Source organism: Eschscholzia californica, unplaced genomic scaffold (genome assembly GCF_041429995.1).
Source record: "Eschscholzia californica isolate CP2 unplaced genomic scaffold, dmEscCali1.0.p SCAF_1, whole genome shotgun sequence".
NCBI lineage: Eukaryota > Viridiplantae > Streptophyta > Magnoliopsida > Ranunculales > Papaveraceae > Eschscholzia > Eschscholzia californica.
The window spans coordinates 43,827,558-43,899,646 of NW_028238198.1; the positions used below are offsets into that span (position 1 = coordinate 43,827,558).

A 72,089-nucleotide genomic window follows, 5' to 3' on the forward strand; every position below is an offset into this window, starting at 1 on the left:
CTGGTTCATCACTCGCATGAAGGTGCTGGGAGCATTGCTAAGACCGAAGGGCATGACCAACCATTCATACAGTCCATCTTTACTTTTGAAAGCCGTTTTCCATTCATCTCCTGGTCGGATTCTGATCTGATGATATCCACTCCTCAAATCAATTTTGGAAAAGATTTGGGAGCCCTCTAATTTATCCAACATATCCTCTAGTCGTGGAATTGGAAAACGGTATTTCATAGTTATTTTGTTGATAGCTCGACTGTCCACACACATTCTCCAACTTCCATCTTTCTTTGGAATCAATAAAGCAGGTTGATGGGTCATGAAAATGTCCCATCTGAGTCGTTTAATTTAGTCGAGTTAGTTCGTTTCGAGTCTTTATTGTAATAAAATGGTTGGTTTTCTTGATTAGGTGTCTTTTGCAGAGTTAGGTGTGAAAAACGGTTAAAAACGAGGAAAAGATGCATGAAGGGTATTTTGGTCATTTGGAATCAAAGACATTCTAGAAATTTGGCCAAGATCAGTGCGTGGTAGAAAAGTAGAGGTCGAGACGAGTCCGTAGGAGAAAACGGAAGTCAATTCGGAGTCCGGATGAGTAAAAAATGCAAAGTTAAAGTCAGGTCAACATTTGGTCAGCTTTCGGTACAATGTCGGGCACTATTCTGGCCAGCGGTATACCTTTGGACACGTGTTGAGACCCGGAGGCCGTTACATCCAGTTCCCGTATTTCCGTTGAGCAGCGAAATAGGACCCTTAGAGCATGATCCCGTACATTCCGTTGCAACTTAGTCCAGTGGTCCCGATCCAACGTTTTAATCTCAGCCTCTCGCTTCCGCGTTCTCAAGATCTGACGGCTTCGGATGGTCTGCTCGTTTGTTCTGATCCCGTGTCACTCGTAGCAACAGAGCTACCGTGCTCCCAAGCACGTGTCTCCCTATAAACACTCCAGATCCGCGTGCTCTAGCATCCGACGGCTGCTGTCCCTCCCGCAACTTAACTCCATGAAACCGGGTACACGTTAACATCCGGATTTCAACCCTTAACCCAGCCGCCATCCAATTTAGGGTTTCTTATATTTTAAGCCCCTAGAATTGCCAAAGTAACCCTCTCTTTTTCACTTTTTACCACTTTAACCCAACAAAAACCCTAACCCTATATAATAACTCTTGATCCTTCATTAAAGCTAGACTTGCAAACCCTCTCAATCCTTCTCCTCTTTCAATCCCCTCTTACCTATTTCTTTCTCTCTTCTCTACTACTAAATCCATTTTCTCTATTATTTTACCATCTTTCTCTACTACTACTTCTTCTCTACCACTATTCTTTCTTCCATTAATAGTCTTCTCCTTCATCCTTCCATATTCTTCTACATCTTTATCCCCTTTCATCTCTTATTTCCAACTTCTTTCTACATCTAATTTCTTCCTTCTCTTTCTTTTTCTTATTTGGGTGAAATAAAATAGCTATTACTTGGAATTCTTGGAGTAAGATTTTTGAGCACAAATGGAGCAAATCTTAGACAAATTGGAGATACATGGGGATATGGAATTTGATTGGTGATTTCTTTCCATTAATTTCTTAGTATTTTTATTTATTTTACAATGTCAATGAATGTTATTCTAGATTCCATGTATAGTTAATTTAGTCATCTAAGGTTGTAAATGAAACCCATTATGGATCTTTATAATACTTGTTCTTGATTAATTAAATCCTTTGATGTGCTTTAATGTCTATTGATTGTTTATCTATATGGATTGGATTTTCTTTCCATTACTCATGCCTCATAATTAGATATTTCATACTTTCGTTAAGTTGTTAGATGGAGTATGCTTTTTAGATGATGAATAATAGTTAAGCAATCCGAATCTCTATAAGGTAGACAATTAGAATTAGTAATTATAAAATTGTTTTATCTAGAACATCATCCGGAATCCAAATAGTTCATTATATTGGATCCCGAGTAAATCAAAAGAGATTTAAGTAATTAAGTGCTTGTTTTATAAAGTGAAATTATGCGGTGGATTTTATAACCTTAGATATCCTCTTACCTCTCACTTAGATAGTTTAGATAGTTTTATTTGTTTTCTTATTTCTTGCAAATCAATTATCAAATTTATGAAGTTGTGTGTGTGTGTTAGTCTAAGTTAGCTGTTGACATTTTGATTATTGGGTTAAACTCGCCGTCCATATCCAAAGTTACCTACCTATTCCTTGGGACGATTTCCCGGTTTACAAATTATACTATAACTTGACCCCGTATACTTGCGGGAAAGACCTATTTTAGGCCTATCACAGGTACAGCACAAAGACTAATGCTCGGGCGGATGAATCCTTTACTGAGTAATTCTTCGATCTTCTCTCTTAAAATCTCATCTTCCTTCGGACTCATACGGTAATGTCTCATATTAGGCAAGCTGGCTCCTGGAATGAAGTCGATATGATGTTGTACGTCCCTAAGAGGTGGTAGCTTTTCAGGTAAATCATCAGCAATGATTTCCTGAAACTCTCCTAGTATTCCCTCAACCTGTTCTGGAATTTGGATTGGCAGCTTATGTACTCCTTCTTCCACTGCTGCTTTAACGACAATGGCATAGACTCCTTGCGCTTCCTTCACATCAGCAAAGACTTCGTCGTCTGACCTGCTCAATGTAAGAAAAAATTCTTTAGATGAGGATTTAGGTGAAATACTTTTAACCTTACTTCCTTGGGGCACCATGAGAATCTTATGTCCCTCCCAATCGAATGTATAAGTGTTGGATCGGCCTCTGAAGGTACAATCGGTGTCCCTTTTCCATGGTCGTCCTAGAAGAACATGACTAGCATCCATATCGGTCACATCACACACGACTTCCTGTTTGTAGTACTTTCCGATAGAGATAGGAACTCGACACGTCTTGACAATTTTCTTAACATGTCCCGGTTCTATCCAACCAATGGTGTATGGTGACGGATTATCTACCACGGGTAACTGTAGATGCTCAACAAGTTTTCTAGAAATGAAATTCTCAAAACTTGCGGAGTCTATGATTAGAGAACACACTTTTCCTTTGATAGTACATTCAGATCGGAAGATCTTTTTCCGTTGGCTACGATCTTCCTTCATTGGTGTGAGTAAGACTGGATGAATCATGCAAGCTACTCGTTCACCTTCCTCTTCGGCACATTCATAACCCTCATAATCTTCACCACCATCTTCGTCTTCTTCCGGAAAACCATCTTCTCTATTCTCTGCCACGACGTTCGCTGACCTTCTGTTCCTTCCTTGGGGACAATTGCTTGACGTGTGGCCGATTTCTTGACAGGAGTAGCACTTAGTCCCACGAAATTTTGTATACGGATTTGGATTGGCTCCTGTGTTAGCTGGGGGTCTCTGATTAGCAGTACTGGAACTGCTTCTTGTCTCGTTTCGTGGGGATTCAGTATTTTCCCCGAGTCCCTTGCTCTTTTCAGCAGTTAATCGAGGTTGTTCGTCTCTTCTGAATCCTGAATTTCGACGATCTTTCTCCCAGGCTTCCGCCTTTAGTGCTAGATTGTACGCGTCCTGGATAGTCCAAACCGTAACCAATCCAATCTTTTCCCTTAGATTAAATTTTAAACCATTCATAAAACGATCCACTAACACGTTATTTCATTCTGTCAATTGTTCCATCCTATTTCTCTGGGCCAATCTTGAAAACTCCTCGTAGTACTCTCCCACCGAACGCAACCCTTGTTTACAATTTTGGTAGATCCTGAACAAGTGTTGTTGATAATCAGGGGGTAAGAACCTCTCCCTCAAGTGTTCTTTCATAGACGGCAAATTCTGGATTGGAGCCTTTCCTTGCCCCTTTCTTTGACGTTGTAATTCATCCCACCAAACCGCAGCACTCCCTTTGAGTCTACAAGCGATAATGTTTACCATCTGTTCGCTAGGAACAGTATAAGACATATCCACTTGTCGCTCCACCTCATGTAGCCAATCAAGGAACTCTTCGATCGGCAAATAGCCACTGAAGATTGGAATTTCCGCCTCGATTTTGTATTCATCGTAATCTCTGCGCGGGTAATGTTGGTTAGGATAATAGTTACCATCACGTTCTTGGTTGCCAGCATATTGTTGAAGTATTTGTGCTCTGCCTTCGTTTCCATTAACAGCTTGGTTGTGGCCGAATCCCTCAACACGTTCTCTGTTAATAGGTTGCCTAGGGTTTATGTTGACATTCAGGTTGTTAATCATCTCCATCATCTGATTTAGTTGATGACCGAAACCGTCAACTTTTACCCACAAAGCATCGTTACCTCGTTCACCGTCGAGGTTTGTGTTTCTAGCTTTGTTCTGCCATTAAGCCAGGAGAATCCTCGCTCTTGATGCCAACTGACGCAACGGAAAACTGATAAAAAGCCTTAGAACTCCGTCTAAAGACTATTGAACCGAAATTGATAACAAGAATACTAAAAAGACTGAATTTTATTGATTGAATGAATGACTGAAACAACTTCTAAGCCCTCATAATATAGACTTAGGGTTTCCTAATCTTGGTCAAACTCCAATAGAAACTCCAAAAAAATAAAATACTAGAATAGTAGAAATCCTAAACTGAAAACAATTACCAAAAATAGAAAAAAAGTAGTAAAAGTCCGTTTTGAGGCCCTAAACGATGGAATTTGCCCCTCAAAGTGGGCCCGTTGTGGCAAAGCCGCAATGAATGACCGGAATGCTATTTCGCACCATCCCTCAAAATTTCGTCCAATTCCGACACTCGTAGCTTCGATTTTGGCCGTTTTAGTCTGTCACCCTTGTATTTGGCCGCTTCGATCTCATCCATGTATTTCTCGGCCAATTCCTCTACATCACTGCCTTTCATTTTTTGGCTAATTAGGATGGGAAACCTATTTCCTCCCTCAGTTTGGATGGTTAACCCAACCCCTCAAAAACAAATTAAGGGTCAGTGCCTTAAATTAAGAAATTGCTTCTCCATATTATTTATAAAACACATAAATATATAATAGTCTGCCAGCTTCATAAAGCTAGAGGATGTGAAAGAGGAGAGAGATGGACCGAAGATGAAGATAAAAGGCAACATAATATGGAGCATTTATAATTGTGGGCGTGCATTGACATTTCAACATTTCGACATGAATTTTGTTCCAAATAGTAGCTCATAATTTAAATACTCTTTATCTAGTTTCTATACTAAATAAAACTAAATCAAATTCGTTGATTGATTATCGATCAATTAAATTATGAAATGTTTCTTACAAGGTAATCACTAAGGTTTTGGGAAATTGGTTGAGATCACACTTTCTATAAAATTATCTACATCATAAATATTTTACTTCTCCCACAAAATGGATGTGACTAAGGTTTATGATTGAATGAACTTAGATTGTACTCTTATTGTTTTGTCTAACGCGAAAATACAAATAATTAACTAAATGAAAGCTAAAAATCTCTTCCACGTGAAAATAATACCTTATAATAATCAACTTTTGACATTTCTTACCAATTTAAAAAAGAAGTAAATACATTTAATAATCCATTCAATAAAATGCTTTCTTCTTGTAAACAAATTTTCACACAACAGAATTTGGTAATGGATGTAGTTGTCTGAGTCTACCATCCAAAAATGAAAACAACTATCTACTAAAGCATACGAACGAATTTATCTATTGGTTTCTCTAACGACCTTTGACGTTTTAACAGCTAACTCTGCTTCTCCATCCAAAAATGTCTTAGGTTAAGTAACTTAGAGATAAGTTCCATAACCTGAAATTCAAGGAAAGATAAAGGGCGAGAATAATCAAATACAAGTTTAAACTAATTGATCGGTATTAGAGTACACCAAGATTAAATGTAAAACTTTCAACTCGTTTTGGGGGTGGTTTTTGTAGACACGAAAACTCCTTTTTATTGTCTTAACAATCCCTTAAGATTATCTCTACTTACAAATAAACTAATGGTATCACTAATAGTATCTCCAACCACTTCTTTAGGGAAGCTGGAAAAACTAATCCTCATAGATCAACCTGGTTGCAGTTTCATTTTAGTTGAAATTCATCATAAATCTTACACCAAATAGATCTAACTTGTCGTAAATTTTTGGAATAGATCAATAGACCGAAGCAAATGATAAATTTGTAAGAAATTACGGTCATTGAAACATTCATATTACTACAATGAATTTATAAGAGTGCATGGGTATATAGACCAAAATAATATTCAAAAAAGGTTTATGATCCAATCTTCCCTAAACATGGATATTTAGTCCTTTTACATTATGGACATAATAACCCATTCTTTATGAGATAACTACCGTCCATGTCTCTCCTACAAAAATCACGGGATTTTTAATTTTCCAGGGTGAACTTGGAATGTTTCTAATGTGGGCGTGATTTAAGAGAATTTAAAGCAGCTAACGTATAAATCCGAAATTGATTTTTCTCTATCTTCTAACCGTTTTGGAAAGCAAATCTATTTCCAAATCAATGCAAAACAAAAATCGTAACCAAATAAATTTTCTCTCTCTTTACAGATTTGGAAACCAAATCAATTTTCTCTCTCTTACTATGTAAATTTTTTCCAATTCAAATCAATTTTCTCTCACTTAACTTTCAGATTTGGAAATAGTATATTTTCTAGGATCAATTTAGCGTGATTTGGGGGTTAATATACAAAACATATATATCACTTTCTCTCACTTAACTTTTAGATTTGGAAATAGTATATTTTTCTAGGAACATTAAAGCAACATATGTTTTCGTTTTTACTCGTACATAAATACACATAGAATACAAATTATGAAACAAATACGTAAATTATGTATTATTTATGACGAGGAAACCATCATTTGTCAAGTATACAACATAATTTATCAAATGTATGTGGGTCTTATTCAATAAATTACACATAATTTCTTTTACATTACAAATAATTTCTTTTATATTACACATCCTTTACATTCTGTTACAAATAAAGTACAAAATCTTCTTTGGTTAAAAAATGGTGCCCATCCATGTACACTACATTAGTTTCGTTGACTCACTTTGATTTGATGATTCTCTTTGAAATTTCATCTGGTATATCAAATCTACACACATAAATACATATACATTAAAGAAAAAAAAATCATATATTGTATTATAAACTACATGTACAGTTTTGTAAATTATGTATAATGTTTGTTAAATTTTGACAACATTTGAAGGTTTTGAGTAGTTTGGTAAACTTATCAAGGCTACTGTTTTGGGTGAAAAGTACACGTAATGGTAAATAAATAATACATAATTTATGTGCACTTATAGCTAAATTATATACATAATGGTAAGAACATGAAGATATACGTAAATTATATATACTTTATTGCAAAGTACACGAGATTTGATAGTAAAGCGAAGTATTTATATTAATGAAATGAGTAATGTTTTGGTGTTAGAGCACCGGTAATGTTCTATAAATTACTCATAATTTACTATAAATTGTGGTAATTTACGATAAAGTACATGTACTGTAAATTTTGTTATGAGTAACCGTACGAAAGAACAAATGTTTCATAAATCCGTACAGATTGAAAACCAGATCTGAAGAAAAAATGGAGAATATCATTAAGCTTAAACTACAAATCTAAAGATATCTGCTATGATGATTGATTGCAATAATGTCAAACTCGAGTTGAAGGATTAAACATCAAGATCAAAAACATAAATGAAATTTTAAAAGAGAGGAAGAAAATAAACATCAAACATTCGATTGATGATTGATAATCTGATCTCACGAAATATCAGAAACAACAGAAGATTAAACATAGATCTAAAGAAATATGATATTATCACTGGATGCAAACATAACATACTAACTTTGAAGGAATTATTGAATAAGGAATAAACATAAAGATCTTAAACAGTTATGAAAATTTTAGGGTTTTAGTTATGAATCATTGAATAATGAATAAACATAAAGATCTTAAGCAGTTATGAAAATTTTAGACAGAGAAAATAAACATCATACATTCGAAGTTATTGAATTAGTAAACAGATCTTATCGATATGTATCATAAATCTGATACGTTTTATAATAGAGCGAAATAATTAGGGTTTTAGTTATAAGAAGAAATATTATTAACAATGGTGTTTATAAAGATTTCGAAAGTATTAAACCTGATAAATGATGAATTTCGACAGCAATATAATGTAGAAGAAGAAGATTTTATGAGTTTAATGGAAGTTTGTCAACTGAATCGGTTTTAGAGAGATCAAATAAAAAGTTTCCGTTACTGAAAATAATGAAGATATCCTTACTTTGAATAGAAACATGATTGGAGATAAATATGAGAGATAAATATGGAAAAAGATATGCGTAGATTTCTAAGGTAAATCAGTTATAAAATATGGAAAGGTTAGATTAGGGATTATGAAATAATATTATTCTAGAGATTTGTGTTTTCTCTGTAGATGAGACCAAATGGACTAGATATCCATTTATATTATTTTTTTTATTTTAAAACCCTTTATAGGATTAGAGATGATTATATCTACTATTAGGACCCGTTTTTTGGGCTATAAGCCCAAAAATTCAATTTATAAACCACAACTCAAAATTTTGACTTCAGACTTATATTGTCTTCACTACCCATGTTTACATATATTTACATAAGAGTGATTAAGACATTCATATTTTTGGAATAGATCAGTAGACCGAAGCAAATGATAAATCTTTAAGAAAATTACCAGGACGAAAGATCTCACCTCATACTGATTTGGTATGTTAAACTGAAACCCTAATATGTTATAAAGAAAACCCCCAAGCTATGTTTTCTCTTCCAATACTTTGACTCACGTCTCTAACTGCCTACATTGAACAAATAGGAATACCTTATATCAAATACATAGTTATATCAAGTGAAGGTAGAAGAATATACGAGATTAGTATAAATGAAATAATTATGTAATTGATTTGATATAAAAAAACGAAAAGATACACCCGACTATGAGATAACTTTTGAAACTAATCTTTCACCTTCTTCTTCCTTCTTCATTTGTACTTATTTGTCTCTCTAAAACTATGTCAATTCTTCTCCTTTTGAGGCCTTTTGCATCTTTGGTTTCTTTTACCGATACGAACGTTGTTGAAATCACTATGTTTGGCTTTGACAGAGCCCGATAAGTTTCGTATGTGTAAGATTTTTGTTTGTCCATATATTGACCACGTAATACAGCGTTGTCTAATTCTTATTTTCTTTTGCACCGAGGTTGTACCGAAATCACTTTCAAGGCAGTGGCCTCCATACCATGACACATCAAACTTCGTTCTTGATTTCTTCCGAGTGATAATACTTTTCATTGATCCAACTCTATATTTCCAACAACAATTGAACTTTTTGTCAAAAGATGAAATTGTTTCCAAAACCAGTCAATAGATTTCTTTTTTCTTTTTAGCTCTATCTTCATTGGATAGCAGTGTAAATATTGCATGATCTCATTTTGCTCTATCTAATTGAACTTTCTTGAGCCTGGTTTACTCATATATGGATTGAAAAGTTTGAAGATTTTTAATGCCCCTAGTTGACTCTGCAATGGATATTCATTAGAACCACTATCAGAAACAAGATCAAAATTATAGCCATCAATTATACTTGTTTCTCTTCAAGTCTTCCCCATGATCTCCAAACACTAACAGAGGCCATCGAGAAACAGAGATCTAGAGAGAGAAAAACACGCATAGAGAACGAAACTCTACCAAGAGAGAACCTACGGTGAAAGAGGGAGAGTAGTTTCTTTTTGTTAGTTTTGATTATATTAAATTTTCGTTTTTGGCAATAAGTTTTTTAAATTAAAAATATAATAAATGATGAGTTGACACTTAGAGATATCTCAAGAGGCATCGTTTCTAGAGTGTCCTCTTGAGATATCTCTATTCAGCAACCACCAAGTCACTTTTAAGATTTAAGTTAAATTTTGCATTGGAGATGATATTGTGAAAAAAAAAACTCTAGAAGGCTTATGTCGCACTCCGAGCTTCTAAGATTGAGTGTTGCATTGGAAATGAGCATCTCCAATGCAAGACTCAAGAAAAACTCTAAAAATCCTATGTGTCAAGTGTGAAAAATGGATCTCTAAATAGTCTCTTTGCTATTTGGCCATTTAGAGATACTCTATTGCAAAACCTTCTCCAATGCAACACTCAAGAGAAACTCTAAAAACCTATATTTTGGTTTAAAACTAATTGATTTTCTTATGTGGCACTTAGAGGTCATCAAACCTATATTTTGGCGCGTCTAGGACGCGTCTGGGATATCCCAGTCCAACACGGACTAGGAGTCCTTGACTTATACGTCTCAGATATCCCAATGCGTCTAGGACGCGTCTGGGATATCCCAGTCCGAGACAGACAAGGAAGTCTGAGACAAACGCGTCTAGGACGCGTCTGGAAAATCGTAGACCCTAGACGCATCTAAGATGCGTCTAGAGCGACTGGACGCGCCTAAAATGCATCTGGAAGCTACCAGATGCACCTAGGATGCGACTGGAGCATCCAGATGCGTCTAAGACGCGTCTGGAACGCGTCAGGAGGCATCTCATTCGAGATACCTATGCCGTCTAAGCACAGAAGCGTCCAGGACGCGACTGTGTTGCACCAAGGCATCTTGCACCGTGCATCCGAGATGGCCTACGTGTTGTCCCAACCCGAGACACATCTAGGACGCGTCCGACTGTTTCAACACCTCTCGGACCTGGAGTCTGAGAGGGTGCACTGAAGACCTGATGGTTTGGACGTGTCTAGGATGCATCCTAGGCATTCCATCTGAGATGCCTATGATCTGTCCTAGGTCAGAAGTGTCTAAGACGCGACTGACCTGTCTGGAACGTGTCTAGCTAGGGTATGACACGTCTGATTGAGGGACAGAGCGCGATAGGAACGTGCTGCCCCTAGGTCCGGACTATGCCTAGGGTGAGCCGAGACAAGTCAAGGGTTGACCCGAAACCAGTCAATGGACTTTGACCAGGGTTGACTTGGGTCTTTTCGAGTTTGACTCGAGGTCTTTTGGGTATTGACCCGAATGAGACTTTTTCAAATCTTTTTTCCCGGTTCCAAGCATATTGTCCCGACATGATCCGGGCCATCGGAGGGCCCAAACTGAGTTTTTCCTTGAATCGATTTTGGAAATCGTTAAGGAAGAAACATAATGCGCCATTAGTCCGAATTTTACGAAAATAGACTTTAGAGCCCATTAGACATAGAGATTTCACAATTCTCCACGATTAGCTATACGAAATATAGCGAACCTAGAAACGAGTCTAGGTTACATATTTTATTTTAAATTATGAATGTCATTATATTGTATTTATAAATGTATCTTATTGCATAGATTAGTATGCCTTTAGATAAGTAATTGAGTCTAGTTTCTAAGCACAAGTGTGTGTGCCCGAATAATACGTAGAGTATAGGGTCTTAGAATCCATTGATGAACCGGACGATGAGATCATGGTTCAAGTGGGAGTAATCAATGGAGGTTCAAGGATATGAATCTAAACGAACCATAGGTGAACAAGAAATAACCTAAAAGATGAGATCTTTTAGGGGCTATAATTAGATTTAATAAATCATTACGCAAACCCACATAAACTTTTACGTAATAAATCATGAATGTTTATGCTAGACTTCACAGTAACGCAACTTGATAAATTACGTAATAGTCTCAAAAAGAATTTTAAGTAGAGCCTACCCAGATTAAGACACCTGTTGAGTCCTTGTTCGTTAATGGTGGGTCTGCCAAAGCAGGGTGCTATCTTTTAGCTCGGGACAATACGGGTGGATCTATGAAGAGGTCTACATGTCTAAATGGTTATTCTCAACGAGTCAGTAAAAGGGTTTTGGGTTTCGGGGCTAAAGTACAATTTGAAACTTAAGTGTGAAATTTGTCAACTAAGAATCATAAGAGTATGATTAGTAAAATGTTACTCACCCAGGACGACGAGTTAAGTACAGTGCCCAAGTACGCTTAACCTCGAAGGAATGGGATCTTGAAATTATATTATCCTTAGGGGACAATAAATCTAGAATAATATAGGCAAATTAAGAATTATGTCAGGATACAAAGTTTAAGTGACTTTTGCGTTTCTTACATGTAGTTTAATTACGACAACCAAAGAATCCTTCAACATCTGTTTGCTTCTAGAGAAAAAAAAAGTTAAATGGAGATAACTTCATTTTTGAGAACGGAATCTAGGACTCGTTCTCAGATCCGAAAACAAGGCAGACATCTTAGACACACCTATTCCATAATCTCTGAAGATTCAACTAATCAAGAGAATGAGCTGGAAAAAAAAATCTTCGGAAAAAGTCCGAACCCGGAACATGCCTGATGAGACATGAAAATGTCCCATCTGAATCTCTTAACTCGGACTAGTTAGTCCGTTTCAAGCGGTTACTCTCATGATATGCTTGTTTTTCCTACTCAGGTATCTTTTATGAAATTAAGCTCGAAAAATGGATAAAATCGAGAGAAAGACACTCCTGAGGGCATTTGGTCATTTGAGAATTATGGTATTCTGGCTATGTGGTCAAATTTGGTGGTCGAGTGAAATGTAGAGTCCAAGACGAACCCAACGGTGAAAACGGAAGTCAAATCGGTGCCTGGATGAGGAAGTTAGACCAAGTCAAAATGCGGGTCAAAGTTAGTTGACTAGTGAAGCAAATAATTCCATAGACGCGTAGCGCAATTCCAGAACAGTAACATGAGATTTCGGTACACTATGGGGCTCTGCTGGTACACTCTCGGGATGGATAAGAAGTTGAGATCCAATACATCTGGAACAGGTTGCTACGATGACCCAGGGCATTCTATCCCTTCATCTCTGCACCCTCCTTCATCAAACGGCAGAGAATATTTCCATGCACATGGGTTCATTTTAGAGCGTATTGCAGCTTATTAACTTGCACCATGATACACCATTACAACTCCATGTTGACAACCAAGCATCCCACGTTGACAACTAATTAATTCCCATATTGGTATCAGCATACTATTAGTTCCCATATTTATGGGAAATTTGTTTTATCTTTTTCTCTCTCAACTCTATTGATTTGCAGAGAGAGAGAGAGAGCTGGAAATTTGGACGTGAACAGAGAGGGAAAGAAAATGCGTGAACAGTAGGCAAGGGCCGATCTTGAGTTTTTGGTGGCCCTAAGCGAACTCAGATTTTGAGGCCCTTGAGCCTCTTTAAAAAAACTTTTTAAATGTGGTATGCCATCCAAGTAAAATGGATGACAATATTATTTTTTAGAGACCAATTTTAAACTAGGGGTTATATAAGAATCGAGCGACAACTCAATGAGTAAAAAATAGTGAAAATATTACTTCTTAGAGACCAATTTTCATATGGTACGTTAACATGATATATTTGAGTTGGCTCGCTACATAGTTGAAAGCTTAAAAAGCTACCAATTAAGGGCAAGTTTTGTTTTCTCCTTTGTTTTAATCATTTCTTTAACCCTCCTGATACATTGTAGCGGGAGTTCAATTTTTTCCAATACATATGTTGTGGTAATGTTCTTATAATACTTTATGTTTTCTTTTCATTACAGTACTTGTTTGGGTATAGTGTGAAATTTAAAGGACAAAGGTGGGCACCCAACAAGAAAAATCAAATAACAAAGAGAATAGCTTTGCCCTTTTAGCGGTATAGATGACTAATTTGCTTGAATTAATGAATCGTGTGGGTCTCACGTTACTATTGTTCAGCAACTAAAGAATGTTGGCTTCCCAATCCCGTAAATTGTTGCCCATTTGATAAACAAAAGTTGAGTTGGGGGCCCTTAACTAGTATTGTAATAGGTTTGGCCCGTGATTAATGCTCAAGAGAAGATTAGAGGTTGGGGCCCCTAAATTTGGTGGCCCAAAGCGAGGCTCGCTTTGGGCCCAGGGCCGGCGTGACAGTAGGGTGAATTATTTTGAAAGAAATTTTTAAGAGTTAATTCCTATATAGTTTATGGCCCCCAAATTTCTGTAAATTCAAATATGGCCCCTATTTTCATGGAAATGAACTGGTCTGTTCTTCAACAGACCAGAATTCCGGCGAAGGGAAACCCCTTCGCCGGATTTTCTAGAAGAAGATCAAAAATCGACTTCATATGGTTCAGAAGATCAAGGATCGTTGATGATTTATAATCGGTTTCATACGGTTAGGTTCATATTAAGAGATGAAATATTAATTTGATTTCTTTGGATTCCTGGGTCTTAAAATCCTAAAATCAAGATTTAGGGTATTTTAAATTAAATCGAATAACAAATCAGTTACTTTAACCCAGATTGGATATCTTTGTTGATTGAATATCTCTGTTGATTTGGTCAACTATTTGTGATCAAACTTCGGTTTATTTGTAAGAGGTTTGTAAGATGTCAATGAAATCAAATCTATTTCACTATATTTTATGAATTTTTTTAATTTGTTTTATCATATTTAGTTTCCCTGAATTTAGTGTATAAATTTCTAAGAATACTCTCTATCTTTTTGTGTTCTTCCTCATCTTCCTGGTTTGTTTTCCAGAAGATTCTTTGTTACTCTCTCACCCTTATTTCTCAGTCATGATATGTTAACCTTGTTAAGATGGTAGTAGATGAATTTTTCTTTTTGGGTTTGTTTGAAGTTTTTGTTCATGATTTCCTTGCCGTCGTCGAGTTCAGCGATCCCGATTGCCTTCGTAGTTTCCCGCCAACTGTAAAAGACATAGCACATGTCTCCTGTGTAGAACTTGTTCCTTTTGAATGCTACACGCGTCCCTACACGTGTCCTTACACTTGCTCTCCCACTTTGGTCGATTATTACAACTTAATGGGCTTGGCGATATATTCTGGGCCCAACTCACTTACCTGCCTTTTGGCCTATATGAGTCACTTTTTGGGGCATTCTTTTGATCCAGGAATTTCTTCTCGAGCGTGGGCCTTATTCGTGTTGGGCAGACCATTCGACCCTGGTTGATTGTTTAGTTCTACCTACCAAGATACTATTAAAGCTGATTGCTTCTCTTCTGTAAAGGGATACATCTCTTTAGTTGCTCTTCGAAATGGAAATGTTCTTTACTTGTCATGGAATACAAATCTAGTAACACTCTCTCCACCTTTAGTAGCCATGCTACTTCTTTTAACTGGTTCAATCCAGTCTTTCGACTTGAATTGGATCAGCAACCCTAAATACCAGGTATCCAAATTTTCTTCCTTTGGTAGACATTTGGGTATTATTTCTCTATCGAGAGAAGTCTGGAGGGTAAACTTGGAGTCTCGATTCCGAACTCTGGAATTTTTATATCTTCTCTGAAGATGATAATTTCCTATATCACCCTACATGGGAGTTGTTCGTTTTTGTGTTTTTGGGACATGTATGGATAGATCAGTTTCGAAGTCTTAAGGAAATGGGCTGGTTTCGTGGGATCTCATGCTCGACTATGGATGAGTTACAATGGACCCAAACTTTGCTGATTATTTATCCGTTGAGTTCTGTTGCTTCATATCCTCCTGTGAATGATGGTTGGACTACTAGATACTACATAGTTAGTCCGACGGCTTATCGTATAACCAAGAGGGTTACATTGAGGAGAATTAATTTCAAGTTGTATCTTTCAGCTTTTATCTCCTTTGTTGTAACTTTGTTTTCCCTTCTGTAAACGCTTGTTATATAAATAATACCATGTTTACCGTTGTCTTAAAAAAAGCAAGACTATAATGAGCCATCAAGTGTGGCATGTGGAGATGGGTAATTCCATCAAGTGTGGCATGTGCCAATGGCGTATACACCACTTAATTTATGAGAAAACTAGAAACTGGGGTCTATATCAGTAATATTTTGGCAAAAAGGGTCAACATGGAATACCACATATTATTGGGTGTCTATATCAAATTAACCCACAAACAAACACTACGTGTGGCGGTGTGGGTGGGTTTCCTAATCCTACTGAAAATCTGTTATCAAATTAACCCACATACAAACTTGTTATTGTAATCCATCTTGCCTTTGCCTTATATATCAGTGAAGTTATTAGATTTCAAAAAAAAAGTACGGTTTGTGTCTGTGAGTTCTTCTTCATCTCTCTCATACTACTTCCCATCGAGCTAAAATAGACCGGATCCTACAACGGGTTACACATAAGAGAGGTACCTGGATCGGAGAGATTTGAATAGTGGGAGCTGAGTTATAGATGGATATGATCCAGTCTAAAGATGCTCAAAAGATAGAAAGAATCGGGCTTGAAAGAGAAGTCCGAAAAAGTAAAAATCCACTTTAAAGGAGCAACCAGGGATTCCCTTAAAGGTAATTCCCCGGCCGGCCTAATTAAAGAGGTGGGCCGGACAGAGCAAGCTCATTAAGGGCTGCTCTGGCCGGCCATACCATGGGGAAACCCTAATTAGGGTTTTCCCCATATTAAGAGTTCAAGTTAGTTTAAACATTAATCCTTGCTTATCTTTTCTGAAGGGAGTTTTAGGATTCTCTATTTGAGTGGGACTCTACTAAATTAATGCCTATATAAAGCCTCATTATGAATTCAGAAAAGGTGTGGAATTTTCTCTGAGATAATCAATTCTCTCACACATAAAAGAGAGAAAAGATAAAAGAGAAAAAGCTCCCATTCTATCTTTCTAGTCAAGAAGAAAGTTTATTCTCAACCTTCCATCAAAGTTCTAGTAGACATTAAGGACGGGAGATCAAGTTATACTACTCCGTGTCTCAAGTAGAAGAGCGACAATTGGAGCTCTGAATCTTCTCACGCGATTGGAAAGGTTCGAGAGAAAAATTGCGATAAAGGTTAGTTTTTCTGATTCTAGTTCTTATCAGTTCATGTATAGATCCTGGACAACTTGGTGTTAAGCATTAGATGTTTGAGATTTCGCTACCAACACTAGTTAGTGTATTAGATACACAAAAAACCCAACAGACTTCCCATCAAGAAGCGTTGTAGGAAGTCGATAAGCATATAAGCAGCATATTGGAAAGCATCATACCAATATTTTTTAGGGACAAAAGCTTGAAAACAAAACGTGTTACCCATCTCTGTGAGTTGCCTATTTTTCCTGTCAGCTCTACCATTCTGCTGAGGGGTATAGGGACATGATATTCTAATAAGAATACCATTGTCATCCAAATAACCTTTGAAATCATTTTTAGTCAATTCTGGTGCACCATCACACTGAAAAACTTTACCTTAGTAGATAATAGGTTCTCATAGGCAGCCTTACATCTCTTAAAGCAGGTAAGACTATCACTCCTAAGCTTCATAGGATAGATACACAAAAATCGACTATAATCATGCAAGAAGAGAATATAGTATCTAAAACCAGTAGAAGAAGCAATTGGAGCTGGACCCTAGATATCACAGTGAATGAGATGAAGTGGTGCTGGGGTCAGACTAGATGATAATTCACAGTGAATTAGAAGGGCATTCCATTCCATTTGCTGAGGGAAAAATCAATCAATCTTAGAACTTAAGTTTTAAATGACATTTTACTAAGACTAGAACGGTATTGAATCTACTAACAACTTCTAGATATTTTATATGTCTGCTTGATTAAGGAAACGAATGCCAAAACGAGAGAAAACACATAATATTTTTTCTGTCTCTATTGTCTGTTCGAAATTTCGAGTTTAGTGAATTTTCACTCATCTTAGTAGTTGGTTCACAAGGCATTCTTCTGTTGTGTCTTCGAAATTTCGAGTTCAACGAATTTTCACCCGTCTTAGTAGTTGGTTCACAAGGCATTCTCCAATGATGGATCTCCTGATTTTTGCTGATTAGGTTTTGTTACTCTTTCACCCTGAGGGTGGAGAGGAACTTGCATTTGAGGAACTTGCATCTGGGGAACTTACATCACCTCTCCAGCTGAGGGCATGGTCCAGGATGGCCTAACCTGATTAAAACATGCCTGGGCCCGAGTCTGGGATGGGCCAGCTCATGCTCATGTGTTTCAGTCAAATCGGAGCCATAGGCTAGTCGGTCCTGGGACGGAGCTGCAAACACTAGGGGTGATCCCCGTCATATCATCACTCTGATCAAGAATCGAATATCAAGAAAAAGCTCTCTCTAGTCCCCCTTCCGTTCCTTCTCATGTTTTAGGAAAGTTATCACTAGGTTTTAAATTTTCGACTAGCATTGCCAATTAGCTCATCAAATTTGGGTAAGTTGTTGTGTTATGGGATGTTTGCAGGGTGTCTAGAGTCTGCGTTCTTCTAAAGTTGAACAACTCCTTAAGAATCGATTATCAAACGTATCGTCAGTCGCCATTGAAACATTCTAGAACCCAAATAAACCTTTGTCAGGTGGTAGAGTACGAGGAGAATGGGTAGTTAAAGGTTGTGTTTGATAGTAATTGGGAGAAAAGAAAAAAAAAAGAGAAACATTTACTTTGAGAAATATTTATTCTGGGAATCATTTTCTCCATTCATCTGTTTGGTAAGCCAAGGGAAAAAAGAAAGATTGTTTCTCATTTTTCCACTTTCCACCATTTGGTTCATTAGGACAAAACATTATATTTTAATGTCTCCATTTATCTTATAAGCATGTAGATAGATGTTAAATCGTTTTAGTTTCATTTGAAGTTGCTTAAGAGACAGGTTGAGGAAAAAAGAGATTTTTATAGAAAGAGAAGTTATTGATTTTTAAAAGAAAAAAACGTCTAATTTTCAAATATTTATAATGTCCTAAGCCAAACTAATCAGAGTTTAAACTGATTAAGTCTGTTTATCTTGGTTTAAATTGTCCATTTGACCAATTAAAAAAAATAATATAATTAAACACGTTACCAGATTTTAAAATCTTCGTTGAAAAAAAGAATTGGAAACCAACAAAATATTATTTCATACTAATTTATGTCATAGAAACGGTCAGTTTAGCTTAAGTCGAAGTAAAATCAAATCATTTAAAAAGTTTATTTCGACAAGAAATTTTTTGGTTTTGCTCGGTTCAGTTTCAGTTGGTCGATTCATAATTTTTGCTCATCCTTTAATAAAATATACTCACATTTAATATTATTTTATAATTTTATAAGCTACTGTTTTCTATTTAATATTGTAAATATATAATCTAATGCAAAAGTGAGCATGATCCTTATTCTTCACTTGATTTTTTAATATTGTAAATATATCGATATGACTTTCTCTTTCTAGGAGTAATTGCTTCTCAGGTAAAACTCGGGTAACAAATTTCCTACTTTTGGAGAAAGTTTGGAAAAAAACTGTCACATGACTTTTAACTTTCCCCTCCCTACAGTACATACCAAACATAAGAAAAATTCAGATTTTACAAAAAATGTCTCTTTTTTCTCCGGAAAAAAAGATCTATCAAACACAGCGAAAGACTCATCTTTACAGGCATTGCTAGTGTACACCTGATTTCGTTTAACTAGGGGTGGCAATTTGGTCCGAACCGGTGGGTTTTTACCCGAACCCGCCCCTAATGGAACAGGTTTTACCGCCCCGTTTATTAAGTGGGGTGGTAATGGTATGAAGATAAAACCATTTACCGGGTTCGGAGCGGGTTTGGGATTAGATAGTAAAACTCGCCCCGCCCCGATTAAATATGTTATGTATTATATATACAATAGGTTTCTAAAACTTTTTATCTTTTATCATCAATTTAACTATTTTATATTTTATATTATGTAATAAGTTGTAGTGTTTATAGTTAATAAAACCGAATTGTTATGAAATTTTGTTTATAATATCTATATTTTTTTTATTAATATAACTTATTTGAAATAAAAATATGAAATTTATGTTTAAATCCGACCCGCCTCGCACCGTTTCATATTAAACGGGGCGGGGCGGGTCGGTAATGGTTAAGTAATTTTTAATCGGGGCGGGTATGGTAATTGAATACCCACCCTAGGGGTGGTAATCGGTCCGGACGGGCGGGAAACAGACACTAACTCAACCGGTCCGGGCGGAACGGACACGAGTCCTAAGTGTCCACTCGGACATCCGGACAAAACGGGCGGACATTTCGGATTTTTCTCCAACAAAGTGCCCGTCCGTGATCGTTTTGATAGTCGGGCAAACCAGGTATCGATCGGGCGGACACCGGTCACTAATGAACAAATAAAGAAACTTTTATTCGAAATTTAAAATGTTTAGTCGCTAAATACAACTTTTTAAAACTCCCACTTTACAATTCTAAAAAGTAAATGAATTCAAAATCGCAAGATAAACATTGAGATTTCTCATGGATTATGATCGGTTTCAATGCTTCTTCTCATGGATTACGACCGGTTTATTGTGGATTCTCGGGTTATTGATGAGATACTGAGATTTTGGAGGAGATAGAGACTAAAGAAGTACAACGACGAAGACAAAATCAATCATATAGGCGGACGGGTATAACGGGTAGGATAAACGGACGGGTGTGGGCGGGTTCGGTCGGGCGGACGATATAAGCGGGTGGACTCGATCGGACCACCGGGTAAAGACCTATGCCCGCGTCCGTCCGCTTAAGGTCTTTCGGTCGGGCAGGTACGGACCGATTCAGGCATCGGACGGTCACAGACCCTTCGGACTCGGACGGTCGTGGGCGGGTTCCGGGTCAAAATCCCACCCCTAACCCACCCCGATTAACTATTGGGGTGTGAACGGTAAAACCCGTTTACTAACGGGGCGGACTTGAGAAAGAGATAACCCGTCCCAAACCCGGTCCGTTGACATCCCTACGTTTAACTAAAGAGTAGTGAGAAACTTTTCTACAAAAAAAAAAAAAAAAAAAAAAGAAAGAGTAGTGAGAAACAAGGGCGGAGTCAGGGCTACCCATGCCTATAGTTGTATAGATCGAAGATTCAAAGATTGTAGGTAAGAAATGTTTCTTCCCTCTTCTATTTTATTCTTATTAAAGCTTCTACTACTTCAATTTTTATTCTTATTAAATCTCTACTAGTTCATTGTTAATGTTACTGTTAGTGATTTTTATAGATTGAACTAGTAATTTAGGTTATTTGTTTTATTGAATTTTAATTCACTGTCTAATGTCTATTACTTCCATGTTAGGGTTACTAATGTTGATAGTTTGTGCTACTAATTTAGACTATTTTGGTGATTATTTTTTATTAATTCATTGTCCATTACTAATTTTGAGTTTTGAAATCCTACTTTGGGGAAATTCTAATTTGGTGACATTCTAATTTGGTGACATTCTAATTTGGCGAAATTCTAGTTTGACACTGCTAAGGAGATGGAGTTTCTCTGAAAGCCGTCCTGTGGGTATGGTTTGTATCACTACTCTCTCTCTCTCTATATATATATATCTGTGGAATTCTTCTTCACCTTCTATATATCTATTTATATTCTATCTATGGAGCTGCAAACAAAAAACATATCCACTACGAATACTATCTTTAAAGCATTTGTGAGACGTTTGAAGTGCTGGTTTCTTCGTAGCAACGGGGCGAGCGCAATGATAATCCTGCCAGATGATATCATCTTCAACATCCTCTTGAGATGTCCTGTGAAATCTCTAGTTCGGTTCAGATGTGTATCCAAATTTTGGTTTGACCTAATCACAAACCCTAATTTTATAAAGATCCAACTAGATTACTCTATCCAAAACGACAAATTTAATCTATTGCTGACTGATTCCAGACTAAATGGCGATTTTTACTCAATTGCTTATGATCCATCATCATCATCATTCTGTTTTGATCAACAAGAAGTGATCTTTAAGCTGTTTTCGGGAGCTAAAATTGTTGGTTCTTGTAATGGCTTGCTTTGCATAGTAAGTACATGTTGTTTCGAGTATCTTATTCTTTTGAATCTCTCTACTACTGAATACAAGGTAATTCCATCTCCACCATTACTCCATGATGAAGCAACTTCATGCTTATATTGCTTTGGTTACGATCATGTGATTGATGACTACAAATTGATAACTTTTGTGAGATTATATCAACTTAATGTTTGTAAAGTGCAAGTCTATACTTTAGGATCAAATTCATGGCGCACCAATCAATCCATTATTCCATATGATCTTGATTTTACCTGGAATAGTCACCTCCCTGTGGTTTTAAATGGATTTTTTCATTGGTTTCTTTCACCTTACAAGTTCATATTTTCCTTCGACATTGTCAAAGAGATATTCTATGAGTTACCATTACCTGCTAACTATAACTTCTCAGCTGAGCTGTTGCTGACCAATGTAAGTGTGTTGAGAGGAAGCCTTTGCTTACTCAAAAATCTTAACAAGAATGGCATTGAATTGTGGGTGATGAAAGAGTATGGAGTGGTTGAATCCTGGACTAAAATGTTTATTACCTCACCCACAAATGTTTATTACTCGAATCCCATAGAATTATCCAAGAATGGAGAAATCTTATTGGATATTCATGAAGGTGATATTTACGAAGATGATTATACTGAATACAGGTTATATATGTTAGTTTCGTCTGATGCAGAGCCTCAAGGTAGACTCGTTAAAGTGGACCGTACTTTTCGTAAGGACCGTACTTTTCGTAAGGAAGCTCAAACGATTTACGTGGATAGCCTAGTTTCTCTTAACTCTCGTACTTACATGGGAAATAATATGAAACTTTGTGAAAAAAAGAAATGTTCTAGAAGATATTAAAGGGGGAAACAAGGTACGCATGCAGGCACAAGTGTTGGGATGGCTATTATCTTGTAACAGAAAATAAACATTTATTTATATTTTACATTCAATGTTTTTTTTTTCCTGTGCGAACTCATTTATTTATATTTTTCATTCAATGTTCTTTTTCCTGTGTGAACTCATTTATTTATATTTTACATTCAATGTTTTTTTTTCCTGTTTGAACTCACTAGGTATAGCCCGTGCCGTAGGCACGGTAAAAACAAATTTTTTTATGATCTTCATCATCCATTGAATGATATTAATAAAACACATGAGATGATTATGAGATCTTCATACCTTACATTGCAAATAAGGATATAAAAATACCACTAATATCCAAAAGGATTGAACTTCTAGTACATTAGTTGATAAGATTATACCAGTCAAAGCTAATACTATTCCATGGCCAAAAAGATTGAACTTACCCGGCATTAGTCGTTCTTTGGACAAACATTGGATGATTCCATGGCAAAATTTGGCAGGTCTATACCTATACCCTAACTACTATTTCCCATCACGTGACTCTTTTCTTGAGCAAGAGCGAAGGAACTTGTTAATCTTTCGATTCAGAGTCTTATGTCCCATGCCTTGGCTTTTTCAAATATTTTTCTACAATTGGTTCCTTGAGTCTTGAACAACCTCTCCATAACAACTGGTAGGTTAAGTTATCTCACTTAACTAATATAAGAATTTCCTTATTCAATTGGTAAGTGTCAAGCGTGATTTTGATCTACTTGTACAATTCTATCATAGTTCTGCATCATCACCACCCAACCCAGAAGAAGAAAAAACACCATATGAACACATTTTTAAACTGATATGAATATATCGCTCTCGACAATGAAATTGTTAGTGATAGTATTCTTACGTGTATATAACATCAGGATCTTTAATTAAAGTGTCATTACCGGGAGAAAAGCAGTAGCAGAAAATGCTCACAAGGTACTCTTTGTAAATGGAAAAGCATTATGTCTTTGACCTGCAGGACAAAGTATAAACATTAGAGAAGCTTAAGCATAATTTTGTATTTAAAATAATTTCAAAAGTTCCATTCTACAGATTTCTTAGTTGTTATGTTAGATTTTCCTTGCTCTTTATAGTTTTAAACAAAGAGTTCTGAATGTATATCTGAAGGGACGAACACTACTGAGAAACAAATTTGGCCAATGAAATCCAAGCAAAATAATACACAAAATAAGATCTTTTACATTCTTTCAGATAAATGTACCAAGACCTTGAATACTTTCATAATACACAAAATAAGATCTAGAAGCTGAGGTTCCTTCTATATTTTTATTTGCTTGTATGTGGTTTTGAAGTTGTATTTGAAATACTTGTTCTTATTTGATACTTTCATACAGATTTATGTCCTGTCTGATTTGCTGTCATTTGCTATACGGGTCCTAGAAAATGGCATGGTTTCATTTTCCTATTCTCTTCAACAATTATTTTTTTGCAAGTGCAGGCCTATGCTTCTTATATGAAGGGGAACCTACTCTTTGACCTTGATCGCAATTGGGACACTGCACTAATGAATTTCCAAAGTGCCAGGTGCATTAATTTGTTAGACTTATTTTTGCTGCTGCTAGTTCACATATCAATGTTCTCTAAATAGATAAGAATGACAGGGCTGTTTACGAGGAACTTGGAAAGTGTGGTGACCTCGAAAATCAAGTATCGTGCCGTGAACGTGTTGAAGAGTTGGAACCCAGCATCCGCTACTGCCTACACAAAGCCGGTGAATCAAATATACAAATATCTGAGCTTTTGGATATTGGAAAGATGGAAGGACCTGCATTGGACCTCTTTAAAGCTAAGCTAGAGGTATTATTGTTTGTGAGCTGATTTTTTCCCTTGTCAACACTAAGCTTGCATGAACTGTATTCTGTTTTTAGTAATTGAATTTCTCTTCAATATTCACATGATAAAATTAGCTTCTTCCTGCCTTAGCCGCCAAATATGTCAATCAAACTTCATTGATCTTTATCCAACTATGTGAAGCCCAAAAACTAAAGCTCCTATCTCGAAACCTGTAATTTTGTTTACTTACTTAAAATGACTTGAATTGGATTGTTATTGTACAAGTAACAATTATTGAGTGCATAAGTTAGTATGATGAGTTCCCCTTTCATCCAATATATGAGTCTAACACTAACCATTTTCGGATCTGATTAGATTCAATTGAACCTGGACATTTTATTGCATTTTCAGAAATCAGTACTAAACCACCATAATCAAACCATAAAAAGATGGTCACTGGACAGGTTACCAGATACTAAAATGAGCCAGAGAATGGAAAAATCACTTATAGCTTTCACGACATTATATCAAGCTTAGGATTTTTTCCTTAGAAGGTGTTTGATCTCAAGTTGTTTTCCGTTCGGCAGATATCTGGTATTTGAAAGACAGCGATTAAAGTTAGGAAATTAAGGTTTTTCTTAGTATGCATCAACTTACCCTACCATGAGCAGCCACAACACAAAGCATTTCCGAGATGATTCCTAGGGGAAGAACTGCTTCTAACTAGAATTTTATTGATTCTCAAAGCTCTTCGGATGTCTTATACGAACATCCGCGAACCTAAAACGAACCAAAAAAGTATATCTCTCACCTTCAAATTCATGTAAATGAAGGATACAACAAATGTAGAAAAAAAATAATAAAATCATATCAATGGAGGATATAGTTACTTAATCAAACAAATCTGCAATATATAATATGAATGAGACTTTGTATGGCTGCAATTTTGATAAAAGAAAAAACATACCTATTAAGCTTCTTTCTTCGTGCTATTTCATGGAACACAAAATAGTTTGAATCAAACACAGAAAAAAAAAAGTTAAACAACATTATAATTTTCTTAAAATCATTTAATAACAGAGTTTGATATGAAGGTAAGGACAACCGAGAGTTTTGGACGAGGAAAGTGCAGATACACAGGTTAATCATCAGTCTTATCTTTCTATCTTTTTTTTTTGAAAACTATCTTATCTTTCTATCTTATCGCTTACAAAACTCATATAAAACTTGGGAATGAGGCCAGGTACTTCATCTAACAAATAAACTTCCATTCTTGAGTTTTTGTTCAATGACTTCTGCTTTGGGTTTACTTTGTCTATTGAATTTTATTACAGGTAGCTTATATTCTGGATCAAGCTAAACCTTTGGAAAGCGAGATGCTTCAACGCATTAAGCAGCAAGGACTTCATATCACCCCTCGAATTCTCATTGTAAGTCTATATCGTTATTATACCGTGTATATGAACCTTGTTAATTATATATATATATATATATATATATATATATATATATATATGTCTTTCTTTGTCTGATCGACTAAATCATCATTTGATGCTCAATTTTTCTGATTAATTCAGGTGATAAGACTGCTACCCGATGCAGTAGGTACTACTTGCGGCCAACGTCTTGAGAAAGTTTTTGGAACAGAGCATACTCACATTCTCCAAGTTTCTTTCAGAACTGAAAAGGGGATTGTTCGTAATTGGATCTCGAGGTTTGAAGTATGGCCTTACTTGGAGGCATACACTGAGGTAATTAATTATTTTTATCTATCGACGATGGCTTTCACATAACCCGAATTTCAAGTTTCTAACAGTTCTTTCTCGTGGGTTCTTAGGATGTCGCAAATGAGTCGGAAAATTATACTTAATATGATTATCCAATGGACGTGTCAGATTGTAACAATTCTTTCAAGTTTCTAACAGTTTCTCATGAAACTGAGCTGGGGTTTCCTATGTACTTGTGTTTGTCTTCAGATATTAGTGCGCAAGAAGCGTTTACCAAAGCCATAGGGGCTGGTCTAGAGTATAGGTGGGACAGATTGAAGTTTCACTATTCGAGCTACCAAGGGGTCGGAAATATTTTAACATAACTCTAGATCCTAAGCAGCTTGCCTAAATCCAGATTCAAGTGGTGAAAGTACTTCTTTAACCGCATTAAGTGAATTAAAGAAAGACTCTACGGGATCATTAACAGACACCATTTACCCAAACCTAATTTTAAGCAATTCTAATGCAAAAATTACCATTTTTCGCAAATCATTCTTTTTCCCATCAAGAAAACAACTAAATCACGTTAACCAATTCATTCTACCACTGCTTCCACCAGAAAAATAAAAAAAATGAATTGAAATGATTACCGGAAAATATTACCGTGAAGGCATGTCTAGCTTAGCATCCCATGAGTTGCAGAGTGCTTTGCAAAACTAACCTAGTGTATCAAAACGATTCACTTCCATTCCCTTCTTTATCCCCATCACCACCAATGATAGGGACAACTATATACAACATATTTGGCGATTCCGCCATCTTTGATTTGTTCTCAAAACTTGAAACTGCAAGATTTAAGTAATTAATGCAGATCGAAGACTTATCGCGCACTAAAATGAAGAAGATTAAGGTCCTATCTTCATAGTTGGTTATGGAGAATTCTCCATTCATCTATAAATCTCCATAACCAAAAATCAAAATCAATGTTACTTACTTTGATCTCAACTTACCTTTAATTATGAAGAAGATTAGGATCTGTATTGGTTCTTCTATTATCATCTTAAAAAATTCTTTAATCATCTCGACTAATACTACTATCATTAATTTTGTTTCCTTCAAAACAACTTTTCTTTCCCACATTCTAGTTGAGTAATTTTATCAAACATCTTAACACCAATTTCTGATTCACAAGTTTTAATATGTAAAAACATCTTGTGAAACTTTGCTTGTCATTGGATGGGTAAATTGTCACCACCACTATCATTTAAGAAGAACAAGTGGAAAATGGGGATAGAAAGAAGGAACAGAAGAAGATGAAGAATTGAGAGGAACTAAGAAATAAAAAGAAAAAGTATAGCAGAAAAAGGATTTCTAACTGTTTGATGAGCTTTTCACCGTTATCTTCTTTGTTGATTCCAGATACTTGAATTCTCCATAAGGATTAATGGTTGTTGATTCGGACTTTTTGAATTCCTCGTGAAAATTTCGACACAGTTCTCTCTATCGGGCAAAATCTATGGAATAGAAAAATGTTTCACAAGAGACAAGTACAAAAGAGTAAAACGGAAGGCACCTAAATCACTTTCTCTCTCCTAATTACTCACGAATTCACTAAGGAGTTTACTTGTGTAATGAATGATGAAGCACCAAGTTCTTGGAGGAACGCCATCGGACGGGAAGGGAGATGATGGATTTTGGTGTTCCGCCGTGTACGCTGAAGCGGGCAGCAACAGTAGCGTTGGATAACATGAATGGTCAGGATCCACCTTAGATTAGAGATAGGATCCTCCTCATTTTTTTGCATCCTAGTCAAATGTCCACATCCTTGTCCAAGTAAGCAGAAGGTTGCATTTATTTTGTCCTAGTCAACAAAACAAGCTCTGTTTTGTTATATAGATTTATTTATATTTTTCATTCAATTTTGAAATCCTACTTTGGGGGCATTCTAATTTGGCGAAATTCTAGTTTAAGGAGATGGAGTTTCTCTGAAACACGTCCTGTAGGTATGATTTGTATCAGTACTCTCTCTCTCTCTCTATAGTCTATATATATATATATATATATATATAGGTCTGCGGAATTCTTCTTCACCTTCTATAAAGCATATCCAGTACGAATACTATCTTTAAAGCATTTGTAAGATGTTTGAAGTGCTGGGTTCTTCGTAGCAGCGGGGCAAGCGCAATGATAATCCTTCAAGTGTTGGGGATGCTATCTTTAAAGCATTCGATGTTTTTTTCCTGTGGCATGACCTCATGTTGTCCTTTTTTGTGGTTAGATGTTTCTTTAATGTTTATCCCATATAAATATATATAAGTCAATAACTGTTTTTTCATTGCCAACATATATGTCTCACCAAAAATAGTGGGGTTACAAACTTACAATAATTTTCTCACATGTTTCTAAGTGTCACTTAAGATTTTAAGATTGAGTCTTGCATTGGAGATGCTCTAAGGTTGTGTTTGTTTCTTAAAAAAAATATAGATCTAAAATCTGAATTATTGCCCTATTCAAATTTCATATGCTTGTTTTTTATTTTTATAAAAATCTGAAAAATGAGCTAAACGGGCTTGTCATCTGAATGGCCTGAACAAAACCCATATTTTTGAGATTCCAGAACAAGTCTAAAGCTAACGTGAAACCATCTCAAATATGGCAATTGACGAACATTCCCCTCTTTTAATGTGAAATCCATTCCTAATCTCTCAAAAGAATAAATTCTCTTTGGTAAAAAAAATCCATTAATATTTTCTAGTGTTCAGCTCCGTATTACATTTCTTAAAACTATCTACCCTAATGAAAACATAAAAGTAACCTTGAGAATCAATCTACGGTGCCGTTTGTTTTTTCAAATTTTCAGATCTGAAATCTGAATTGGAACCAATTCAGATTTCAGATGTTTGTTTTTTAATTTTACCCTAATCTGAAATTTTAACTGAAATTAATATATGTCTGAATTGGCTGAATAAATGCCCCAACATTTCAGACTTCAAAACAAGTCTGAAAAATTTGTCCAATATCTGAATATATGCAAAAGACATTTACACCCTTGTTAAAACTTAAAATACATAACTATATCTCTCTTCTTCACCACCTCCACCACCACCACCACAACCACCAGCCCCCAACTGAACCACCACCACCAGCCCCGAACTGAACCACCACCACCACCAAAAGACCCGAACTGAACCACCACCACAACCACCAGACCCGAACTGAACCACCACCACCAAACCGAACTGAACCACCACCACCAAACCGAACTGAACCACCACCACCGATAGACCCAAACTGAACCACCACCACCACCACCAGACTCGAACTGAATCACCACCACCACTAGACTCGAACTAAACCACCACCACCAGATCTAAACACCGCCAGATGTGAACAACACCATACCCGAAAACGAACAAGACCCGAACACCACCACTCGCAGCAGCAACACCACCACCAGTCCTAACACCACCAGTCCTAACACCACCAGATCCGAACATCACTAAACGAATCCAACCAAACCCCAACACCACCACCACCAAAAAATCAGCACCCACAAACCAATATTTGGTTAGAGAGAGGGGGGAGAGACAGAGATGGAGAGAGATCTTGTCGTGGAGAGAGATAGAGAGAGGGAGAGATAAATCGCTAGAGAGAGAGAGAGAGATCGCTGGAGAGAGAGAGAGTGGTTTATGGGTTTAGGGTTTTTTTTTTATTAGAGATAATAAAGGTAGGGTTTTGTTTTATTTTTATTAGAGAGAAAAAAAAGTTGGGTTTTGTAAAATTAAGATTTTATGTTAAAACTATTAAATAGGAGTATAAAAGTAAAATTGTTGATTCAGACAAAAAATTCAGATTTAAAAAAACAAACATCAAACTTACAAAATAATTCAGCCAATTCAGATTCAGCCAATTCAGATTCAGCCAATTCTGATTCAGGCGTATAAAAAAAAAAACAAACAGCACCGACCTCTCTCTCTAAAACTGAAACGATTTTTCTCTTTCCCTATCTCTAAATTGAACGATGAAAAGAAATAATTAAGGAGATCGTTGATTTTTATTTTCTGATATAGGTGAAATTGTCGATTCCCAAAATCACCAACAAGGTATTCTTGGAATTTCCAAAATCTTGGAATTTTCATCATATAAGAGTTTGAAAAAGCAAGATGACTTAACCTAAAATAAAATTTCATTAGTTCGCAAATTTTTTGCAATGCTTTGTAGAGGTTTTGCGATGGTCTAGAAAGCATTACAAACAAGGCCACAATGGCTTGCGAACCTTTGCAATACTTTGTGATGATCCAAAAAGTGGTCATCTGTTGACTGAGGTCAACGAGTCAACAGAAGACTAAAAGTTCAGCGGATCAACGCGCGTCAAGTCAACAGGAAGGTCGAATTCGAAGGAGGTGTGCCATTCAAGGCCAGAATTAGGGGGTCGGCACGATTATCCTAGGCACCTTAAACCTACCCTTACTCAAATACAACTAGGTCTGCCTTAGGGTTCGTGAGAAGGATAGGGAGCTCAAAAGAGGAAAAATCTCCTAAAGTATCTATCAACTCCGAAAGATGTCTATCGAGGATCTTGAAACAGAAGACCTCCTAATCCAAGATACGATAACTTTAAAGAGAAACCCTAAATCTCTTAATTATCAAAGAATAATCTCAATTATTTCAATCTAACTTTTGTTCACCTACTCTAACCAAGTAATAACACATTTTACATATTATGATGTTGTTAAAATCTATCAAATGCTAGAGAAAATTGAAAATTACTTTAATTTAATGTAAGCAACACAAAAAGTATGTTATATATAAGTATGTTGTTGAAATCAAGTAGATAAACAATTAAACTTTTGTTCACCTACTCTAACTAAGTCATAACACATGCCACACATATAATGCTAATAAAATCAATAAAATGCTATACAAATATAGAAAAAGCTATAAAACTATAGAAAATGTAAGAAAAAAAACATATCCGTTTACAGACATATTTTTAATGAAAACAAGATTATAGTGATTGATGTGGCGTGAAAATGCCACATTTAGGTCACTTAACTTTGATGAGTTAGTTCTTTTCGGGTTTTATTTCTAATTATTTATGTGTTTTTATTGTTAGGTATATATTTGGAGATACACATGTAAATCGGAATAAAGGGAGCGAATTGTCACTATCATTTCATGTGCGCAAAACGAGAGAAAATATTTCAAGCAAATCAAATGACAAGAGGAGTCAATGACGAGTCTGACGGTGAAAACGGAAGACAAATCGGAGTTCGGACGGAAAAATTATTGGAGATGGAAGCAAAAGTCGTCTCTTGAAATTAGATTTGTAGAGAGCAAGTATGAAGGCACCCTCCTTGTTTCTTAGGAAAAGCCCAAGTCCAGATCAAGCCCACAAAAGAAAAGAAGAAGAACAAGATAAAGAGAAATTTATGAGCACCCTCTCTTTGGTCCAAGTCAAAATGGTCTAAGACTTAGTCAAGTTTGACTAAGTCTAGGGTTGTGTATACACAAGTGAGAGAAAGGGGTCAAGGGGACCTATCTACTATTCATCTTCTTCACCAAGCAAGAAAAGAGAGAAAAATAGGAGGCAAGAGAGTTCTTGAGAGTTAAGGTTCTTCATCAAGAGAGTTTGAAGGAGAGAACAAGAAATAAGGAAGAAGGAGGGCCGGCCAAGCATAGGCCGACCAGCACACTATGCCGGCCTAGCTTAGCCGACCGAGCAGCAGCTCGGGCTGCTCTAGAGAACTCGGGACAGGCAAACAACCGCTCGGTCCTGCAGCTCGGATGTGCAAGGAGCAGCACGGTCTAGCACGCAGCGGCATGTCACAACCCACATGATTGGAGCATAAAACAACAGCTAAGTGGGCCGGATAGCAACTACCAGAGAGCACCACAACAGCCCAGACAACACCTTCCTTAGCAGCCCAAACAACACACATGTTACGGGCTGCATTGTACATAGTTGGAGCATCTCTTTGGCCCAGCCCAAGGAGAATTCTAGAGATGGCATGGAGATATTTTGAGAGAGTTTTCTAGAGATACTTGGAGCCCAAGTAATCTAGAGATTTCCATAGCCATTAGATGGGTTACATGTGGGTAAATCCCAACCGTCCATTGTATATAGGAACTAGTATAAATAGGGGATCACCCCTCATTTGTAAAGCATCCAAGTAAGGATTCAAAGCAATAGTGTGAGAGTTGAGTGACTTGGGAAACGTGCCCAAAAGCCTTCTTGTATACAAAGAGTTCTTAGTAATAAAGATCAAAGTTCTCTTTAGTTGGTGCACACTTTGGAAGCTTATCTTTCTTGGGTCTTTGCCTATTTAGTCAAGGTTACTTAGGCATTTGGGAAGGTTAAGGCTTAGACTTGTACTTAGGAGGAAGCTAAGTCAAGTGCCGCAAGGTGCTAAAGTAGGAGCGAAAACTTTACCCCGTGACAGTTGGTATCAGAGCCACGTCGGAACTATGTCAAGCGAAGTGGAGAACGTTACTCTGCCCGAGCCAAGAAAGGAAGGGCGGTCCAAGACCAAGGGTGGTAAGTCTGCAGAAAGGGACGCTTCCATGGAGGCAAGGTTAGAGCAACTAGAGACCAAGTTTGACATGCTGCTGGGACGTGTCGAGAAGGTTGAAGAATCCTTTCCTGACCTTAGTGAGGGGGTAGAAAAGGTGATGGGTAGTCAGAATGAGGCTATAGCCAATCTTGAGAAGTCTCTTGAGACTACCGTGGAGGTGCTCAAGAGGGAAATGGCAGCTATAGCCAGACCTTCCACTGCGGTTGAAAGGATACATGCTCAGTTTGAGGAGTTCAAGACCCAGATTGCTCTGCTAGAGAGAAGGCCGTGGCGAATGGCGGAGGACCCTCAACTAGGGATGGACCAAGGGTCAAGGTGCCTGACCCTGAGAGCTTTACTGGAGCTAGGAATGCCAAAGAGGTTGACAACTTCATATGGCATATGGAGCAGTACTTCAAGGCTATTTACCTTGAGGACCCATAATCCATGGTGAGCACAGCAGTCATGTACCTGAAGGGAGATGCCTTAACATGGTGGCGACGCAAATCAGGCGAAGTCGAGAAGGGACTCTGCAGGATGGACTCTTGGGAAGACTTCAAAAAGGAATTTAAAGCGCAATTCTTCCCGGAGAATGTTGAGTATCAGGCTCGTGACAGGCTGATGAATCTCAAGCATACAGGTAGCATCACCGACTATGTTAAACAATTCAATACCCTTATGCTTGATATAACCCACATGACCGAAGAAGACCGACTTTACTTCTTTCTCCATGGTCTCAAACCCTGGGCTGCAACCGAGCTACGTAGAAGAGGGGTTGAAGACCTACCCACCGCCCTTTGTACTGTAGAGAAGCTTGATGACTATACGTATAGGTCTGACCAAAGTGCCAAGACCAAACCATCTAAGGGCAACCAGGGCAAAAGTGGGGGAGAAAGCAAGCAATCACCGAGGGACACCCGTAGAGATGCCCCTAAGGAGGGTCAGAAGGGCCCAAGGGACTGGAAGGGCAAGTGGAAGACGGCAGATCGTCCAAAGAAATGCTTCTTATGCACAGGAGACCACATGTCATACGAATGTCCCATGAGAGCTAAACTCAATTCTCTCTTGGCCGAATCGGATGAGAGCCAAGAAGAGCCACACATTGGTTCTATTAGTCTCAATGCTCTCAAGGGAACCCAACCCACCAAACTCAGGAAAGGAAGGAGTCTTATGTATGTTGACATCTGAGGGGCCTAGAAAGGTTACCCTAAATAAGTCTACACCCGCAAGTGCACGGGTGTCAAGTTGTAATAATTTCCGGTAAGACCGGTTCGTTCCTCAGAGACTAAGTGAAATCTATTCTAAAACTGGGAAGTAATAAGGTTTTTCAAATGTTTTGATTTTGGTTTTAAAATGAATGAAATATTAAAATAAAATTACAGAAAGAAAATAATTACAAATGATACAAGGAACTCAAATGGGGGAGAGCCTAGAGTTTTCTGAATCCATCCATATAATCAATTCTAACGACAATTTAATTTGGTCTAATTCGATGGTTCTTTGTATAACTCAGGTTTTCAGTCCATGGACGGTCTAAAAACCCGGAAGATATTATCGTTAAAATAATAAAAACTGTAATAAATTTATCATTAGAATAATCATTAAAACTTCATCTAAAACCCTAGATAGGAAAATTAGTTACTCATAGGCATTATGTAAAAAGAATTGGAAAATAAAGTAAAGAATCGGAGAGAAAACACCTTTTTCGTTTTTTTTTCTTCTGCGCAGCCAAACAGGACCTCAGGGAAAATTATTTTCTCATCTTCCCGGAAACGATTTCCAGGTGAGAAAATAATTTTCCTTCCCTGGTTTTTCTTCTCCTTTTCTGTTTTCTCTTTATTTCTCTTTCTATACTGTTTTCTCTTTCTCTTTTCTCTCTTTCTCTTTTCTTTCTCTTTCTCTCTCTATATCTCTACTAATCTGATTTATAAAACAAAGATAAGAGGAAGAAGATTCAATAACTAATGATGTTCTGTTTACTCAACCAATACCCTCTCTCTCTCACAAAGATAAAAAGATAATGACAAGTCTAAATCCTCTCTGGTTTTCTCTTAGTAAACTTTGAGGAGTTGATTAACAAGAAAAGAATAAAAAGATGAAGAAGATAATGATAACTCTTTCTCTGTTATTTTCTTTCCCTCACTACAAATCTCTCTTCCTCTCACTATTGATGTTTTCTTTCTCTCACTAAAATAAAAACAGAAGAATGAGATGAAGATGATGATGATGGTAATCACTCTCTCTCTAATAATTTCTGGTTTTGTTGAGCTACCAAGAGGATGAACCCCCCGGCTGAGATGGTGATTTTTTTGACCCCAAACCGAGATTCCTTTAAATAAAACCAATCAAATCTTCATCTCTGTTTTTTATCCAAACCGAGACCGAGTTCCAGCTATCTATATTTCCATTTCTATGAAGTTTCTAAAAGCTCCTTTAATTTCTTTCTCTTTTCTTTTCAAGATCTCTCTATAAGAAGAGATTTCTGTTTCAATCTCTTTCTAAAATTGTTGTCTTGAATCAGGGGAAGAAACCTCAAGTTTCCATCTTCTAAATTTCATTCCTTCTCTGTTATAAGTTTGTTTCCTTCCCTCTCTAATAATATTCTTAAGTCTTAACTAATTTGAATGGAAAGAGAGAGAAACAGGAAATAAGAGATAAAGCCATAAAGGATTTAAACTGTTGACAGAAATCGTGGGATTGACCAACCGGTTAAAGTACTCGTGTGAGCTGTCAAAGCTAACGATACAGTGCATCGCGATGTACGTTTGGGAAACTATATCACCGTTTGATCCAATAACGTGCTTCTCATAACCGTCAGATCGCCGAAGGAGCACTGAAGCCTGGACGCGCTTGAGTACCGCACCATGCTCCAGGTAAGTCCAGAGCGCCCTCCATGAAGCCCGAAGATGTACCACACAAACCTGCTGCCGTCAGATTGCACCGTGTCATCCTGATAGATTTGCGCCACGTGTCCTGTAGCTGACTTGGTCAACTGAGTTTGACCCCAACTTTGACCCATCCTAGTTTTCGCATCCGGACTCCGATTTGACTTCCGTTTTCTCCTACGGACTCGTCATGGACCCCTCTTCTCATCCGAGCATCAACATTATCCAAAATTACCATGATACCCTTGTCACCAAATGACCAAAATGCCCCTCAATTGTGTCTTTCTCCTGATTTTAGCATTTTTTCGCACCGACTCCGTAAAAGACACCTGGAAAAGAGAAACAAGTAATTCATGAGAGTAACTGCTCGAAATAGACTAACAAGCCCAAATTAAGAGATTCAAATGAGGCATCTTCATGACTCATCAACATCCTACTTGGTGGGAAAGCTACTAGGGCCATGACCGATTGTGGAGCCACAGATAATTTCATAGTCCCAGATGAGGCCAGGAGATTGGGACTTAAGTATGAAGGAGACGCGAGTAAGATGAAGGCTGTAAACTCGCCTCCTAAGACCGTGCATGGAGTAGCACGGAACGTACCACTAAAGATTGGTACCTGGAGTGGTACTGTGGACTTCATGGTAGCAGACATGGATGACTTCAAGGTTGTCCTTGGGTTGGATTTCATGGAGCATGCCAAAGCAACCATTACCCCTTACTTGAATGTTGTAAGCATCCATGATGAGAAGTCACTATGTATGGTACCTGCCGTTCAGACAAAGGCAAAGGGAGGATCTCTTTCAGCTATACAGCTTAGCAGGGGACTTGCCAAAGGAGAAGAGACATTCCTTGCCACACTTAAGGCAGAACCTGATGGGGCTGAAGAACCAGTCCCTACTGAAGTTCAAGCTGTCCTTGAGGAGTACAAGGACATTATGCCAGATGAGCTGCCAAAGAAGCTTCCACCAAGGAGAGAGGTGGACCATGAGATCGAGTTGGAGCCTGGGTCTAAGCCACCTGCCTTGGCCCCTTACAGGATGGCACCTCCTGAGTTGGCAGAGTTGAGGAAGCAACTCAAGGAACTACTTGATGCAGGATTCATCCAGCCTTCCAAATCACCTTATGGGGCGCCAGTGCTCTTTCAGAAGAAATACGATGGGAGTTTACGTTTATGCATCGACTACCGGGCACTGAACAAGGTGACAGTAAAAAACAAATATCCTATCCCACGGGTGGAGGACTTGTTTGATCAATTAGGTGGTGCAAGGATCTTTTCGAAGTTGGACTTGAGGTCATGCTACTATCAGGTATGAATAGCCGAAGGAGATGAGCCCAAGACCACTTGTGTCACCAGGTATGGAGCTTATGAATTTCTAGTTATGCCCTTTGGTTTTACAAATTCTCCTGCCACATTCTGCACCCTCATGAACAAGGTATTCCATCCTTACTTAGACAAATTCGTAGTTGTTTACCTTGATGATATAGTAATATATAGTCATACCATGGAGGAGCACCTTAAGCACCTACGAATTGTCTTTCAAGTACTAAGGGAGAACTCTCTCTATGTCAAAAGAGAAAAGTGTTCCTTTGCTTCCACCAAGGTTGCCTTCCTTGGTCATTGGATAGGAGAAGGGAGAATATGGATTGATGAGAAGAAAATACAAGCCATTCAAGGTTGGGAGGAGCCAACCAAAGTGACCCAACTAAGGTCCTTCTTGGGGCTTGTTAACTATTACCGGCAGTTCATCGAGGGATATTCCAAAAAAGCTGCCCCACTCACTGATCTTCTAAAGAAGAACCAAGCTTGGTTTTGGACTGATAAATGCCATGCTGCCTTTGATGATCTAAAGCAAGCTGTTATGAAAGAACCTGTACTTAGCTTGCCAGATCATACTAGACCTTACGAGGTTTATACAGATGCTTCTGACTTTGCTATTGGAGGTGTTCTTATGCAGGATGGTCACCCGATTGCATATGAAAGTCGGAAGCTTAACGATACGGAGCGACGCTACACGGTCCAAGAGAAAGAGATGACAGCTGTGGTGCACTGCTTAAGGACATAGAGGCACTATCTTCTGGGAAACTTCTTCACATTGTACACTGACAATGTTGCCACAAGCTACTTCCAGACCCAGAAGAAACTAAGTCCTAAGCAAGCAAGGTGGCAAGACTTTGTGGCCGAGTTCGACATGAAGATGGAATATAAGCCAGGCCGCACCAACCATGTTGCTGATGCACTAAGTCAAAAGGCAGAGCTAGCATCCTCAAGGCTTTGTGCAATAGTCAGTCAACCCGACACTTTATACTTGGACCGGATACGGGAGGGACTCCAACACGACTCCCATGCACAAAAGCTAATGCAGGCCGCTCGTGAAAGGAAGACCAATAAGTTCTGGGTGGATAATGGTCTTCTCTTTGCAAAAAGGAACAGGCTTTATGTGCCAAAGTACGGGGACCTTCGTCGGACACTCCTAAGGGAATGTCATGATACTAGATGGGCAGGACATCCAGGCCAGAGGAGGACTATGGCATTACTCGAGCTGAGATACTATTGGCCAAAGATGTTGGAGGATGAGGAATCCTATGTGAGAACCTGCCTCATATGCCAGCAGGATAAAGTGGAGCAGAAGAAGGCGGCAGGACTATTGGAGCCACTTCCTATAGCAGAGAAGCCTTGGGCAAGTGTCTCTTTGGACTTCATTTCTTCCTTACCCAAAGTTGATGGGTTAGGTTACATACTTGTGGTGGTTGACAGGTTCACCAAGTATGCTACCTTCATTGCTGCACCTACCGACTGCACTGCCGAACAAGCCGCAAGGTTATTTGTGAAGCATGTAGTCAAATATTGGGGTATACCTGCCAACATTGTTAGTGATCGGGACCCAAGGTTCACTGGAAAATTTTGGACGGAGATATTCAAGCTACTTGGGTCGGAGCTATCTTTTTTTACGAGTTTCCATCCACAAACAGATGGTCAGACAGAACGTGTCAATGCACTTTTAGAGCTATACTTAAGGCACTTCGTCACAGCAAACCAAAGGAACTGGTGTAGGGATTTAAACCCTTATACTAGTGTTTATAGCGGAAATAAGACATCTAATGTCTACACTAGTATTCCCAGGATCACATGCAAAACTAAATTTTAAACTAATGGAGATAGTAGATTACCTTAATCGCTTTTCCCTCGAACTAATTGAATTGATTAAAGAAGACCAAGAGCTTCAAGTGTAGCTCCTCTACTTGGGACACGAGCAATCAACTTGATCTCCCACCTTGTTGTATAGCTACCACACCAATGGTGGTTGGAAACAAGAACACCTTCTTCTTTGACTAGATAGATAGTTAATGGGAATTAGCTCACTTTCTCCTCTCTACTTGATGTGGTAGAGTAAGAAAGCTTAGAGAGAAATTCCACACCTTATTCTCTGCCCTAAGAGTTTTTATATAGAACCCTAATAAGAATCCACCTCCTTTTAGGTTTCCCAAAACACCCTTTAGAATAAGATTTAGGGAAATAGTCGAAAATAGCAACTATTGATATTTTCTCAATTCCCTAAGGAGGAGGTGTTCAAACACCACGAAAATTGTCAGATATAATGTTTATTATATCAGAAATTAACCCTCCAAAATTCAGCCCAATCCGAGTCCTAGAAGTACCCGAACCGGTCTAGGCCCAAAAACCCTGTTTTTGTCCTTTTTGTACTATCTTTGCCTAATTCCTTTTTAGGCCTATGAGATATGTTTATGGGACACACCCATGATTATATCTCACTCCCACTAGTCATATCCTAGATCAATTTATCACTCTTACGTGTAACCCGTTGTAGGATCCGATCGAAGTTAGCCGCGAATTACTTCGTTATTCGACGATCGTAGTTGGTCTCTAGCTACAACTCTACGATCCCTAAATCAATCGGACTTGATGATCTTCCACATCAATTATCCTATCCGACAAATTGTTCGCATTGTCACCTTGGTCGAAGGACATCTCCTTCAACTCCTTCAGACTCCCACTTGGACTTGGAACAAGTGCAATGCCTCGATTCCCGTGTCAATTTAGTATCCCATCTGATACGTCACGTCATTCAGACTTTCTTGATATCCGAGTACAACTGTAAAAGACAAACGATTAACTTTTAATCCGTTTGAGCGCGGCCACGCATTTTCAGTTGCTACTCATCAAGTGGCCTTGAGACACTTTGTACCTAATGTGATTGGGGTGACACAATCCATTCTTGCGCTCCACTTAACTTCATGTCTATCCTGTCCTTCCCAGTATCCGTCTCTATAACCTACTTTTACGGCGCGGCGTTTGACGGAACCAAAGTCGGACATTCCTTTCATAAGATGAATGGAGCACTCATGTTTTGAGGAATCTCTCCAATTGTCTTTATGAGAAGTATTGACGTTCATCACGAGTGATGTACTTCTCATTTGAGGGTTATCCAGTGTATAAACCTTTTACACACCCACGTAGTCGAATAGAATATACTATTCCTATAGCCCATGAAACTGCGCTATCCCATCGACTCCCGTGCTAGTCTTCGTGAGTCATTGTTGTCCATGCAATGACCTGGACCAGGGTTTCGATAATAAATATTCCAAGTTCACTTAATAGGGTTTCATTCATCAGATCACGTATCTGACAAACCTATTCGGAATTTTTTATCATCAATGGACTGTCGTTTAAATACTAAACCAAATTTAGACGACTTGTGAAATAACTTTATTATTTCTGATAACGAGAGTTGTAAATCTGAGCCTCTTCCGTAAAACTCTTTTTACCCACTCAGTTTTACTTGTCGAGGTTTAAAATTATACCTCATGCCTTAGACTGTGTATGAATCTCAAACTATGTCTTAGGTGACAGTTTAGTTTGACTACCGTGGTAGTCGATTTTAAACTTTGCTTATTATCAATTAATTTGAAGATTGCTATCTTCAACCTTGATAATATCTAGTAATCTTTTACTAGAGTTAAGGCCTTTAATTCTTTGTGTAGTATTTGCAACAGTTCCCGGCTTAAAACACTTTTAGCCTACTTTCCTTCCATGTCTGGAAGTTTGCTACGATGACATGTTCAACTTTTGTACTACTTCATCCTTTAGCCTTCTAGGATGTTTCTATGTAGTGTTTCGGTTTTCAACTCCGAATTTGGATATTCAAATGCTAATCATATCCAATATGATTGACTTTATGTATTCGAACATAAATCTCCCTCTCATGCTTGTTTGCTACATCGGTGTCTTTTCAAACTCCGATTTAGCAACGTTCTTAGTCATGAGTTTTTGGGTCGAAATTCTTTTAGACTTTCCGAGTCTTAGATTTTCTGTTTCGGATCTCAAGCATCTCAGCGTACTGAGTCTCTCCAATCCTATCATCCTTTTGATCTATGCTTATAGATCTTCAAATGCCCAAAATGGCATTTCATCCTTGTGTGAGGTCTTTTTATCGAGTCAGTGTGTTCACTGTTACACAACATCTTATGTCGTACTCAATCTTTTGTATGTACTCAGCATACGGACCCGGAAGGTTTGTTTACTCCCACTTACCTTCTTGAAATTTCGTGATTCAAGATTTTCTTCATTCCTCAGGAATCAAACTTCTTTGATTGCCTTTTTGAATCGAAGATTCTAACTCTTGCGTGCTTTTAATCCGTCGATAGATTTCTGAAGCATGCCTATGGACATAACTTGATTGGAAGAATCTTATTCTTCTTGTCTAGTTTCGGGAAACATGAATGTTTCCATCCTTCTCAGTTTTCTACTTTGGAAAACCAATTTAGGTCTTCGGTTGACTTAAATTATCAAGCTTCATGTCTTGACGAGATATGGATTCCACGATGATTTTGGCTTCTAGCCAAAATCTAGAGTCAGTTTCCGTTTCTGCGCAGGTCTTTTATCTCTTCAGAAATAACCTTTATTTTCTGAGTCTTTAAGATTTTATTTTGACCTTTCTAGGGCTTTTGAACAACAATTTGGAATTTTCTCAACTACTTTGAGATATTCCTTTAGAGACACTTTCATTCGCTTTGAGAGTTCTCCTGCGAATGACGTTCGCTTTTGTGCGGTGGGTTTACAAGATCATATCTTTAACCTTTCCTTTTCCGAGGAGCCGCAGTTTGTTGCTCTTGGTCGAATTTAATCGTCTTGTACAAGTTTCATGATTGTTCTTCATGACCCTCCATGATTTTTCACATGATCGAATTAAATCGACTTGTACTTTTCTCCCACTTATTCTTCTAATAATTAGTGCTTTTCTCCCAGACTACTAGGTGTGCTAATTACTAGAAGAATACTATCATGAGCAACAAACACTTTGTTCTCTTGATTGTTTGTGGAAGATGCCCAAATTTCTTCTAAAAGAAATTGCGTCAGATATTGGCTAGTTTTTGTAATGCGTTTACAAGCTTAGCTGTTAGACGGACTTTGGTAAGTGTGAAAACAATCGTTTCTAGAATATGTCCAAAAATATTCGGAAGACTGGCTTAAACCCATCTTTGATCGAATTATGCATAGCAATGTTCGATTACTCCCACTGAATCCACCGTCCCTCAGATGTGTTCCATGGAGCGAGTTGGGAATCGGCTTCTCAACTCCTTTGATGGTTATCAAATGTTTGACTCAAGTTTTTACCACTCCAATCTAATCGGATGATTTAAATTCTCTTGTCAAAATGATTCTTTACTTCAGTTTGTACTTTGTTTGAACCTTTCAAACATTCTGACTTATACTTTATGATTTGTACGTTTCCATACTTCATGAAGTTATCAGCGTACATATTGGAGCAGCTCTCGTTAGCTTCTGCAAGTAAACTTATAGGTCTGCATAACACTGTATGAGTCCTAATAGATTACTAGTCTCTATGCCTTTTGAAAAGGGTGACTTTGTCAAATTAGTCCTTAAAACCTAATTGACAATGCTGAATTTTAATGAGTTTGAATCTTTTGATTTTAGCCATTATCAATGTTAACCTTCAGTTAATTTTACCACTGGTTTAAAACATCACATGTTTCTAGAAGAACAAAATAATCACTATTAAGTTCTAAGCTAGATCAGTGTCTAAAAGAAGACTTTGATCCCTTTCAGCATCCTTAGCATTACTGCTTCTGCTCCCTCTTGGATCTTTACTTCCTTTAGTCAAGTATGTTATTTCCTTGAGCTTTACCGAGCCGTACATCCGGTATAAAATACCTGATGAAGAAATTTTACGATACTTGTTTTTAACTTTGTTAACAAGGATACGGAACCGGAATTCATAATTCCATTCCTTTTGTCCTCCAGGTGCTAAAGGTAGTTTCATTTTAAATGGTCTAGCCATTGTTTAGAAACATTCACAGTAATGAGAAATACTCTTGATCATGTACTCGGTAACTGCTTTTCTTTGATCAAATGTTTGTCTCACTTGACTGATCATTTTGCCCTTTTGAATCTCAAGAGCTCTTTCTTAGATTTTTGTACCAAATCTCAAGAACCTTTCTTAGATTGGATATTCCCGTATCTTCCGCTCAGTTTGTTCGTAACAACCTGAGTGACTCATCTAAGGTTTTATCTATCTTTGTTCAATCGCTATTGAATTGGGTGATAGATGTATTCTGTTGTCTTCCGTTAGGATGACTTTCAGATTGCCTTGGAGGTCTCGTACCTCTTCATTAAAGACTTTTGTGGGAAATTCTTCCTCAGTTTATCTTAATGGTTATGCTAGCATCCATTACTCTTCCAAAGAGAATGTTATAAGATTGCTTGCAAATGGCTTTTGACCTTCTTCGGTATGAGTCAACATTGGGATTGGGCATTCTAGTAAGCTTTCCTTTTGAATCTGAGAACTATTCTCGGATTCATTCTTCCATTCTAGGAAGTGGATCAACACCTCCCTTAGGTGTGATTTTAAAGTTGAAACCGTTTTCATGTGTCATCTTAATTCTACATAAAGAAATAGCAAAGTTTTAAAACTCGTTATCGTTTTGAAAAACTTAGTTTTCCCACATTATTCAATAAAAATCATCTCCGATTGAATAAGTGATTCCAAGACCCCAGTTCTTCAGAGTAAAGCGGACGAAGGCCCTACCCTTTGACTCCGTCGTTCCGGGTGAGTGAACTACTTCACTGATCATACCTTATGACTCTTAGTTGATAGATTTCATTAATGAATGACTAATCTATCCTTTTGCCTCGAGTATCCTAGACTCTCTTGCTAATCTCGTTGAGTAGAACCATTTAGACGTGTAGGCCTCTTCTATAGACCTACCCGCATTGTCCCAAGGTAGAGGAGGTACTCTGCGAAGGCCGACCCACCTTCCTCGAACAAGGGCGCAACGAGTGTCTTAATCTGGATAGGCGATTACTCAAGATTACGTTTTGGGGACTTTTACGCTAGTCTGGCGTTTGTTATAGTGAACTATTTAGCCTAACTAACGTCCACGACATAAAGCGTAAATAAGTAAGTAAATGCGCGAGAGAAAGTAAATCAAGCAGACATGGATCCTAGTATGGCCCCTAACCTAGAAGATCTAATCTCCTTTGGTTTTCTTCTTGTTTCGCCTTTCGGTTCGTCTCAGATCGCCATCTTTGAACCTCCATTGATTTCTCCCACTCGCCTTTGGATTTCATCCTCGAGTTTCTTCAATGGACTCATAGACCCTAAACTCTAATTACAAGACTTTAACGATTCGCAGATCGTATAAACTTGAAATTAAAATTAATTACAAAGCATGCACCCATTCGTGCTTAAAACAAGAATAAAGATATAAATCTATGGCCATACTAGTTTCCCGTATTCACATCACATGCAATCATATAATATATCAAGGCTAAGAATTATATATGCATGATTATCTTGGGAGATACTTTAGTTGACATCACATGTCACATTACGGACCTTAAGTCTAAATTCGAAGAATTCAACTAATGGTGCGTTCCGGTTTTATCTTTTATGATTTCTAAAATCATCTTTAAGAAAAACTCCGTTTCGGGTTCTGAAAGCCCGGGTCAATTTCGGAAAAAATATTGGTTCGATTCTTAATGATTTCATAAATCAATTTAAAGAGAAATCCGTTTTGGCCTTCTGGATGGCCCGGACGATTTTGGAATTATTTGGTTGGGATCGGAAGAAATTTTGGCAAAAACTCCCACTTGAATGATGGTCCCTTTTTGTGGTCCGAAAAGCCTCGAAAAAGCCCGGGTCAAGTCCTAGACAAGTCCCGGCCCAAGCCCAAAAAGGGCTCGGACAAGGTCCGGACATAACACGGCCCATAGGGCCGGCATATCCTGGCCGAGGCCTATCAAAGCCTGGTCTCGTCCTGGCCGGAGCCAGGACGCTAGTCCATGTACCAGACGCGTCCTAGACGTGTCTGGTGCTGGACCGGACCAGCTCTAGGTGTCTCGGACCTAGTCCGAGACACCCAGAACCTCAGACGCGTCTGGTGGTAGCTACTGGTCGCGTCTGGAAGACGCGACCACAGTAGTGGGACGCGTCCTGGCCTGACCAGGACAGCAACCTTGAAGTTTCTAAAACTTTAAGTTTCCACCTTTTTTTTTTTTTTTTTTTTTTTTTTTTTTTCTTATGCAATCCTAAGTTGCTATTTTCCAATTTAAAACTTTTCTAAAATTTTGAAATTCCCTTTAGAACACTTCTAAAATTTTTCAAAACTTTTAGAAACTTTTAAAATTTCCAAATTTGTTTTGGGAGTTTCCTAAACTCAAAACAATTCCTTTTAGAACACTTCTAAAATTCCAAATTTTTATTTTTCAAAAGTTTCCAAAACTTAAAAACAACTCTTAATCAAACCAATTTTGGATCAAAATCTAGGTTTTTGAAACTTTTTCAAAGAACAATTTTGAAATCAATTTTAAAGATCTTTGAATCCAATTCAAAATTAATCAAATTTTATGTTTAAAACCTTTTTAAACATAACTATCAACTTAATCAAGCATGGATTAGTTTGAAATTCAATCAAATTGAGTCTTTTAAAACACTTTTGATCATCAATTTGATTCTCAATTTGAAATTCATTGAATCCCATTCAATAATATCAAATTGTGAGTTTAAATATTTAAAAGACTTTTAAAATACTTTTATAAACTCAATTTATAAAACTATCAATCATATCCAATATGAACTAGTTCGATTCTTAGCAAAAACTAGTTAATTGCAAGAGGCTCTGACGCCACTGTAGGGATTTAACCCCTTATACTAGTGTTTATAGCGGAAATAGGACATCTAATGTCTACACTAGTATTCCCAGGATCACATGCAAAACTAGTAATTAAACTAATGGAGATAGTAGATTACCTTAATCGCTTTTCCCTCGAACTAATTGAATTGATTAAAGAAGACCAAGAGCTTCAAGTGTAGCTCCTCTACTTGGGACACGAGCAATCAACTTGATCTCCCACCTTGTTGTATAGCTAGCACACCAATGGTGGTTGGAGAGAAGAACACCTTCTTCTTTGACTAGATAGTTAGTTAATGGGAATTAGCTCACTTTCTCCTCTCTACTTGATGTGGTAGAGTAAGAAAGCTTAGAGAGAAATTTCACACCTTATTCTCTGCCCTAAGAGTGTTTATATAGAACCCTAATAAGAATCCACCTCCTTTTAGGTTTCCCAAAACACCCTTTAGAATAAGATTTAGGGAAATAGTCGAAAATAGCAACTATTGATATTTTCTCAATTCCCTAAGGAGGATGTGTCCAAACACCACGAAAATTGGCAGATATAATTTTTATTATATCAGCAATTAATCCTCCAAAATTCAGCCCAATCCGAGTCCTAGAAGTACCCGAACCGGTCTAGGCCCAAAAACCCTGTTTTTGGCCTTTTTGTACTATCTTTGCCTAATTCCTTTTAAGGCCTATGAGATATGTTTATGGGACACTCCCATGATTATATCTCACTCCCACTTGTCATATCCTAGATCAATTTGTCACTCTTATGTGTAACCCGTTGTAGGATCCGATCGAAGTTAGCCGCGAATTACTTCGTAATTCGACGATCGTAGTTGGTCTCTAGCTACAACTCTACGATCCCTAAATCAATCGGACTTGATGATCTTACACATCAATTATCCTATCCGACAAATTGTTCGCATTGTCACCTTGGTTGAAGGACATCTCCTTCAACTCCTTCAATTGGGTGGAACTCCTAGACATTGCCCAGTTTTGCTATAATTTGCAAAAGAGTGAATCGACTGGGCATAGTCCGTTTGAGTTGGCTATAGGCCAACAACCACTTACCCCACTTACTCTTGCAGGTGGGTATAAGGGTGCAAGCCCGGCAGCCTTTCAGGTTGCCAAAGGATGGTAAGAGGAGCTTGACGTTGCCAGATCTTACTTAGAGAAGGCCGCCAAGAAGATGAAGAAATACGCTGATCAAAAGAGGCGTGCTTTGGAGTTTCAGGTTGGAGACTTGGTGATGCTCAAGTTCAACCAAAACCAGTTCAAGTCCCTTCAAAGGGTGCACAAGGGGCTGATCAGGAAGTATGAGGGACCATTCCCCATACTTAAGAAGGTCGGGAAGGCATCTTACAGGTTGGAACTTCCAGCACATCTCAAAATCCATCCCGTCTTTCATGTAAGCTGCCTCAAGCCTTATCATGCGGATCCAGAAGATGCAACCAGAGGCCAGAGCAGCAGAGCACCTGTGACAATGACTACCTCCTTTGACAAAGAGGTAGAAAGCATCGAGTCCCATCGGCGGGTTTCCAGAGCAGGACGCGTCTATAAGGAGTACTTGGTGCGATGGAAGGGGCTACCAGACAGTGAAGCAAGCTGGGAGCATGAAGACACCTTATGGCAACATAAGGATCTTATCGCCAAGTACCATGAGGAGACCGCAACGAGGACGTCTGCGGCTTAAGTGGGGGAGAATGTCACAGCCCACATGATTGGAGCATAAAACAACAGCTAAGTGGGCCGGACAACAGCTACCAGAGAGCACCACAACAGCCCAGACAGCAGCTTCCTTAGCCGCCCAAACAACACACATGTTCCGGGCTGCATTGTACATAGTTGGAGCATCTCTTTGGCCCAGCCCAAGGAGAATTCTAGAGATGGCATGGAGATATTTTGAGAGAGTTTTCTAGAGATCCTTGGAGCCCAAGTAATCTAGAGATTTCCATAGCCATTAGATGGGTTACATGTGGGTAAATCCCAACCGTCCATTGTATATAGGAACTAGTATAAATAGGGGATCACCCCTCATTTGTAAAGCATCCAAGTAAGGATTCAAAGCAATAGTGTGAGAGTTGAGTGACTTGGGAAACGTGCCCAAAAGCCTTCTTGTATACAAAGAGTTCTTAGTAATAAAGATCAAAGTTCTCTTTAGTTGGTGCACACTTTGGAAGCTTATCTTTCTTGGGTCTTTGCCTATTTAGTCAAGGTTACTTAGGCATTTGGGAAGGTTAAGGCTTAGACTTTTACTTAGGAGGAAGCTAAGTCAAGTGCCGCACGGTGCTAAAGTAGGAGCGAAAACTTTACCCCGTGACAGGCAGCTCGGGTCTAGCAGCTGCAAGCAGCAGCGTGCGCGACATGGAGCAGCAGGCTCCGGCCGGAACAACAGCGGCCGGGACAGCAGCACATACAACAGCACGGATGCCTCTGCACGGCTTGGGTGGAAGCTTCCTAGCTCGGAACGTGCACGGGATGGATGCCTTTGGCCCGGATCTAAGTTTTCATGGTCGTATTCCATGTTTTGGCCGGATTTCTCCATTCTTTGGCCGGACTTTTCATGGTGTTCCAGCCACTTTCTTGGCCGGAAACTTTAGGGCTTTTACTTCCGACATCAAGACCTTGCTTCCCATGTTGTTTGATTTGATTTTGAGTAGAAATTTGTAGAGAGAGAAAGCTAGGGTTAGCTTTAATGGAGGTTGTGTTCTAAATAGAGAAGATGATGGTGGTCGCTATGGGGAACCCAGAAATTTGTTAAGGGGAGATCGGCTGCAACTAAAAACTCATATTTTCCAACGATCTTAGCCTCGAACCACATTGAAAAAGGAGGATTCTCTCATCATTTTCTTTCCATTTCTTATTCAATAACCATAATTAGCTAACTTTAGTGTGTCGATTATATGAGATGAAATGTGATGAATTCGTGATTATGTTTAATATGATTTGATATTCATTTATTTCGATTATTGTTTTGATCGTATTTTCATGTGTCTTGTCAAGCACTTCGCATAGTTAATAGACGAAACGAAATATTCGATATCGATCGTAGTCTTAGTCATAATTTCATGTGTCTTGTCATGCACTTCACATAGTTAGGCGACCAGACAACACCTTCGATGACTCGGGTTTAACCGATTATGACGTTTGTTTGACTAAGTATGATCTCCGGATATACGTAGTACTTAGAGACATCTACTTTAGGAGTCGAACATCGATTATACTTCGACACATTAGATTGGATCATACGTAATCGTAAATTTATCATTATGAATTCCCGGACTTCGACACCTCTCTCACCTATATGTTGTGATGGGCCTAAAAAGTTTCCTAAATAGGTCTACACCCGCAAGTGCACGGGTGTCAAGTTGTAAAATTCCGGTAAGACCGGTTCGTTCCTCAGAGACTAAGTCGAATCTCAATTCTAATCTTAAAACTATTAGGTTTTCAAGAAATGATTTGATGGGTAATATATTTTTTTGAAATAATAAAAAGATAAATAGTAATTCAAAATTAAATAATATTAAAGTTGATATTCAGATAAAGGGAACCTAGGGTTTTCGAAACCGTTTTCCTAAAAATTCTAAGGATAATTTAATTTGGTCTAATTCGATAGTTCTTTGTATAACTCAGGTTTTCAGTCCATGGACGGTCTAAAAACCCGGAAGATATTATCGTTAAAATAATAAAAACTGTAATAAATTTGTCATTAGAATAATTATTGAAACTTCATCTAAAACCCTAGATAGGAAAATTAGTTACTCATGGATAATATATAAAATAAATTGGAAAATTAAATAAAGAGAGGAAGAAGAAAACTTAACTTTTTCGCTTTTCCCAAACCAAACAGACCCTAAGGGAATAGTTTTCCTTTTATTTTTCCAGGTTTCAGCCAAACAGAGCTTAAGGGAAAGGATTTCTTCTGTTTTTTCAGAAATCTGCCAAACGCACCCTCCGGGAAAACGATTTTCTCGTCTTCCCGGAAATATTTTCCTTGAGAGAAAATAATTTTCTCACCTTCTTCCTTTCTGTTTCTGTTTCAATCTTTCTGTAATCTCTCTCTATCTTTCTCTGTAATCTTCCTCTCTCTCACTAAGAAGTATAAAGTAACAAGAGAAATCAAAAGATCACAAAAAAAATCAAATAGTTTTCTTTTGAACCGAATTTCTGTTTCTCTCTCTCTCTACAATAGCTCTCTGTCTCTCTCTTGTTCTTTCTCTCTTCCTCTTTAATCTCTCTCTCTCTCTGTCACTAAGAAGCAGAAATAAAGATGGAAAAGAATAAGAAAAGCAATCGAGAAAGAAATCAAAGTAGTGATAATCTCTCTCTCTCTCTACTGTTATAACCGTCTCCCTCCCTGTTTCTCTTTCTCTATGTAATCTTTCTCTCACTAAAAGGTTACAATCAAAAGAGGAAGGAAGAAGATAGAAGATGATGATGATGGTAATGATGATCGACTCGGTTATCTCTCTCTGTTTCTTTCTCTTTCTAACCTCTGTAATTTTCTTTTCTGCCGTGAGCCTCCTCCTTTCTTAACAGTCGAGTATATACTATATAGGAGGAGAGAAGGATATTGAAATCCCAAATCTCTCTCTCTTTCCTTCTCGGCTTCTTCTTTCCATTTTTACCTTATTCACTGTCCATCTCTTCTCTCTCGGTTCTCTCTCTCTTTCCTTTTTCCTCAAGAAAACCGAGAAGAGAAATATTTCTCTTCGATTTGGTAACAGCAGCTGTTGGCTCTACCATTAAGAGGGACACTAGGATGATGCACGGATCACTGAAGCAAATACCAATAACCGTCTGATCTTCGCGCGAGTTACAATGCCCGTCGGATGTGAAATGGGAGTACTGATGCCGTTACATGTGAAGCACCAAATCATGTTTCCGGAAAAACCAAAGTACCCTCTTCTTTACCCGACACTATACCGAATATTTCACGTACCGTCAGATTAAACAATATCGCCAAACTGGATCATTGCCACGTGTCATCTAGAACATGGTCAATCGCCTTTGACTCCAATCTTTGACTTCGGCTAACTTTCTCATCTGAACTCCGATTCGACTTCCGTTTTCGCCCACAAGTTCGTCTTGAACTCTACTTTCACATGAGCACTACTATTGACCATAATACCCTTGTCATTAAAATGACCAAAATGCCCCTCAAGTATGTCTTTATCACGATGTTTTCGCATCGAACTCCGTAAATGAGACCTGAGAAAGAAAATCAAACAAATCATCAGAGTAACCGCTCGAACTGGACTAACTAACCCGAGTTAAGATATTCAGATGGGACATTTTCATGTCTCATCAAACATCCCCAAACTTAGATTTTGCTAGTCCTCGAGCAAAACAGAAAAATAAAACTAAGCCCAGTTCACCACTTTCGTAGGGAATCACGATTGCACTTAGCTCGTGCAACAAGCCGTTAAACCTCTAGGTTACCCTAAAGGACGAGTTTTGTCTCGTGAGGGTTTGCAGTGAATATACCCACAAAATTCAAAAATTTCAAAAATGCAGAAGGGTCTAAATATGGTATGAACTAAAAATGTTTATCCGGTAAACTTTCGAAAGTTAATAGAAATGAAATCCAAGCTAACCAAACCATACAAATGCTAAAAATCCCTTCATTAGTAATCAAGACCTAAAGTGCACATGACCAGCCAATATGAGTATCATTTCGGTTCCAAATAGACAGGACCTCGATTACCTTCTCAATACATTTCGCCTCGACTACTGCCTCACGGTCATACACTCAAAAATTTAAGTCACTCGGAAATGGTTCGCTCAATGTGCGAGTATGAGTATGAAGGAAAACTCAACACATTAAAAAAGACGGACTGAATTTTTGGTAAACGACTGATCTCATAGAAAGGAAACAACCACTAATACGGAATGGGGAAGCTAACCAACTCTTCTCACCTGATCAACTATCTAACAATGCTTCCTAGAGGTTAATAGACTATAATGATGATGTTACTAGAACTCCTGAGAACTCGACGTCTTCAAATCTTCAAAAAACCACTTCAGGGATAAACGCTTAAACAAAACTACATAAACATTTTTTTCTTTTTCTTTTTCTTTTTCTTTTTCTTTTTTTTTTTTTTTTTTTTTTTTTTTTTTTTTTTTTTAAACCTCTGGTAATACAACTCAAAATACACAACTTACTTTCTCAACAATTTCCTTGGGTATACTTTTCTCCACTTTGCTTCATGTCTTATTCTCAGGGTTCTAAATGATGGACGATATCTATTTTCCTCTAGTTGACATTGCGTTCAAGTTTCTCAGACTACAAGAGAAGGGTTTACTTCCTGATGACATCCCTAGTGGTTGTAAAGTTTGAACTCAAGAGATCAACTGAGCTCTAATGAATATTGCGAGGTTGAGTAGCTCTTCATTCTACTCGGAATTAGCTCAGAAGAGATCACTCAAAACTGTAAAGGCTCAGAATCTCACATAGGTTAAGTCTCCACTAATGATTAATCAGGTTCTCTCAGAAAAATCCACTCTTCACCTATCTAACACTCACATGGCTAGTGCACAGGCAACTTCAAGACTCGAAATTCATGGAAAAACCTTTAGCAAACGGATAGTCTGACGAACTAGACTCTATAACTATTAACAAGCAAAAACAACTAGACTCACATTTTCAATTCAAAAATTAAAAATTTTGAACCCTTTTGAATTTTTGAAATAAGGACTAAAAATTCAATCCCCTATCCCCAAACTTAAACCGAACATTGTCCTCAATGTTCTGAAGACTATGCAAAAATAATAGGATGTAAGGAAAGATGTTACCAGATTCGGAAGTCCTATGCATGGGTTGCCTCCCAGAAAGCGCTAAGTTTAACGTCTTCAGCCAGACGAAACTGATCATAGCGGATCAGTCTGGATAGACAGGATCTTCGATAGAAACATCCTCTGTATCGTTCAACATCTCTAAAAATGGTTTTAGCCGTTGTCCATTCACTTTGGACACACTACCATTTTTTTCTTCAATGTCAACCGCACCATAAGGATAAACGAACTTGACCGTGAAAGGTCCTGACCATCTAGAACGGAGTTTCCCAGGAAATAAATGCAAGCGTGTGTTATATAATAAAACTTTCTGACCCGGTGAAAATGTTTTTCTTAAAATATTTTTATCATGAAACATTTTCATCTTATGCTTATACAACCTAGCACTTTCATATGCATCATTTCTCAACTCCTCCAACTCACTGAGTTGCAACTTTCTCTCCCTACCCGCCTTGTCAAGCGAAAAATTCAATTGCTTGATAGCCCAATATGCTCTATGCTCTAACTCAACAGGTAGGTGACATGCTCTGCCATACACTAGTCTATATGGAGACATTCCAATAGGGGTCTTAAACGCTGTACGGTAAGCCCATAGTGCATCGGTTAGTCGTAAAGACCAATCCTTCCTATTGGTGTTAACCGTTTTCTCCAGGATGCGTTTAATCTCCCTATTCGATACCTCGACTTGACCACTAGTCTGTGGATGATATGGGGTAGACACTTTATGGGTAATACCATATTTTTTCATTAAAAGCTCAAACTGCCTATTACAAAAGTGTGTGCCCCCATCACTAATGATTGCCCGCGGTGTACCAAAACGTGAAAATATGTTTTCCTTTAAGAAATTGATCACAACTTTGTGATCATTCGTTTTGGAAGCAACCGCCTCAATCCACTTTGACACATAGTCAACTGCAACTAGAATGTACAGATTTCCAAATGAATTTGGGAAGGGACCCATGAAATCGATGCCCCATACATCGAAGACCTCAACTACCAAAATAGGATTAAGGGGCATCATGTTCCTACGTGAAATGCTTCCCAACTTCTGGCATCGTTCACAAGCCAGACAATATGCATGGGTATCCTTAAAGATAGACGGCCAGTAAAAACCACATTGTAGAATTTTTGCGGCCGTCTTCTTACCACTAAAATGCCCTCCACATGCATGATCATGACAAAAGGAAATGATTTTGGACTGTTCACTATCAGGAACACACCTCCTAATGATCTGATCGGGACAATACTTGAACAAGTATGGATCGTCCCAGAAGAACCGTTTTACCTCGGATAGAAATTTATCACGATCTTGCTTGGTCCAGTGTTTGGGTATTTGACCAGTAGCAAGATAGTTCACTATATCAGCAAACCAAGGTAATTGGGAGACACTAAAAAGTTGCTCATCAGGAAAGCTCTCTCTCATGGGTAACTTGTCTTCTACAGACTCGACTACAAGTCTAGACAAGTGGTCTGCTACTAGATTCTCGGAACCCTTTTTGTCCCGAATCTCTATGTCAAATTCCTGTAGCAAGAGTATCCATCTAATCAGCCTAGGTTTTGCATCCTTTTTAGAAAGGAGATATTTTAATGCAGCGTGATCAGAGAATATGATGACCTTAGAACCCACAAGATATGATCCAAATTTCTCTAGGGCATACACTACAGCTAACAACTTTTTTTCAGTGGTAGAGTAGTTTAGCTGTGCCTCGTTCAACGTCTTACTGGCATAGTATATAACGTGAAGAAGTTTATTCTCACGTTGACCTAACACGACTCCGATAGCATAATCAGATGCATCGCACATGATCTCAAATGGAGTACTCCAGTTGGGAGGTTGGACAATAGGGGCGGAAGTAAGCATAAGTTTTAGTTTCTCAAAGGCTTCTAGACAAGGTTCATCGAAGACAAATTTGTTCTCTTTTGCCAAAAGATTACAAAGAGGTCTAGATATCTTGCTGAAATCTTTAATAAACCGTCGATAAAATCCAGCATGTCCTAAAAACGATCGAATATCTTTGACCGTTTTAGGGACTGGAAGGCTCTTTATCAACTCTACTTTAGCCTTATCTACTTCAATGCCCTTTTCAGAAATGACATGCCCTAAGACTATTCCTGAGCGAACCATAAAATGACATTTCTCCCAATTTAGAACTAGGTTCTTCTCTTTGCATCGAACCAACACGAGTGTGAGGTGATGCAGACACTGATCGAATGATGAGCCAAAGACTGAAAAATCATCTATAAAGACCTCAAGAAACCTCTCTACCATATCTGAAAATATGCTCATCATACATCGTTGAAATGTAGCGGGTGCATTACACAACCCAAAAGGCATCCGACGATAAGCATAAGTTCCAAATGGACAAGTGAAAGTGGTTTTCTCTTGGTCCTCAGGGGCTATTGGGATCTGATTATAGCCAGAATAGCCATCTAAGAAACAATAGTAGCTATGCCCAGCTAGTCTTTCTAGCATCTGATCAATGAAAGGAAGAGGAAAATGGTCTTTCCTCGTGACCGTGTTCAATTTCCTGTAGTCAACACAAACACGCCACCCAGTGGTTATCCTGGTGGGTATTAACTCATTAGATTCGTTCTTGACTACAGTAATGCCTGATTTCTTGGGTACAGTTTGAACAGGACTGACCCAAGTACTATCTGAAATAGGGTATATGATACCCGCTCCTAACAATTTCAGGACTTCAGCTCTAACAACCTCCTTCATGTGAGGGTTAAGTCTACGTTGCATTTCCCTAGACGGTTTAGCATCTTCCTCTAGGTAGATATGGTGCATGCAAACAGAAGGACTTATACCCTTTAAATCAGCTATTGACCACCCTAAAGCCTCTTTGTGGTTTCTAAGGACATCTAGCAATCTACTTTCCTGTTCTTTTTCTAACTCAGAAGCAATAATGACAGGTAAAGTTTCAGATGGGCCTAGAAACGAATACTTTAAGTTCTCAGGCAAGGGTTTCAATTCTAAGGAAGGTTGTTTCTCTGTGGATGGAGGCAACTCTGGGATAGAAAGACCACTGGACTCACTGGTGGATGATAGTTGGTTCGTCTCTACAGTTGGCGAGTCAATTGGCTCAGACTCAATGAGGGGTTCAGCTTTTGCTTTCCACTTATTAGTATCCAATAATGGGGTAGAATCCAACAAAGCATTCACCTCATTGATGCTTCCCTCCTCATCAAAGTCTAAGCCAAAATGAGCCAACAATGTTTCTAAAGGATCCTCGGATAAAGTCTCAGGTAAAGAATCCTGAACGAACATATCTATTAGGTTCATCTCACTAAAATCATTAACATCATCAGGGAAAAGTCCAGCCTTAAAGATGTTCATCTCTACAGTCATGTTTCCAAAAGATAATTTTATAACTCCACTCCTACAGGATATGACAGCATCAGATGTAGCTAAGAATGGTCGTCCTAAAATGACAGGAATTTGGTTTTGGGTATCACTAACTGGTTCAGTATCTAAGATGATGAAATCTACTGGAAAGATAAATTCACCAACTTTTATCAAAACATCTTCCACTATCCCACGTGCATGCCTAAGAGACCGATCTGCCAACTGGAGAACTATAGAAGTGGGTTTTATTTCTCCTAACCCTAACTGTAAGTAAACCGAGTAAGGAAGTAGGTTAACACTGGCACCTAGATCTAATAATGCTCGTTCGATCTCATGTTCCCCTATGGTGCAAGGTAAGGTAGGGCTTCCCGGGTCTTTATACTTAGTTGGAAGGGTTTGCTGGAGAATAGAGCTGACTTGATTAGTCAAGAAGACTTTCTTATGCACATTCATCTTACGCTTCCTAGTACATAGGTCTTTAAGGAACTTAGCGTAAGCTGGGATTTGTTTAATAGCATCTAGTAATGGAATGTTAATGCTAACCTGTTTGAACATTTCCATTATCTCCTCAAACTGAGTCTTCTTCTTTAGTTCTACCAAACGCTGAAGATATGGGGCTCTAGGAACATATGGCTCAGGTACAATGGGTGGGTTTTCAGACTCAGAAGCCTTCTCAGGCTCTTTACTAGGGATACTAGTTGGTAAGGTGGGTTGTTCAGAGTTTGGTTCACTATCTTCGGGTATTCCTACCTTATTGTCTATTACCCTACCACTTCTAAGGGTGGTTACTGCATTGGCCTGGTCCATCGACTGTTTACCCCTCGGGTTTGGTTCTGGTTGACTAGGAAACCTACCCTGTTCTCTCTGCCTAAGGGCTTCTCTAAGTTGACCTACCTCGGTTCTTAAACTTGTTACAGCCTGGTTGGTCTCTTGTACAGTCTGGTTAGTCTGTTGTAAAGCCTGGTTGGTCTGTTGTATAGACTGGTTGGTCTGTTGCAAAGACTCTTTATGGGCTTTAGCTAGTTGCTTCATGATTTCCTCTAAAGACTCACTGTTTTGAGAAGGATATTGGGTACTAGATTGACCCTGATTTTGAGCAAAAGGATTCCTAGGAGCATTAAACCCAGGAGGGTTCATGGAGCTACTAACCAGACCCTGATTTTGACCCTTGGACCAAGCAAAATTGGGGTGATTTCTCCAACCCGGATTATAAGTGTTCGAATAAGGATCATATTTCTGACGGTTATCTTGCCTAGAGTTTAGATAAAGAGCATTAGCTTGCTCTTTTTCGTCAGAAACAAAGAATAGGGTACACTTATTCCCTGTATGAGATGGGTCTCCACAGACGGAGCACGGATAAGAGATGGATTCATTTCCAACACTCATGACCTGAGTGGGATCCTCCCTAATTGCTTTAGGCTGACCAAGCTCTAGGGCTTCTATCCTTCTCGTCATGGCGGCGAGTTTAAGTTCGGACTCATCAACTCTATAGATGCTGCCTTTATTTGGAGTAGGATTTGCCCTAGTAGGAGGTCCTCTAGAAGTTTCCCATTGGTGGGATTTCTCAGCTAGATCTTCTAGAAACGCCATGCAGTCATCGACGGATTTATAAGTAAATCCGCCACCACAGAATGACTCTACCATGGATGTAGTGGGATAGTTTAGTCCGTCATAGAGAAATTGGACTAGTCTACTCTTTTCATAACCATGGTGTGGACACTGTAGTTCCAGTTCTTTAAATCTCTCTAGATAATTGTAGAGAGACTCTCCTTCTTGTTGCACAAAATTATTAAGACTTTGCCTTAAAGCGGTGGTTTTGTGCTTGGGAAAGAATTTCAGAAGGAATAAACTGGTTAATTCTTCCCATGTGGTGATGGAATGAGGTTGTAAGGCATACAACCAAGATTTTGCTTTCTCTCTCAAAGAGAAAGGGAACAACCTAAGCTTCACTATTTCATCAGACATATTGGGGAATCTTATAGTCCCACAGATTTCTTCAAAATCCCTAACATGGTGGTAGGGATTCTCGTTCTCAACTCCACGAAAGAGTGGGAGCATTTGGATAATGCTCGGCTTTAACTCAAAGTGAGCCGTGGAGTGGGGTAACTGTATGCATGATGGTTGAGATGTTCTAGTAGGGTTCATGTAATCCCTGAGTGTCATAGGTGGATTTCCATCCCTGGCTTGGTTTAGATTTTCACCCATAGTGTCACTCAAAGAGAGATTGGCTAGAAAATTACTTAGATGGGTTTCTCTACTGATGAAACGACCTCTCTTATCACGATATCTATCGGGCATAAACTAGAGCCCAATGACCAAGGATATTCTCAAAAACTTTTTTTTTTTTTTTATTTTTTTATTTATTTTTTTTTTTTTTTAAATCGAAAACCGAGGAATCACTACGAAGACCCTAGAGGAAAGCAAACACAATCAGTCTGACTCCACCAAGCAACCTAAACAGAATCTAGACGAAAGACAAGTTGGTCAGATTCACCCTAAAATTCTAGACAGCTCCTACTTCGTTACAAAGCTTGAACTATAATGTTTATGAGGGTTACTCCGTTCAACTCTCGAGGCGACCTTATAAAGAGTTGAATGAACTTTCCCTTTAGGAATGCCCAAATAAAAATTAAGTCCCTGAATTGTGTCAAAGATCCTATGAGCTCGTCACCTTAGGGGCTAATGTCTAAATCAAATTTTAGATTTTAAGTGAAGTTTGGGATCGTGAATGTTGTTACCTATTTGGGCAAGAGAACGGTGATGAAATCCGTCTCCTATCTTTCAATTGGGTTATTGCCCTTACTAGAATGCTTACACTAAGCAATTCGATCAAGCAATTAGGCACACAAAACACACAATTACCCACTGACAGGGGCTTCGTGGGTGATTTAGAGAAATTACCTCCCGTTCCAGACGGGCGATGACCCTTGCAGACGACCCGGGCCACTCTCCCCTTGAGTGTTCCAACCCGAGGCTTCGATTTTGGTTTTCGGTTACAAATTATAAAGCCCTCCAATTTAGGGTCAAAACTTTAATACCAAAAATAAAAACTAGAAAGTCTAAAAGTCTCTCTCTCACCAAAAATAAAAAATTACTAAAAATAAAATGTAAATCTTCCTTCTTGAGCTCCTCTCCTTGTTGCGCCTTTTCCTTCGCTCCTTAGCGTTCTACACACCAAAAATGGAAAAGCAAGTCAAAGTGTCCAAAAATAAAAACTTACCAAAAATAGAAATAAAATTAGATTCAATTCAGACTAAGTCCCCGGCAGCGGCGCCAAAAACTTGATGGGCCTAAAAAGTTTCCTAAATAGGTCTACACCCGCAAGTGCACGGGTGTCAAGTTGTAAAATTCCGGTAAGACCGGTTCGTTCCTCAGAGACTAAGTCGAATCTCAATTCTAATCTTAAAACTATTAGGTTTTCAAGAAATGATTTGATGGGTAATATATTTTTTTGAAATAATAAAAAGATAAATAGTAATTCAAAATTAAATAATATTAAAGTTGATATTCAGATAAAGGGAACCTAGGGTTTTCGAATCCGTTTTCCTAAAAATTCTAAGGATAATTTAATTTGGTCTAATTCGATAGTTCTTTGTATAACTCAGGTTTTCAGTCCATGGACGGTCTAAAAACCCGGAAGATATTATCGTTAAAATAATAAAAACTGTAATAAATTTGTCATTAGAATAATTATTGAAACTTCATCTAAAACCCTAGATAGGAAAATTAGTTACTCATGGATAATATATAAAATAAATTGGAAAATTAAATAAAGAGAGGAAGAAGAAAACTTAACTTTTTCGCTTTTCCCAAACCAAACAGACCCTAAGGGAATAGTTTTCCTTTTATTTTTCCAGGTTTCAGCCAAACAGAGCTTAAGGGAAAGGATTTCTTCTATTTTTTCAGAAATCTGCCAAACGCACCCTCCGGGAAAACGATTTTCTCGTCTTCCCGGAAATATTTTCCTTGAGAGAAAATAATTTTCTCACCTTCTTCCTTTCTGTTTCTGTTTCAATCTTTCTGTAATCTCTCTCTATCTTTCTCTGTAATCTTCCTCTCTCTCACTAAGAAGTATAAAGGAACAAGAGAAATCAAAAGATCACAAAAAAAAATCAAATAGTTTTCTTTTGAACCGAATTTCTGTTTCTCTCTCTCTCTCTACAATAGCTCTCTGTCTCTCTCTTGTTCTTTCTCTCTTCCTCTTTAATCTCTCTCTCTCTCTGTCACTAAGAAGCAGAAATAAAGATGGAAAAGAATAAGAAAAGCAATCGAGAAAGAAATCAAAGTAGTGATAATCTCTCTCTCTCTCTCTACTGTTATAACCGTCTCCCTCTCTGTTTCTCTTTCTCTATGTAATCTTTCTCTCACTAAAAGGTTACAATCAAAAGAGGAAGGAAGAAGATAGAAGATGATGATGATGGTAATGATGATCGACTCGGTTATCTCTCTCTGTTTCTTTCTCTTTCTAACCTCTGTAATTTTCTTTTCTGCCGTGAGCCTCCTCCTTTCTTAACAGTCGAGTATATACTATATAGGAGGAGAGAAGGATATTGAAATCCCAAATCTCTCTCTCTTTCCTTCTCGGCTTCTTCTTTCCATTTTTACCTTATTCACTGTCCATCTCTTCTCTCTCGGTTCTCTCTCTCTTTCCTTTTTCCTCAAGAAAACCGAGAAGAGAAATATTTCTCTTCGATTTGGTAACAGCAGCTGTTGGCTCTACCATTAAGAGGGACACTAGGATGATGCACGGATCACTGAAGCAAATACCAATAACCGTCTGATCTTCGCGCGAGTTACAATGCCCGTCGGATGTGAAATGGGAGTACTGATGCCGTTACATGTGAAGCACCAAATCATGTTTCCGGAAAAACCAAAGTACCCTCTTCTTTACCCGACACTATACCGAATATTTCACGTACCGTCAGATTAAACAATATCGCCAAACTGGATCATTGCCACGTGTCATCTAGAACATGGTCAATCGCCTTTGACTCCAATCTTTGACTTCGGCTAACTTTCTCATCTGAACTCCGATTCGACTTCCGTTTTCGCCCACAAGTTCGTCTTGAACTCTACTTTCACATGAGCACTACTATTGACCATAATACCCTTGTCATTAAAATGACCAAAATGCCCCTCAAGTATGTCTTTATCACGATGTTTTCGCATCGAACTCCGTAAATGAGACCTGAGAAAGAAAATCAAACAAATCATCAGAGTAACCGCTCGAACTGGACTAACTAACCCGAGTTAAGATATTCAGATGGGACATTTTCATGTCTCATCATGTTGCTTCCCGACTCTTGTTCCTCCGACTCTTCTCTCGGATCTTTCTCGTCTTTTACTTAAATTGCTAAGCTAGTTTTATTTGTTTTCTTTATTTCTCATAAACTAATCAAAAACCCAAATTGACACCTTCTCTTTTTAGTCTAAGATAGTGAGTGACTCGTAGACCGGGGGATAAGACCCTTCGACATCCAAACTACCTTCCTATCCTTGGATCGACTCCGGATTTACCGGGTACTACTTGATACCTCCGCTTGAGTGTGCAACCTTTTCGGGTGCATCAAGTTTTTGGCGCCGTTGCCGGGGATAGGTTTAGTAGTTTAGATATCGTTTACGTGTTTTTTTCATTAGTTTAGTGTTATTTGCTTACTTGGACGTTTATTTTGTTTGTTTATTTTCGTAGTTTCTTCTTAATTTTTTTGATTTTCTCTAAGGTACTCATCCAAGGAGCTCTAAAGGACGAAAGTTAACAAGTTTGAGGATATAAAGGGAGACACAAAAAAAGGGAAGAGGATCAAATTGTGGTAACAAACGCCACCTCTAGTATCGTTCCCTAACCTTTACCTATTTGAGCGGCTTAAGTGCATTTGCATCTTGACTATTATTAATAGTAGTAGTTGAATTGAACACTTGTGATTGCTTGCATTTTGCTTTAATTGTGCTTCAATGGATGTTTATGGGAATGATAGTTGGAATGATGGGTATGAGGTTCATCGACCGCTTAGAAGTCTTAGAGACTACCTTGAACCTAATGTGGCTAGCATGCCTTCATGCATCATATTTCCGAGTAATGAGTGTAATTTAGACATAGACCCTGAGATTATTCCATTACTTCCTATATTCCGAGGCCTAGAGAATGAAGATCCATATTTTCATTTGAGAGAGTTCGATGAGATTTGCTCGATACTCCCAATCAATGGAGTACTTGAGGAAGTTGCTAAGCTCAAACTATTTCCATTATCATTGAAAGAAAAGTCGAAGATATGGTTTCATTCTCTGAGGCCTAGGACTATAAGAAGTTGGGATGAGATGACTAGGGCGTTTTTGAAAAAGTTTTTCCCAAACCATCGAACCAACACCTTAAGAAGAGAAATTATGAATTTTGAGCAACACAAAGAGGAGTAAAGGAGTTGAAGGAGATGTCCTTCGACCAAGGTGACAATGCGAACAATTTGTCAGATAGGATAATTGATGTGGAAGATCATCAAGTCCGATTGATTTAGGGATCGTAGAGTTGTAGCTAGAGACCAACTACGATCGTCGAATTACGAAGTAATTCGCGGCTAACTTCGATCGGATCCTACAACGGGTTACACATAAGAGTGACAAATTGATCTAGGATATGAATAGTGGGAGTGAGATATAATCATGGGAGTGTCCCAGAAACATATCTCATAGGCCTAAAAAGGAATTAGGCAAAGATAGTACAAAAAGGCCAAAAACAGGGTTTTTGGGCCTAGACCGGTTCGGGTACTTCTAGGACTCGGATTGGGCTGAATTTTGGAGGGTTAGTTGCTGATATAATAAAAATTATATCTGCCAATTTTCGTGGTGTTTGAACACCTCCTCCTTATGGAATTGAGAAAATATCAATAGTTGCTATTTTTGACTATTTCCCTAAATCTTATTCTAAAGGGTGTTTTAGGAAACCTAAAAGGAGGTGGATTCTTATTAGGGTTCTATATAAACACTCTTAGGGCAGAGAATAAGGTGTGGAATTTCTCTCTAAGCTTTCTTACTCTACCACATCAAGTAGAGAGGAGAAAGTGAGCTAATTCCCATTACTATCAATCTAGTCAAAGAAGAAGGTGTTCTTCTTTCCAACCACCATTGGTGTGCTAGCTATACAACAAGGTGGGAGATCAAATTGATTGCTCGTGTCCCAAGTAGAGGAGCTACACTTGAAGCCCTTGGTCTTCTTTAATCAATTCAACTAGTTCGAGGGAAAAGCGATTAAGGTAATCTACTATCTCCATTAGTTTAATTACTAGTTTTTCATGTGATCCTGGGAATACTAGTGTAGACACTAGATGTCTTATTTCCGCTATAAACACTAGTAGAAGGGTGTAAATCCCTACAAGGAGACCTTCTTTGGGTGTTGGGAGAGATTTAAAGACCTCCTCTCGCATGTCCACATCATAACTATGAAATATGGAGGGTCATCGGGTTCTTTTACGATAGCTTGACCTCCAAAATGAAACACTTCGTGGAAGTGATGTGCAACGGAAAGTTTATGAGTAAAAGTCCTAATGAGGCTCGGGAGTATCTCGACCTCTTAGCGGAGAAGGCCCAAGATTGGGACACACCCGTTAAGAGTGACGGAGATGTAGTCGAAGGAAACCATTACTCAAAAGGAGGCATATGCTTTTTAAAGGAGAACGGGGAAGTAAAAGATAAAATTGCCTACATGGCTCGGAAAGAATTTATAGATATGCATGACGGGGATTTGGCAATTGATAGTGTCTGTAGCATTTGTGCAAGTCGAGAATACCTAGCGAGTAAATTCCCTACTATTTCTCTTTGTCGGGATGTATCGCTAGGATGCACAAATGTCGTAAACACTCATATGAAGCCCGTAGGTTCGAGGATTGATGTCTCTACCAATGATTATGAGAATCTTCAAGAGCCCTTAGTTGGTTCGTATGCGTCTCATCATGAGAGGACTCTTGAAGATGTTTCGAAATCATTTTATGAGGCAGAAACTCAGATTAGCCAAAACACCTTGCACGCCCTTAATGAGATGGAGGAAAAATTGAAAGACATCGAGAAAAGGGTTTCACAACCCCAAACTCCAACAGATCTCAAGGGTACAGGTGAGGGTAATACACCTAGTGCTAATGTTAAGTCCAACTTCATTCTTGGAAGTGATGAAATGATTAGCTTGGACACTCCTATGAAGGTAGACATACCCGAGGATCTTACAAATTCTGAGAGAGGAGATGGACATAACGAGGTTTCAAGTTCGAAATCCGAGGCTAAACTAGTTGATGAACCTCATTCCTCTTTTCATAAACAATTGTTCCCTACTCGTGATATGAATATGCTTGCATTGATAGTTAAGAGGGACAGTACTACTAGTGCTCAGGAGAATCATAACGACATGACTAGTTTTTTACCTGGGACCTTTGTAGCTAGTAAAGATGGACTAGATGTGGATGCCCTCTTGAGCGAGGCTATAGATTTCCCTAAGGACACTGATGAGACATGAAAATGTCCCATCTAGATCTCTTAACTCGGGTTAGTTAGTCCAGTTCGAGCGGTTACTCTGATGATTTGGTTGATTTTCTTTCTCAGGTCTCATTTACGGAGTTCGATGCGCAAACATCGTGATAAAGACATACTTGAGGGGCATTTTGGTCATTTTAATGACAAGGGTATTCTGGTCAATATTAGTGCTCATGTGAAAGTAGAATCCAATACGAATCCATCGGCGAAATTGGAAGTTGAATCGGAGTCCGGAGGAGAGAGTTAGTCCAAGTCAAAATTCGAAGTCAAAGATCCTAGTCAATTAGATGACACGTGGTCCAGATCTGACGGGAGTACGCGAGGCAATATGGGCGTCAGTGGGATAGTGTTGGGCGCACATGGTACACTTTCGGGACTCAGTTCTATTCTTGATTCAATGTCATGCACTACAAGTATTATGGTGCTCCACGCATGATCCTACGATCTCTGGTATACACACGTGTCATTCAATTCAATCTAAAGGCTAATACACATACTCTCGGTAGTCCCTGTAGCAGCTTATCCAATCTACTCATATTGGCATGGTACTAATCACGTGTGGTGGACCAATTATTTTCTCTTATTTCTTCAAATTGGTACCTTCAAATTGGTTTTGGAATTATATACAACAGAGATCTCACGGCCATCAAATTGGTACCTTCAAATTGCTTTCTTTAGAAACAAAATTCTGAAGAAAGAAAGTTGGATATTTGGAAAGAAATTTCTTTGTGAGACATGGAAACAAGAGATTGAGTGGGAGCTGGAATTGATAGGGATGGTAAGAGACCATTCGGCTGGAAATGGAAAGAAAGGGAGAGAGGTATAGGGTCTCGGCTATAAGAAATAACAGGAGGAACTGATTGAAGTATCTCGGATTTGGGGGAGTCAACCTCTCGAGCTCAACTAAACAAGAAATTACAGAGAGAGAGGGAGATTGGTCATCATCTACATCTCAGTTGAGAAGAAAATTTAAAGAGAGAAATCATCATCTCTCGGCTGGGAATTAAGAAGGCACAACACCATTTCTCTTCAAACCAGGGCCGAGAAGAAACATAACCGACCACCATTAACATCATCAAGCTCTCTTCTTCTTCTGTTTATAATCTTTTTAGTGAGAGAAAAGGTTATTAAGGGAGAAAGAATTATAGAGAAAGGCAACAGAGAGATTGTAGAGAGAGAGAGATTACAGAGCTCGGTTTTATAAAAGAATTCATTATCTTCATCTTGTTTTTCTTATTTTCTTTCTTTTGTTCTTCTTCTTTGTGAGAGAGAGGGAGATTAACAGAGAAAATGAGAGAGATTGTTGAGATTACAGAGAGAGGAAGAAAAAAAGTAGAGAGAGAAAGTGATTGGAGAAGATGAGAAAATAGGTGAGAAAATAATTTTCTCACAGGGAAAATATTTCCGGGAAGACGAGAAAATCGTTTTCCCAGAGGGTGCGTTTGGCAGAACAGTGGAAAATCAGAAGGAAATCACTTCCCTAAGGCTCTGTTTGGCTGGAAAATCAGTAAGAAATTCAATTTTTTTCTATTTTTCTCCCACTTTTTATATAGTTAACCTTTAAATCTTTATCATGAAGAACTAATTTTCTATCTAGGGTTTAGATGAAGTAGTAATAATCATTTTCTCGACAATTTATTAAAGTTTTTACCATTTTAACGATAAAATCTTCCGGGTTTTTAGACCGTTCATGGACTAAAAACCTGAGTTATATAAAGAACTATCTAATCAGACCAAAATTAATTTGTCGTTAGAATTGTTAGGAATACGGATTCAGAAAACCCTAGGCTCTCCCCCATTTGAGTTCCTTGTATCATTTGTAATTATTTTCTTTCCGTAATTTTATTTTAATATTTTATTTATTTTATTTTATTACCAAAACCTCATCAAAACCAAAAACCATACCAATTCTGAGTTTAGAATAGGTTTCACTTAGTCTCTGAGGAATGAACCGGTCTTACCGGAATTATTACTTGACGCCCGTGCACTTGCGGGTGTAGACCTATTTAAGGTAACCTTCTAGGCCCATCAAGTTTTTGGCGCCGCTGCCGGGGACTATGTTTTAAATTTGTTCTAATCTTGGAAAGTTTTTATTTTTGGTAAGTTTTTATTTTTGGCCACTTTGACTTGCTTCTCTATTTTTGGTGTTTAGGGCATTAAGGAGCGAAAGAGAAGGCACAAACAAGGAGGAGGAGTCGAAAAGAAGAATTTACATTTTTATTTTTATTTTTTATTTTTGGTGAGAGAGAGACTTTAGACTTTCTTAATTTTATTTTTCTGGATTAAAAGTTTTGACCCTAAATTAGAGGGCTTGTAAATTGTAACCGAAAGTCAAACGAAGCCTCGGGTTCGGACACTTAAGGGAAGAGTGGCCCGGGTCGTCTACAAAGGTCTTCGCCCGTCTTGAACGGGAGGTAATTTCTCTGACCACCCACGAATCCCCTGTAAGTGGGTCCTTGTATGTGTTTTGTGTGCCTAATTGATTTGACGAACTGCTTAGTTTAATCGTCTTTAGTAAGGGCACAAACCCCATTACAAGATAGGAGTCGGATTTCATCACCGATCTCTTGCCCATTTAGGAAACAACGTTGCGAATCCCAAACCTCACTTAAATTAAAATCTGGTTTAGACATTGGCCTTAGGGTATCGAGCTCATAGGATCATTGAAACAATTCGGGGACTCGATTTTTATTTGGGCATTCCTAAAGGGAAAGTTCACTCAACTCTTTATAAGGTCGCCTCGAGAAGAGGAAACGTTACCAGGTTGGACGGCTATCACAACGTTTATCGTTGGTCGTCTCCAAGAGTTGTTTGATCGTAGTACTTGGACGGAGTAACCCTCATAAACATTATAGTTCAAGCTTTGTAACGAAGTAGGAGCTGTCTAGATTTTTAAGGGAAATCTGACCAACTTGTCCTTCGTCTAGATTTTGTTTAGGTTGCTTGGTGGAGTCAGACTGATTGTGTTTGCGTTCCTCTAGGGTCTTCGTAGTGATTCCTCGGTTTTCGATTTTAAAAAAAAAAAAAAAAAAAAAAAAAAAAATTGATGAGAAATGGATAGATCGTGGTCCCAACATAATGGCAGAAGGGACGAGAGTTCTTCAAATCTACCATGGTCGTACTTAGCAAATGGGCAGAATAGTAGTAGTCATCCTAGAGACAATGTGCATAATGATGGTCGTAGGGATTATTATCAACCTCAAGAAGGTTATGAACCATATTATAGATATCCTGACAGATCATCTTACATGCATTATAGTAGAGAGTCTTATGCTCCAAATGTGTCCCAACCTCAATGGGAAAACATTGAAACTAATGACTCTTACATGCATTATAACGAAGAATTTTATGCTTCACACGTATCTCAACCTCAATGGGATAACGGTGAAACTATTGATCCTTCATCTCCAGCATCACCTTCGTTGGCCGAAGAAATGAGTATGTTAAAGAAGGTTCATGAAGAGTCTATGAGTGCGCTAAGGAGGATTTGTGGAGAGTCTTATGCTCCACACGTGTCTCAACCTCAGTGGGATAACGGTGAAACTATTGACTCTCCATCTTTAGGATCATCTTCGTTGGCCGAAGAAATGAGTATGTTAAAGAAGGTTCATGAAGAGTCTATGAGTGAGCTAAGGAGGATTTGTGGAGAGTCTTATGCTCCACACGTGTCTCAACCTCAATGGGATAACGGTGAATCTATTGACTCTCCATCTTTAGGATCATCTTCATTGACCCAAACTGTTAGTGATCTTCAAAAGAGTACTTTCGAGTTTTGTCAGACTGTAGAAGAAAAGAATGACAATACCTATGGAACTCTACAAGAAATAACAACTAGTATTATAGAAGAAGATCACCATGAGAATGTAGAGTACGGTCCACAGTGTCCTGTGTACTATGATGACGAGGATACAATTTTAGAGGAGTATAGTTCTCCCGACCACACCGTTATTGAGACTAAAATCTCAGAAACGATGGAGCCCGATATTGAGATATCCTCTCATTGTATCGAACTTGAAATACATTCAGACCATAATGAAGAGTTCACTAGAGTTGAAGATGATTTGAAGTCGTTTGACTCAACTGAGGATGATGAATCATGGTTGACCAATTTGCTAAATGAGAGGATTGACTCGCCTGATTTAGGCGAAGATTTAGAATTCTTTAGGGACACGGATGATAACATGATAAAAGAAATTAAAGAAGGACTATCTAACTCGACTTCTAGGGATTGTGAGTCTGATAGTAGGGTTCCTCCATTGAAAAAACCCGAAGTACCTGTTTTAGAGAACCCTAGTTTAAGTCCTAGTGTCATTGATAGTCCTCTAGATTGCTTGGTATTTTGTCCCTCAAAACCATGTGTAGATTTTGAAGCACTCACTCCCTCTGTCGATCATCCATATGAAGACCCATTCTATCCGGTCTGTACTTTTTCTAGTGCGGTACCAAACTTAACGACCTTAATGTCGTCTAAGTTTGGGGATTGCCTTTCTTTTCTGATAGTCTCACATGCACTATCAGTAATTTACAAAAATGTGAGACTATCGTTCAATGAAAACTTTGTGTTTTGGGTGGACCCACAGATGTATCGAATATTGGTTTACAGTTAATCACATATCTGTAATCCAATAGGTTAACTCTTTTTATTTGTTCGAATCATCTGTTTCGTCTGGCTGAAGACGTTAAACTTAGCGCTTTCTGGGAGGCAACCCACGCTTAGGACTTCCGAATCAGGTAATATATTTCCCTTCATCCTGTTATTTTTGCATAGTCTTCAGAACATTGAGGACAATGTTCGGTTTAAGTTTGGGGATAGGGGAATGAATTTTTTGCTAAGTCCTTATTTCAAAAATTCAAAAGGGTTCAAAATTTTTCAAAATTTTAAAATTTTTGGATTGAAAATGTGAGTCTAGTTGTTTTTTCTTGTTAATAGTTATAGAGTCTAGTTGGTTGTACTACACTTTTGCTAAAGGTTTTTCCACGAATTTCGAGTCTTGAGGTTGTCTGTGCACTAGCCATGTGAGTGTTAGATAGGTGAAGAGTAGACTTTTCTGAGAGAACTTAATCGATCATTAGTGGAGACTTAACCTATGTGAGATTCTGAGCCTTTCTTGTTGTTTTGAGTGATCTCTTCTGAGCTAATTCTGAGTAGAATGAAGAGCTACTCAACCTCGCAATATTGAAAGAAGAACTCATTTGATCTCTTGAGTTCAAATTTTACAACCATTAGGGATGTCATCAGGAAGCGAACCTTTCTCTTGTAGTCTGAGAAACTTGAAAGCAGTGTCAACTAGAGGAAGATAGGAACCTCATCCATCATTTAGAACCCTGAGAATAAGGCATGAAGCAAAATGAAGAGAACATTACCAAGGAAAGAATAATGTGAATAAAGTAGTATTTGTATTATGAGTCGTATGAAAAAAAAAAAAAAAAAAAAAAAAGAAAAGAAAAATGTTTGTTTGTGTTTAAATGTTTATCCCAAAGTAGTTCTTGAAGATTTGAAGACATCGAGTTCTCAGGCGTTCTAGTTCATCCGTAGTCTATCGACCTCTAGGAAGCATTGTTAGAAAGTAGATCAGGTGAGAAGAGTTGGTAAGCTTCCCCATTCCATATTAGTGGTTGTTTCCTTCCTATGAGATCAGTCGTTCACCAAATTTTTAGTCCATCTTTTCCATGTGTTGAGTTTTCTTTCATACTCATACTCGCACATTGAGTGAGCCATTTCTGAGTGACTTTAATTTTTGAGCGTATGACCGTGAGGCAGTAGTCGAGGCGAAATGTATTGAGAATGTAATCGAGGTCTTGTCTGTTTGGAACCGAAATGATACTCATATTGGCTGGTCACGTGCACTTCGAGTCTTGATTACTAGTGAAGGGAATTTTAGCTTTTGTATGGTTTGGTTAGCTCGGATCTCATTTCTATTAACTTTCGAAAGTTTACCGGATAAACATTTTTAGTCCATATCATATTTAGACCCTTCTGCATTTTTGAAATTTTTGAATTTTGTGGGTATATTCACTGCAAACCCTCACGAGACAAAACTCGTCCTCTAGGGTAACCTAGAGGTTTAACGGCTTGTTGCACGAGCTAAGTGCAATCGTGATTCCCTACGAAAGTGGTGAACTGGGCTTAGTTTTATTTTTCTGTTTTGCTCGAGGACTAGCAAAATCTAAGTTTGGGGATGTTTGATGAGACATGAAAATGTCCCATCTAGATCTCTTAACTCGGGTTAGTTAGTCCAGTTCGAGCGGTTACTCTGATGATTTGGTTGATTTTCTTTCTCAGGTCTCATTTACGGAGTTCGATGCGCAAACATCGTGATAAAGACATACTTGAGGGGCATTTTGGTCATTTTAATGACAAGGGTATTCTGGTCAATATTAGTGCTCATGTGAAAGTAGAATCCAATACGAATCCATCGGCGAAATTGGAAGTTGAATCGAAGTCCGGAGGAGAGAGTTAGTCCAAGTCAAAATTCGGAGTCAAAGATCCTAGTCAATTAGATGACACGTGGTCCAGATCAGACGGGAGTACCCGAGGCAATATGGGCGTCAGTGGGATAGTGTTGGGCGCACATGGTACACTTTCGGGACCCAGTTCTATTCTTGATTCAATGTCATGCACTACAAGTATTATGGTGCTCCACGCATGATCCTACGATCTCTGGTATACACACGTGTCATTCAATTCAATCTAAAGGCTAATACACATACTCTCGGTAGTCCCTGTAGCAGCTTATCCAATCTACTCATATTGGCATGGTACTAATCACGTGTGGTGGACCAATTATTTTCTCTTATCTCTTCAAATTGGTACCTTCAAATTGCTTTTGGAATTATATACAACAGAGATCTCACGGCCATCAAATTGGTACCTTCAAATTGCTTTCTTTAGAAACAAAATTCTGAAGAAAGAAAGTTGGATATTTGGAAAGAAATTTCTTTGTGAGATATGGAAACAAGAGATTGAGTGGGAGTTGGAATTGATAGGGATGGTAAGAGACCATTCGGCTGGAAATGGAAAGAGAGGGAGAGAGGTATAGGGTCTCGGCTATAAGAAATAACAGGAGGAACTGATTGAAGTATCTCGGATTTGGGGGAGTCAACCTCTCGAGCTCAACTAAACAAGAAATTACAGAGAGAGAGGGAGATTGGTCATCATCTACATCTCAGTTGAGAAGAAAATTTAAAGAGAAATCATCATCTCTCGGCTGGGAATTAAGAAGGCACAACACCATTTCTCTTCAAACCAGGGCCGAGAAGAAACATAACCGACCACCATTAACATCATCAAGCTCTCTTCTTCTTCTGTTTATAATCTTTTTAGTGAGAGAAAAGGTTATTAAGGGAGAAAGAATTATAGAGAAAGGAAACAGAGAGATTGTAGAGGGAGAGAGAGATTACAGAGCTCGGTTTTATAAAAGAATTCATTATCTTCATCTTGTTTTTCTTATTTTCTTTCTTTTGTTCTTCTTCTTTGTGAGAGAGAGGGAGATTAACAGAGAAAATGAGAGAGATTGTTGAGATTACAGAGAGAGGAAGAAAAAAAGTAGAGAGAGAAAGTGATTGGAGAAGATGAGAAAATAGGTGAGAAAATAATTTTCTCACAGGGAAAATATTTCCGGGAAGACGAGAAAATCGTTTTCCCAGAGGGTGCGTTTGGCTGAACAGTGGAAAATCAGAAGGAAATCACTTCCCTAAGGCTCTGTTTGGCTGGAAAATCAGTAAGAAATTCAATTTTTTTCTA

The 72,089-nt window shown here is 38.2% G+C and overlaps 2 protein-coding genes and 1 long non-coding RNA gene across 11 annotated transcripts; 2 read left to right on the plus strand and 1 right to left on the minus strand.

Annotated features, from left to right (window-relative positions):
* The first annotated feature begins 20,754 nt into the window (after nucleotides 1-20,754).
* On the plus strand, nucleotides 20,755-31,672 carry LOC147567035 (sucrose synthase-like). Of its 7 annotated transcripts, XM_086653656.1 has the most exons (7): nucleotides 20,755-20,790; nucleotides 21,152-21,198; nucleotides 24,045-24,130; nucleotides 24,208-24,403; nucleotides 25,714-25,809; nucleotides 25,957-26,130; nucleotides 26,217-26,334. In XM_086653656.1, exons 3-7 carry the CDS (start codon nucleotides 24,060-24,062, stop codon nucleotides 26,247-26,249), a joined length of 570 nt encoding a protein of 189 aa, XP_086509782.1. In that variant the 5' UTR covers nucleotides 20,755-20,790; nucleotides 21,152-21,198; nucleotides 24,045-24,059; the 3' UTR covers nucleotides 26,250-26,334. The 7 variants fall into 7 exon arrangements, 6 of the variants coding, with proteins under 6 accessions (XP_086509782.1, XP_086509779.1, XP_086509778.1 ...); XM_086653657.1 differs by lacking the exons at nucleotides 20,755-20,790; nucleotides 21,152-21,198 and adding an exon at nucleotides 22,386-22,568; XM_086653653.1 differs by lacking the exon at nucleotides 21,152-21,198 and having other exon boundaries at nucleotides 25,957-26,334.
* On the minus strand, nucleotides 23,358-27,701 carry LOC147567036 (uncharacterized). 3 transcript variants are annotated; one of them, XR_015230654.1, is made up of 5 exons: nucleotides 27,099-27,514; nucleotides 26,752-26,933; nucleotides 25,347-25,368; nucleotides 25,037-25,159; nucleotides 23,358-23,558 (listed from the first exon to the last, which is right to left on the minus strand). It is a non-coding gene; the product is annotated as an uncharacterized LOC147567036 (long non-coding RNA). The 3 variants fall into 3 exon arrangements; XR_015230656.1 differs by lacking the exon at nucleotides 25,347-25,368 and having other exon boundaries at nucleotides 27,484-27,701; XR_015230655.1 differs by lacking the exon at nucleotides 25,347-25,368.
* Nucleotides 31,673-46,879: 15,207 nt separating the features above from the next.
* Nucleotides 46,880-47,383, plus strand: LOC147567037 (uncharacterized). Its single transcript, XM_086656652.1, has one exon. It carries the CDS (start codon nucleotides 46,880-46,882, stop codon nucleotides 47,381-47,383), a length of 504 nt encoding a protein of 167 aa, XP_086512778.1.
* Nucleotides 47,384-72,089: the final 24,706 nt, after the last annotated feature.

What these genes read in the sequence shown, in the direction of transcription:
- LOC147567035 (XM_086653652.1), top strand. Translation starts at nt 21,392, where the DNA reads ATGATAATCCTGCCAGATGATATCATCTTCAACATCCTCTTGAGATGT.
- LOC147567037 (XM_086656652.1), top strand. Translation starts at nt 46,880, where the DNA reads ATGAAGAAATACGCTGATCAAAAGAGGCGTGCTTTGGAGTTTCAGGTT.